Source organism: Botrytis sinoallii (assembly GCF_014898435.1).
Source record: "Botrytis sinoallii strain Bc 23 chromosome Unknown BSIN_001, whole genome shotgun sequence".
NCBI classification, from domain to species: domain Eukaryota; kingdom Fungi; phylum Ascomycota; class Leotiomycetes; order Helotiales; family Sclerotiniaceae; genus Botrytis; species Botrytis sinoallii.
Window position 1 is genome coordinate 5,021,023 of NW_024066028.1, and position 72,089 is coordinate 5,093,111.

The following is a 72,089-nucleotide window of genomic DNA, read 5'->3' on the forward strand; positions in this document are numbered from 1 at the left end:
ATAAGCTTATTGTATAGATAGGACGTCTACCGCATAGCAGAATCAAATCGGTGTTGCAGTATATGTAGTTTCTTGATCATAATGGTAAGACATTTACTGAGCGGTTTATTTTTATGCTCCTTTTTAATCGATTTGAGAGTAATACTATTCCATTTAGATAGTATATTGTGTTGATACTCATTTCCCTCAAAGTTACTCCATATATAAATGCAAAGCTCCTTGAATATCGATAGTAGTGAGTTGTAGTTAGCATAAAAGAACTGAAATGCATTATCCTTAAGCATAATTGGGAACGCCTTGTATTGCAAGTCCATGGGCACCTTCGCACGTTGTGTGATTTCGTAGAATATCGAGAGTTTGAAGTCGAAATTGTCGTCATCCCCACCATATTTCTCCTCATTGGTGTAGAATTTTGACAAACTGACAAGAGATTGCGCGTTGGAATAGCTGGAAAGTGTCGATGATTTCTTATCCCTGTCGCGTCGTCCCCTATAGTCCTTCCCACCATTGTCGTCACCATCATCGTCATCATCAGGATCTCCTCCTCCGTCACCATCTCCATTACCGTTTCCATCACCTCCTCGATCATCATCGTATTCGAAGTTGTTGTCAATGAATCTATTGATTGTCCCGGATTTAAACTTAGGCTCTTTAATATTGCGATCTTTCAAAACTTCCTGAACCTGATCCTTCGTCCACACACCTGTAGTAGACCTACTAGATTGATCGTATAAAGCTATATGTGCTTCAATACCTGTCTTTGGTATCAATACTCCTCGAGTACATAATACCATACATAGCTTTCGTACATCCATCTAGTGGATCTTCGCAAACTGTCCAGCCGTGAATATGTTGAAGTCATTATAAAAGACCTCAGCGAGCTCATCATCGTTGACGTCCTCATAGTCGTATTGTTTACGTTTGAATTTGATGTATTTAATAAACTCTCTAGCATCAAACACAACATCCTCATCATTAGCCTGTTGTTCCTTTAATAGGCTTAACCACTCCTCGCAGTGCTCCTCTTCCTCCTCCGTATATAGGTCCTTGTCGACGACCTTAGGGGCGGTCGGGTTGACGGCGTTGTCGCTGTCCGACATAATGGTGTGTAAGGGTATTCCGAAGCTTGTAGGTATTTCGGAAGTTGTAGGTATTTCGAAGGTTGTAGGTATGGGTGTAAGTGTTTTTGAAAGGGTGTTTGAAAGGGTGTTTATAAAGGTATTTAGATAAAGGTTTGTGGGTTACCCTGTACAGCGTACAGTACAAAGGAAGGCTAATGCGTGATGGACGCAAGCTCGATTCGTCACAATTGACAAGATCGATCTTCTTGAATATGTCTTCCTGATGCAATTATCCGGAGCACACTCTTTAGCACAACAAAAGAGATAGCGCACTGTACCAAGTACAATGATATCTTCTTTGTAGTCTCTTCAGAATTTCTACCAATCTTAAAACCACCTCAAAACACCTAGTGCTTTGTAGTAGAATCCAAGGCCCTAATTTGTGATATCACTAATTAGTGTTGGTATCAACTTGGTGTTGATTAAAGTGTAAAGTACTTCAGTCTTATCAATATGATTGATTGTATTATTCGTCTTGATCATTATTAACTATGGGAAGCTAGTACTTGATATAGTAGAAGTGCAAGCGCTAGTGCAATACGGTGCCCTCTTTAGATCACATGATTGATATCCCGACACAGGCATCTGGCGCGAACTAAACAAGCAATACCAGACTCTAGACCTCTCACGAAAAGCTTCCATAGATTACAACAAATGCAAAATGAAAAAGGCTTTATTTGGTAACTTTATTATTGAGTTCAAGCAGCTTGCAATCAAATGCAAAAAGACCGCTAAACAATAAGTTGTTGATCTTAAACTTAAGGTATCACAAGAACTCATCAATACTTTCATTCACCATTCTAATAAACCATCCGCTGCCGATATCGATGTATAGATAGTATGATAGCAAGGCATCTACAATGACCTAGAGGAAAAGACTTATCTCAATAATCAATGTAAGAATCAAGGCATCAACTTTAATAATTAGATTAAACTCAATATAAAGAAGCCTGCTATTATTACTATAATACTTATACCTGATTATTCTAAAAATTCTATATAACTAGATATCACCTGTTAAGGCCAGTGACCCTTAGCACGTTACACTAGAGAATAATGTCTCGAGCTTAGCCTTTACCTTTATTACAAAAAGCCGGGTTATATTAAACTCAATTATAAGGAAAAGCGATGTAATAATGCAAAATATAATATTAGTTTAGAAACCACATTATACCCTAATCGCTTTTCTACTACAAATCAATATATTCCGAATGTTCACTGTTTTCCTATTATCAATTACGATTACAACCCTAAACCCTATTGCAACGCTTATCGCCCTACTTACCAGAATACATTCCCGATTGCCGCGGTACCAATTCGATACATTACCCCAGCCCCTATTGTTAGCTTGAATCTGGGCGGGTTCGTGGAAGGCTCCGTATATTCTGATGATAGTAGAAATTCAATTCCCCAGTCAAGTATATTAAAAGATTAACCTCGGTTTATAGTCGCGAATTGAGGTTCTTTATGGAAAGCTTGTCTTTATGGATTAAGAGATCAGTTATGTCTAGGGATTCTTTATATTTTAGAATAATGAATAGCAAATCTCTTAAAATCTCAATGAAAATTTCCCTTACACCTAATATAATCATCCTGCTTATTGGCTTAATAGATAGTGGAGCCGCGGGATATGGGTTTATAGATAAAGCCCTTATATCCAAGTTTAACATCCTTACACACCCCCTCCTTACTACTTGCAACCTGTTATTGGTAAACAAAAAAACCTCTGATATCTTATCTCAGTATGCATTATTAGATCTACGGATTAACAATCATAAAGAAATCGGCTTATTCTATATCACCAATCTTTTCAAAGCAGATTTTATGATCCTCGGCCTTTCGTGGCTTCAGTGTTATAACCCTATTATTGATTGGATAGCGATGACTCTCAAGTTTATATCTATATATTGCTTCAGGTATTGCTGCCTAGTTAACTTTGTTGTAATTGTTATCCCCAATCGTAACAATATACCGATCTCAGTAGATATAGCGCTTAATCCGATATTATGTACACCTATTAGAAAGTTTATTTTGAAGCCCAATTTAAAGAAATCTACTTTAATTCTATATCAAGCCTTTACTGAGGAAGTTATTAACGAAAATCTCCAGACCCTCTTCTTCTCACTCCTGGAATAATCGATACTTTTGGAATATGCTTTTTCGATCCTAGTTGTAGAAAAGGTTATTGGTAGAAATCTCGATAATATAGATCCTGTTGACCCAAGGTTAATCGACTCAAATTACTGCTATACTTATCGAATCAATAGGAAAGCAGAAACCTGTGTTAAGATGATACCGAACTAGCCAATCTTGAAACTAGCTTTAATACGGATCATTACGGGCTTTAGGATATATAAAAGATCGCTATAGAACTTAAATATTTTATTTTTATTAAATCCCTTATTATTATCAAACTTCCTAAAGGAACTGTTTGATGCCTTATAAAATATCCGACAAAGTATGAATAATATAAAGTTCCTTATAGCTAATAGCTTTATTTAATTCTATAAAGATTAAGAAGTTTATATTATAAAGATAATATGGAATGAATTAAATAAAGCTTGTGAGTTATATCGGATTATAACAAATAACCCTATTCAATTATGCTGTAATATTGCAAAAAACAATATTGAAAAATTTATGGAAAAGATCGATCGACTTGTACTATTCATAGCCGAAATCCAAAGCAAACTCCTGCTTTGGCTCTGTGATCTGTTTGCTGGTTTTTTATCCTCCCTTGTTAATAAGCTTTTACTACAATATTCCTGAAATTACAAGATCGAGATTATATCAGGTAAAAAGCCTCTGTACAATAAAGGCTGCCCAATATCCCCAACCAAACTCCAAATCATTTATAAGTGGCTTGATAATAACTTAAATAAAGGATTTATTTGTGAATTCTGTTTCCGATCGGCTGCCCCACTCCTTCTAGCTGCAAAGCCTGGGGGGGGTGTTCGGATCTGTTAGGATTATTGAGGATTGAATAATGTTATTATTAAAAACCGTTATCCATTATTATTGATTAAAGAAACCCTTGATGCTCTATATTATGTTAAAGTTTATATCAAATTGGATATTATCGCTATATTCAATAAACTACGGATTGCAGAAGGTCACAAATGGAAGATCGTTTTTACGATCCGTTTCGGCTTATTCGAATTCCTGATAATGCTCTTCAGTCTTTGCAATACTCCTACCTCGTTTCAGAATTATATCAATTATATTCTTTTTGATTTTTTGGATAAGAATTGTATAGTGTATCTAAATAATATCTTAATTTACTCCGAAAACACTACAGATTATCGAAAACAGGTTTGCGAAGTTGTTTGGAGATTTATCGATATTGAATTACAAATCGATATCAACAAATACAAATTCAAAACGAGGAGAACGAAGTATCTCGGCCTGATTATTACTCCTGGTAATATCGAGATGGATCTTGATAAGGTTAAGACTATCCTCGAATAGAAATTGTTAATTAAGCTAAAAGATCTTTAATATTTTTTAGGGTTTGTTAATTTCTATTGATACTTTATTTACAACTTTTCTAAAATTATGGAATCTTTAAATTATCTATTAAAGAAAGAGAATATGTGGAATTGAATTACTGATCAAAAAAATGTCTTTGAAAACTTGAAAATGCCTTTGCCTTCACTCTAGTTCTTGCAATGTTTGATCACTATTGCTATATAGTTGTCGAGACAGATGCTTCCGATTGGGCTGTGAGCGGAGTACTCTCTCAATATAATGATGAGGGCTGACTACGCCCGGTTGCATACTTCTCCTCAAAACATAATGTTGCCGAATATAACTATAAGATCTATAATAAGGAACTACTAGTTATTATCAAGTTCTTAAAAAAATGGAAACCTGAACTATATGGAATTCAAAAGTTGTTCGAGATTATTACTAATCATAAGAATTTAGAGTACTTTATATCAACAAAGATGTTGAATCAAAGACAAACTAGATAGGCTGAATTCCTAGTTGATTTCAACTTTCGTATTATATACAGACCGGGTCTTAAAGCAGTTCGCCCTGATGTATTGAATAGAAAAGCAGAAGATCGCTCTGTATACACTAACCCTAATAATGACCAAATCAAGAATCGCTTATAAATAATTCTTCTGAAAAGAGTATTCGATATTATTATATTCAAGAACTTTATTTAACAAATAAATAACAATATTGACCTTATTACAATACCTATAAGTATAATTATTCTTGATATTGAAAAGCCGATCAACAATCTTATCAATAAAGTATACAAATTATCCGAATTGGTTATTATTATGTGTAAAACACTTCAGAACTCAATTGCTCGCCATTGGCCACTATTAATCCGAAAAGACCTTTGAATCGTTCTTTAAGATTGTAGATTAATTAATAATAAAATTTTCTATTATAATCACCTCTTTGTTTTTCTTTCCATTAAGCTTTGCACCCAGATCATATACCGAATACACTTTATTGGTCCGGTAGGATATCCTGATTGAATTAAAACTATTGATTTTGTTTTCTGTATATACTAATAGCTTAATATATCAAGGGAAATCGAAACTTATGTACAAGCCTGTCAACTCTGCTTCCGAACCAAAGTCTCCCGTCTTGTTGTATCTGGATTCCTAGAACCCCTGCTAGTATTATTCCGCCCCTGATCCAATATTTCCATTAATTATATTACATTACTATTAATCAGTAAATACTATAGCAAAAAGTATTAATATATTATTACAATTGTCTACCGCCTAACGAAAATGCGTTATTTTATCCCGGTTATAGGACTGTTTATAGAGAAGCTCGCTGATCGGTTTGTCAAAAAAGTCTATTGCTTATACAATACACCTGACAATATAGTATTCGATAGAGGTTTACAATTTATATCAGAATTCTGGAAGCATTTATCCAAATGTTTATCAATCATTTTGAAACAATCCTTCTCGTTTTATCCTGAATCCGATAAACAAACAAAGAGGATTAATGCTATAATAAAACAATATCTTCAGGCTTTTATAAACTTTCATCAAGATAACTGATATAATTAACTTCCACTCGCAGAGTTTACGCTTAATAATACCACCTCAGAAACTACCGGTATATCCCTATTCTTCGCTAACTACGGTTTTCACCCATGCTTTGGCGTTAAGCCCTCTTCATCTGTTCCCCCAAACCTATTATATTAATGCAAACGCGAGTTCCTAAAGGCCAACGAGATTGCAGATCGATTTGATATTATCCTAACAAAATTGAAAGCTTTAGTCATTCAATCCATTCAGAAATATGAAGATTATGCTAACAAGACTCGTACCGACACCTTTCTATATAAAGAAGGTAACAAAGTATAGATTAGTATTAAGAATATGAAAATTAATTGCCCGATGAAAAAGGTAATAACAAATGGAATGGTTTTTATAAGATTCTAAAAGTTTATAAACAAGCCTGTCTATTTTAGCTCCTTATTAGTTTTAAGATCTTTCTAGTATTCCACAATTCATTATTCCAACCACTCTATTGTTCATCTGGATTAGCCGATCAAGAAGCAATCAACAAAGCCGAATCCTGCTGAAACCAAGGCTGTATTTTAGAAAGAGATAACGAAATGAATAAGGAAATCGAGTAGTGGGAATTCGATAAACTATTTGACTATTATAACGAGGATAGATTTCACTATCAAATCAAATAGAAATATCACCTAGTATCTTAGCAATCTACTAAAGACCTTCGCGACCAGGAAGATATGATTATTGCTTTCCACTTAGCAAATCCAGATAAGCTAGAACTGTCTACTTAGATAGGCTTCAAAAGATCTACTACTTCTAATCCCCTACTAGTATTTATACTAAGTGTACCCCCGAATCGAGGCCGAGGCAAACCTAAAAAGCTCCGGTAATTGATTACTACTCCCAAGAAAGTTTATTTTAATTCAATAATAGAAATTAGAGTATTTTAGTGTTATTTTGTTTTCTAAAAAATCAATTAGTATTATGATTATAGACCGATCACCTTGAGTAGAGAATACTATCACAGCGCTAACTATATGATCTATAATTGCCTTTGTGTTTCAGGTACAGTATACTAGTGCGCCCTACTTCCTATAAGTAGGGCTTCACTCTTCCATAGTTCTTCTACCCTTATGGTACAATATAAGTCTTTACCCGTACCTTGACAATCTATAAACCTATATTCTATAGCTCTATTATTTATTAAGTCAATAAATAGAATAATTATGTTAGATGTAAGAAAAATTTCTGTTGAGATTTTAAGAGATTTGTTATTTATTGTTCTAAGATATAAAGAATCCCTAGATATAATTAATCTCTTAATCCATAAAGGCAAACTTTTTATAAAGAATCTCGATTCGCGATTATGAATCGAGATTAATCTTTTAATATATTTAGTTGGGGAATTGAATTTCCGCTATCATTCGAATATATAGAGTCTTCAACAAATCCGCCCAGATCTCTGTTATTAGTGGGGGACTGGAGAGGCATATCGAAATGGTGCTATGGCAGTCGGGAAACAATTAGCAGGCGGAAATGTATTCTGGTAAGTAGGGCTATAAGCATTGCGATAGGGTTCGAGATTGTGATGATGATTGGTAACAGGAAAACGGTGGACATTTGGAGTATGTCGGTTTATAGTAGGGGGATGATCGGGGTATTGTATAATTTCTGAATTGGTATTATATTTTGCATTGTTGTGTTGCTTTTCTTTGCAGTTGAATTTGATATAACCGGGCTTTTTGTAATAAAGGCAGAGGTTAAGATTTAGATATTATTCTTTATTGTAATGTAATAAGGGTCGCTGGTCTTAGCAAGTAGTATCTAATTGTATAGAATCTCTAGAGGGATTAGGTGTAGATATTATAACAACAATAGCAGACTTCTTTTTATTGGGTTTTTTTCTGATTGCTGAAGTTGGTGTCTTGGTTTTTGTATTGATTATCAAGATGAATCTTCTTCTTTAAATTATTGTAGATATCTTGCTATTAAATTATTCATATATCGATATGGCGGCAGAAGGTTTATTGGGGCGGTTAACTAAAGTATCGATTAGTTTTTATAAGACTTTGAGTTTAAGATCGGCAACTTGTTATTCAATAGTCTTCTTACATTTGATAGCGAACTGCTTGAATTCGGTAATAAAGTTATCAAATAGAGTCTTCTTTATTTTATATTTATTGTAATCTATGGAAGCTTTGTGTAAGAGATCTAGAATCTAGTATTGTTTGTTTAATTCATACTAGATGTTTACTACAATGTGCTATCCAGAAGGCCAAAGATTGGAATCATATGCGTTGTCTGTGATTGTATCAAAGTATATCTGATTGTTTGTATAAACAAAGCCAGAAAGTAAACTAACAAGAAATATGATTTTCTGAAACTCTGATTCATTTTGTAATCCGTAGTTAAGCAGTGATTGATTATACTACGAAAAGTCGTATACTAATCTTAATACTTTGCAATATCTTGCTTATTACTACTGAACTTTTTGGGGATAGCGAGATATTTATAATAAAATAAAGCTTGTGAATTATTGCAAACAGCAATCTTCAATATCTCAATTATATCTTTCAATTCAATAATCTTTAATTGAGCATTAGTGGCTTGAACCTGAATAGTGGTAGTTTGGGTTTATAATGAGCCCACAATCGATTCGATTGATTTAAACATAGCTTGAGCAGCAGCGAAGTGTGTAGCATTTGGGTTATTGAATAGATCTGTAAAGGAAGAGATATTGGTTTCAACGAAGTTGAGAATATAGTTTAAGAAAGGAACTGTAGAGATAGGTTAGATATAGGTGCTTCTAATACAGATGCTTGTTTATTTATCTTTGATGTTTTTTGAGGCTCAAAACATTGATAACAAGGTGTACAATGAATCAACAGTGAATACGATCAACGCAATCGGGACAAGGTGTCGATAAGGCTTTGAAAATAAAATGAAAAATAAAACTATAATAATTTATTTGATAATAATATAAATTATTATAGTATAGGTAAAGACTTATATTATATTATAAGAGTAAAAGAGCTATGGAAAATGAAGCCCTATTTATAGAAAGTAGGGCGCACTAGTATTCTATGCCTGAGGCACAAAGGCAACTACAGATCATATAGTTGGCGCCGTGACAAAGGTAATAAATAAGATTTATAAACTACAAGCTACACAATAAGTATCTAATACTTTAAATCAGCGAAATGGATTATCTATAATAGCTTTATACAATTTACCTATCAATTTGAAGATTTGGATATAAAGAGAATATAAGGAATGGATGGGACCATATTATTTATTGAATATAAAAGATAAAATATATATAATACAACTATTAAGCGGATTAACAGAATTCCATACTATTCAGGTTAAACCTTATGCAGAGAATATATAGAATCGGCCTTAGAATCAACCTCAACCACCTATCGAATTAGTACAAATACCATTTGTATAAACTGGATTGACGCAATAAGAATAACTTACTATACCTAGTACAAATAAAAACACTTTACCAAAATCTGGTAAAGTTATATCTACCCCCTCACCAGCTACCACCAGGAATAGGAATCCAGAAGAGATCCTTTTGAATATATCCAAAAACTCTTGATCTCAATAACAATAAATCCCTCAAATAATAATCCCAATATAATTAATATTTTTCATAAAAAGAAAAGATACTGAATCTACAAAATATCCATTAGATTTATTAATCTTTATATTAAATAAAAACGAGTCTAACAATATATAATATATTGAATGCTATACAACAATTACTGATACCATATTATTAACAATTTTCATAAAATCAAAACGAAAAGAAGTCGATGAACTTATAGAAAACAGTGTTTTCCAGTTTATAAAGATTACAGATATCCCTACAAGTATAAGGATCTTTAACTCTCACTTTATCGATAAGATTAAGAATGAAAAAACTAACAAAGCATTTCCCAAATCCTGATTGGTTATACAAGTATAAAAAGATTAAGGAAAAGGTGTTGTTTTAATATAATCGCTAACAATACAACACGTCAGTCAATATATTATACTGATAATAATAGTGATACTATTCAAGAACAAGATAACTATAAGTATTCACAACATTATATAAATATATACACAATCGATATCGAACTTAGTTTGAAAGTTTTATACTCAACCATTACCAGAAATAGACATTCCAAAAGGTTTTATCCTGCAAGTTATACAACTATTATATAATATTCCGGAAGCAGACAATCATTGGTTTAGTATTTACTACAAGCACTACATTAATGCTTTCAAGATAATATAGTCAACCTACAATCTATATTTATTGTATACAATTAAAAACAATATAGTATTTGGTATTATTGGATTATAAACGGATAATATATTTATCATAGCTAATAAAGTCTTTATAGTTTGTAAGTAGGCTAAACTCAAAAACACAAATTTCATGATAAAGAGTATAAAATACTTATACCAGATATACCACTTAAATTCAATAATAATCTGATTACTTAATGGGATAATAGCACGATTTATCTTAATTAGAAAAAGTAATACGAAAACCTTTATCTAATCAAATCAAAACTATCTGATATACAAGGTATGTATGGCAAGTTTAGAAAGTTGGTGATAGCAAAAGATTAGTATATTACACAATATACTCGAGGAGTATACATAATAATTATATATTAATTAATGGCAGCTTTTGACTTATCATATACAGCATAAATAATTAACCAAAAGAAGAAGATACTAATACTCTTAATAAATATATCCAATAGCAAATTGATAATTTAGAGAGAGGATTACAATTTGTTTTATTTAATATGAATTCTTTTAAATTAATTATATTTATAAATATATCCTTTACTAACAACAAAGATTTATCCTTTTAGATTGATATATTATTGTTTTAATAAACAAATTCAATAGAGCTAATATCATTTATTGATTGTTAATCAAATATAAAAGAGTTATTAGAAGTATACTAGCATTAGAGCTCTACAATATAGTTTTGGGCTTTGATATTAGTATAGCAATCAAAGGTATACTTAACAGATCTTCCTAAATCACAAGATACTATTAGTTATATATATCAACTCGAAATTATTATACAATTATCTCACAAAGCTTAGTATAATTATTGAAAAGAGACTAATAATTAATGTAATAACAATTCGAAAATATACAAGAAATAAAAAATTATAAAGATTAAGTGGATTAATAGAGAATCTAACCCAGCAGATACAATAATTAAATCTAAGCCATATCAAGCCCTAAAGGATTTGATTGATAATAACATTATAAAGATTAAGGTTACGAAATAGATTGAAAAAGATTAGTAGTATAGATGGTTACATTGAGAAAAGAATATTAACTAGAAAAAACACGATACAACGACTTTAGAGAGTCGCCAGTATTGGGACAGGGATTATATGACCGCACTAGCGCATGCGCTAGCACCCCTGCACTATATTGTACGTTTCATAGCCTTTAGCTTTTAGAACCTGAAGCAATATTACAATAGTGTGAACCATAGTACTATATTGTCTTCACCATCCCCATGGTGATACCAACACAAACCAATCCGCATTCCACCAATACTTCCACCACTCTATTGACATTATCAACAAGAGATGTATTTCAAGCGGATCTCCTCTCTTTTGCTTATTTTATCTTTTAACAACTCTCAAAACCTTTTTCTATTGATTTCAAAGCTTTCTCACAAAAGCAATGAAATTACAAAATACATACTTCCACAAAGCAATCAACAATATTACAAATCATATTATAAGCAATATTGGAACTAGTATTGAAACTATAAATCAGATATTAGTGGTAATAGAGAATATAGATTATAATATAATTGGATTGAAAAACCATATTTAGAATACTATTAGTATACTCGAGGGTGAGCTTTTCAGAAAGGAAGTGTCACGGGATCACCTCTGGGAGTATTCAGAAGCTTTACCGCTGAGCTAAACGCCCAAAAGACTAGGAGGTAGAACTGGAAGTTCTACCTTACTCTCACATATATAGCAGGACAGGACAGGACAGGACAGAAAGGGCTTAGTGTCACCCCGTGACACCTAGATATATAAAAAAAAAACAAAAAAAACAAAAAAAAAAAAAAACAGAAATTAATCATTATTCTAAAGAAAAGACCTTTTAAAGAACAATCAAGATCTCTTTTCGATATTACTAATATCTATATAATAAAAATTACTTATTAATCTACCTAGGTATATCAATATAGGAAAACTTAAATTTAAATTTTCGTTTGCTTTTTTTCTTTTTTTCAAATTTCAATATTTATTTTAAAATGAATTTATCATTTATCAAAAAAGACGTCGAAAGGGATATGCAATTTCTGTTTGTTTTTTTGTTTGTATAGAGGCAAGTAAGTAAGCAAGTAAGTAAGTATACAACAAGTACTCAAGTATACAAATACTCAAACATATAAATACAAATACAAAGATAAAACTCATAACGTGGTTTATCAGTGCGTGGCCCATATCAGTGGATGGCCCACTTTCACCTCAATTTATACTTTCAAATTCATATTTCTTAACAATCTTTGAATCAATTGATTAAAGCTATTATAAATCTAATAATCTAGGATCTATTACATCATTTTTACAGGTTCTTGTATTATGACCTGTCTTTCCATACTTGCTATAGTATCGACTAGAGGATGCCTTCGTATTGGAATTTCCTCTATTTTGATGCTTATCGTGTCGAATTTGGATATCAATCTTTTGTTAAGATAATATATCTGCAGCTTCCTGTCCAGTAAGTACTCCTCCTTAATATAATTGGGTTTTTTTTGCATGTCGATATTTACTTAATACCTCATTTGCCTTTCGAAGTATATAAATCTCTGCACTCAAAAGTGTATTCTTATATGCTAATCTCTCTATACCCTTAGCTAAAGTTAGTATAGTCTCAAATAAAGGTATAGGAGAGCTCGATTGATAACGAGTTATTCGAGATTTAACTAATATTGATTGAAAAAGCACTTCTGTAGGATTGTGAGGTATTTGAAAGATCCAAGATTCTGAATTGGAAGGAAGAGGAGTAAATATATAGATTCGAATATCTAACTTAGAAAGCACTACTTCAAAATCGAATAGAACTAATCCTACTCCTCGAAACCCTGATTTCATATTCTGATTTGTAATTGATTGTTGATATATAGCTTTAAAAGCTATAAAGAATTCGACCTTTAAGATATAATTGATATGTGCTCTTATAAACCTCTCAATTTGTATATCATATTCTCATTTTAAGATACTAAAGTATTCAATATCAAGAGGCTAAGTTAAATGATTTGAATATGATGGTAAACACATACATTTAATATTATTCTCTTTACAATAATTCTGGAATAATATTGATTCATAGTTTTTATGCCCATCTAGTATTAGCATTCTGTATTTGCCCTTAATTCGATTTCTTGTATGTTTATCGAAGTGTTTCAACCATTCTAATCCTGTCTCATTATTCGTCCACCCATTGCTTATAGGTTTAATAGCCCAATCTACAGAAAGATCGGTTTCTATATACCAATTGGAAAGATGCACCTGTCCTTGAACTACCAGAAATGGAGGTATAGTATCCCCCTCACTATTGCCGCATATGATCGCTGTAGCCCATTCTCGATTGCCTAACTATATAGCTTTACTTTTGCCACATCTCTCAACATCAGTAACAACTATATCAGTACTTATCATTCCCATTATAAAGTCTGTTTCATCGAAGTTCCATAATCGCAATCGAGAATACTATATTTCGCTTGCATATTCGATATAAATTGAAACCAGTTTTCAATAAGTATAGGATCTTTATAGAAAACTCTTTGAAAGTTATAAATATATTTAAAATACATCTTTAGCTCTATATGATATTTGATAAATCGATAAGCTTAAAGCTTTCCAATTCTTTTTGCATTTTGAGATTCAAGAATATAATTCGCTATATCTTTTATTCCCTTTTGTTTAAATACAAAACCTCTCGAATTCATATCAATTATATATTGAATAATGATTTCCTCTTCTAGTTCCAAGAGATTTTGAGATTTAGATTGAATTTCTGTATAAGGAGGTATACTATCAATTCTATGTTGTAATATTGATTATAGGATATTATATAATATTGCAGTCTTTCGAGTACTTAGCTTTTTATTTTTCTGAATAGCTGTAATAGCGAGTAATATATAGGCTTCTTTATTATTCGAATTCATCGTGGGTTGTTGATAAAACGCGTGTTGAAATGAGGAGTCGAATTGAGGTGAAAGTGGGCCACCCACTGATATGGGCCACGCACTGATAAACCACGTTAATCAAACAAACCAAACACAAGGACAAACACAAAGATAAAAGTCATAATACTTGAAATTCCCATTCTATCTCAACTGAATCCCTATATCAATATACTATTGCTGCTAATTCCTCCCTCAATCCCATCCCATTCCATCCCATTCAATCCAGGCCAAACATCCAAATTCCCAATCTCATCTTCATCTCGAGAATAAAGATGAATTCATCTCTGTTGTAAGCCCAACCTAGCCTAGACTAGCCCAACCCCACTCCCTATCCTTCCCCTCTTCTTATATCATTCTATCCATTTCATCCTTCACAAATAAGCCTCACCAGCTCACCGATCCAGGTCCCCCAACAAACAAACCAAAAAATCCCACCAGGTAATAAACGAAAAAGATAAAATATATATAAAATAAGAAACAACAAACAAAAGAAGATATAATAAATTGTCGACACTTCCAAAAGAAACGCTAAACCGCAGCAACAAATACAAGATTTTCCTCCTTTATTCAACCTCTAAACTCAGTCCCCCTTTACAACAACATTGCTTCTAATCTATCCATCATTGAATCCAAGTTATTACATAACCTAGTTGCTCTATTGAAAGCATTAGTTGAAACTAATTTTTCGCTTTCAATATCACGAACGACGAGTTCAAATTGAGAAGGTTTGTTGAGGCCAAGAGTAGAGAAATCGATATCGAGATTGAATTCAGTTGATGGTGCTGAAGATGATGAGGTGTCTTCAGCGAAAAGAGCAAATGCTGGATCAGCATCAAATTCTTCATCAACAATTTCCTCAACAATAGCTGATGGTGCAAGTTCATGAACTGGTTGACGTTCAACAATTGGAAGTTCTACTTTCTCATCTTCAGATTGTAATGAATCGACGAGGCTTGAGGATTTTCCGGAGAGGATTGATGAATCGATCACAGTCTCTGGGATAGAAAGGACGGAATAAACTTGTGGTTGATAACCAAATCCATCGGCATTGATATCAAGCATAGCAAAATCCATAGCTTGTTCTGGAATCATGACCATACCAATATGTTGTTGTTGTTGCATTTGTTGTTGAGCACCATATGGGTTGACATCCTTTCTAACTTGTCTTGGTTGTTCATGTTGAATAGGAGCTTGTTGTGGAGGTGGTGCTTGTTGAGTAGCTGGGTTGGAAGATAAAGTATCGAGGAAACCAGAGAATGCAGGTGAAGAAAGAAGCATTCTTGTAAGATCTGATAGACGAGTATTTTCCTCCATCAAAGCTCTGTTTTGCGACTTCAAATCCATATTCTCATTAACCTTGACAGCAATTTCACCTTCGAGTTGATTGATGTATTCTATAGAATGTTAGGATTGGAACTAGTTTCATCATCAAAATATGCTTACCCTTTCTTCTTGATCTGAAAGCACGAGCTGACACCTTATTTCGAAGTTGTCTTCTCTCCTTGCTACTAAGTTTCTTTCCTTCTTCACTAGCCAATAATCTTTCATCTTCATCCATATCTTCTTCTTCCTTGCGCATACGATGAACGTGCGTCATATTTTGAGAATTTCCATCATCACCATCAGTAACGACACTGCTTTGTCTCATCGAGTTGAGTAATTGAGAGATCTTTTCCTCGACAAGAGGGTCGGTACCCGTGTGTGCTCTTGAACGTTGTTGCTGTGGCTGTCTTTGTTGTTGACCATTTGCCGCCATGGCATTTTGACGTTGTTGTGCGATGATCGCTTGTTGTTGCTTTTGTTGAGCTTGAGCTTTTGCAAGAGCCGCTTGTTGTTGATGCATACCAGGCCAAAGACGACCGACGTGACTAGATTGTGTTGGTAGTACATTTCCGACGGGCAAGGTTTGAGATCCAATATTGCTTGGGTCAACAAAGTTTTGTTCGGGGTAGAAGAAGGCTGGATCTTGTTCCATGTCCACGTCTGATGGGTGGAATGGTGTACGAGATGGCGCCGTTCCAAAATCCACAAATTCTTCACTTGGACTCATGGCCGAGAAGTATGACGGATCTTGAAAGTTGTATCGGTTGATGTGACCATTGTTTTCATTGACTGCCAACGTATTTGCGATAGCCCCTTGTGGAATACCGGTTTGTTGTCGGTAGAGATCGTATTGATGACTTGGACCGGAGAGAGTTGGTTGATTTGATGAAGGTAAGGTGGTTGGGGTAGATACTGCGGATGATCTTACGGAAGTTGGGACGAATTGTGATTTTGAAGAAGATGGTGAGAGAGATGGTGAATGATATGATACGGTTTCATATTCGGTGTAATCGATTAATTCGAGAGGATCTAAACAACTGACTTGAGGAGTTGAGATTGTTGATTCGGACTTCATGATTGCGATGGAAGAGAGGGGGAGGAGGAGGAAGTTGTTGATGGATTTGATGAAGTGGTGAGTGAGTGAGTGAGTGAGTGATTGATCTGTTAGATTCGAATTCGAATTGACGAAGATGATATTGAAACGCTTTTTCTTTTCCTCCAGATGATATCTTTTCTCCCGTGATTTGATGATTTATGTTATTGATGAATGAAATAGATGAATAAATAGATGAATAAAGAAATAGAATTGATAAATCAATCCAAGTTTTCCAGAGTTGTTACGAGGAATTGATGAAGAAGAATGCGACTTGTTGCTTTCAAACACTAGACAACGGGTAGAAGCGCCAGGATAGGATTGGTGTCGGGGCGTAGTGTAGTATTGTTGCCTTCCCTTCTAAATTGTTGCCTTCCCTACCCAGATCCAAGTATCACTGTCAATGTCAATGTCAATGTCAGTGCCAGTCCAGTCTAATACCAATATCAATACCAATCCATACCAATACCAATACCACAATCAGCAATCAAGTGGCTTGGATCCAGACGGGAGGCAGAAAATGAATTGAACGCGCGTTCTTCATCAAAATACAATCATGTGATTGGCTCATCAACGTCCATGGATGTAAATAAACCTCGGGGATCGGAGGATCGGCTATGGGAGGGTGCGTAGCTCGATTGGGTAGTTTTTGTGATTTGGGTTTGGAGAGTCGTTCTTGATATAGATAGGTATTGTATGATGATATGTAGAATAGAGAGACAGCGACAGTGAGGGTAGAGAGGAGAGAGGGCAGTGAGTATTGGTAGATCAGATTGAATGGACTGACTATACTTTGTAGGAGTTTGATAAGCCACTATATATCACATCAATAATTCAAGGAAAGAGTATCATCGTAAAGTATGCGTACTCGTTGACGATGATATGTTGTACAGTATTATTGTATCATTATATCATACCAGTAAGAGAACAGAGTGAGTAAAATTAATGATTGGATATCTCATAATCGATATGAGTGATACAAGTGTGATACTGAGTATATCATCTCGAGACCATCAAGTTATCAGATCAGGAAAGAAACAATAGAGAACTTTAAAAAAGGAACTCTTAAAGAATACCAGTCAGTACATGTCCTCAACGATAAGAGTACTTACTACTCGAATACATCTTCATCTATCTCTAACTATCAAATTCAACATTATTCAAATATGAAAGAGAGATCTCTCCGCCGTCCTCTCAATAATATCTGTCTACAATATATATATAAATATAAATATAAACAAATCTAGCCCTTTAGATAGATACAAAACTCTATATTATATTATTTAATCCTTCGAATATATCTATCTATCTATATATATCGAGACTTTAACATCTATTTTATTATTATCGTATACTTAGTCTGAATGTATTATATATATAATTGAAGATATACAAAGTACATTGTATAGAGTGCTATTAAATCTTCGTATTTCATTCCTTTCATATACGATATATACCAACCAGCAACTCCTCCTCCGTACTATATACAAAAACTTACCAACCGCTATCCATATCACATCATATCACACACATCACATCACATCCGATCCGTCAAATCCGTTCATTCTCATATCATGTTATATCATAATCAATCCTCGAATTCTCATACCTTTCATACACAGCCCCATATCCTTCATTCATCCCCACCTGCAATCCAAGAACTCGGGCTACTCAAAGAACCAAATAAACATTCAAAGCCACCTCTCTACATTCCCATTTCCATTCCCATTTCTATTCCCATTCCCATTCCCAGCTTCATCTCTATCAGCATCTCCATCTCCCATCAAACTACCTCCTCAGATCCCAGGCACAGGCACAGGCACATTACATCACATCACATCACACTCCGATACACACTACACTCACATAAACCCATCCACCCATCATTACGCCAACCAACGCGTGGCAACAATCGTCCAGTATCTTTCCTTACTGCGCCCCAGGATATATTTCCTATTCAAGTTAAGGTTAAACCCTCTATACTCTACTCACTATACCATAAAATAAAGAAATAAATAACATACTCGTACGATATACATGAATCAAATCCATCCATCCATTCGTACTTCAGATTCATACTTCAGATTCATACTTCAGATTCATACTTCAGATTCATACTTCAGATTCATACTTTAGATCCCTATCATATCGTAGGGACTCGTCCTAGTAACTATACCTAGTAGTATCTCGCCTATCCAAATGAAATCAAAAACCTCAACGATAATCCATCATTATTCATCCATCCATCATTCTAGATCCAAAATCCAAACTCTCTTCGGGACCGAAGCATTACACGTGACATAACATGGCATATTCCCCTCAAACATAATGTTCGAGTACAGAGTATGAACTCGAATCCACCATGTCATGTCTACCCCTCACGTGACACGGCATTTTCCCCTCAAACATAAAGTCCGAACTACTCGAACTAGATAACTTTCACCACCTGCATGAATAGTAACAATCCAATCCTTAGAACGAGAAGTAAAAACTTTCTTTACTTTCTTTTTCCCGTTACAACTTACTCTACTATTACAATACCCTTATCATTCATCCCCCTCTCTCGCGAAATCTATATCCTGATATCTATTTTATATACAATAAAACATACTCGAAACTATTATTAAATAAACGAGATAGATAACAGTCACTCTACAGACTCGAGACAGACTCGACGATACCCCAATCGAGCGAATCCACCTCTCGAACGAAGCAAGTTTTCCTCGTTCCTATTATTTCATTCTGAAATCCTCGAACCCTCGAACCCTCGAATCCTAGACTCCCTCTCTCTTTTTCGATACTTGTCTACGAACTATAAGGTTACTTCTATACTTGGAAATAATTATATCTTTCGATTACGATATTCATTTCGGTTTTTGATTTCATTCTATTTCAGATTAATTCTATTTAGATCTATGTTTATGAGTATTCACTATACTATGTTATTGTAGTAGGTAGTGGCTGTATATAGAGGTAATAGTGTTCATACGAGCTATGAATACTCCAACTCCACTCTGGAGTAATACTTCATAGTTCTGATAAGTTATAACCTTATAGGGAGAAGATTTTCCTCGGCGTGTGTGGATGGAGATGTAAATGTGGATGTGGGTCGGAGTGGAAGGTGGAAGGGAGGTGGAAGAGAAAAGAGGTACAGCAAAACCTCTCTATAAGAATATCGGTTTTTATAGTCTTTTTTAAGAATATATAGAGATATTCTTATATAAAGATATCCAACTAATCCCGACCTGATAATAATTAGCTTCCGATTAGCCCCGATTCATCCCGATCGGGTTATATTCCGTAACAATTTCGGAATTTTTTTTATTTCTATAAAAAGTGATTAAAAATCATCAGTGTATCCTAAGGATTCTATTGGCCTAATAAGAATATGCGTACTCCTGAAACCGAAAAATATAAGAAAATTCTAATAGAAGGGTTTTAAGGATATAGGCCTTTTTTAGCCCTGAAAATTTTTGAGAGCGAAAAATATATCCTTATAAATAGATTATCCTTATAAGGAGGATCCTTATTGTTGGATCGACTTAGTAAGGTGTGTATACACGTAAAGCATATAGGGTAAAAGGTATTATCATTCTGTCTGCCCCCTTCATACGAAGGGGGCATTGCTAAAGCTATATACGCGTTTTACCCCACATACGCACGAAGTGCGTAAGTGGGGGAGAACGTGACATGTTCCTAATCACGTGTTCCAACACTTATAGAGAGGTTTTACTGTAGAGGAACTTTTACTATGTATATACCATACTCGAGTATCCCTTCTTCAAACTTCAAAGGGGGAACCCCTTCAAAATTCAAATTGGCTGGATAAATTCCGGTGGGGACTAGCGGTAAATAGGTGGGTGGGCAAGAGCAGGAAATTAAGGAAGAATTTCTTCTACGTGTACTATTATTTTTGTATTTCTTTTTTTAAACTCACTAAATAGTACAGTACTGTATTTTATCTTCAACCGTAAAATATATCTCATCAAAATTCCATCAATCCCATAATCCCCACTCTTCACTTCTTCCAGAGCTCAAACAATCGTATCCTAGTTGAGCTGAAGCAAGCTCGCAAGCAAGCAAGCAAGAGGGCATTGTTTGAGATAAGATGAGATAAGACGAGACGAGGCAGATTGGTATCTATGTACTCGTAAGGTAAGGTAAAGCAGAGGAAAGAAAATTATGTGTTTTATCTTTCTTTCCATGTGATTGGTTGGTGGAGGGGCGGAGGAGAGGGAATTTAGTGGAGATTTCTTTTTTTTCATTTCTGCGCTTTCTATTTTTAGGGAGTGAGTGGATGGTGGACGGTGGATGCATGGATCAGTGAGGGTTCATGAGAGTGATGAATGGTATTCTAGATGCTATATCGTGTATGCTATGCTTGTTGTGATGTTTCAATGCTTTCTCCGTAAGGCTGATTGATGGTTCTGTAATGCCGTGATTTTTTAATGCTTGCTTTCTTGCTTGTTATCTGGAACCGGGCTACAATAAATGACAACCAAACCCCAAGTCAAGCCCTAAACCTCAAGCTATCGAAATACTTCCATGCTTACCTACCTCACTCTTCATCCAGATCTCTACTCTCTCTTTTTCGACATTTGTGAAAAGCATAAGTTTAATGAATTGTCAGACTGGGAATCATATAATTTGCGTGTTGCTATTGACTACTGTGTGATTGCCAAGAAGTGTATATGTATGTATATTGTTAATGATCACCTTGAAGTTTTTGCTTCAATGATAACTCTATACGCTACTTCCTGTTTCGCTTTGTCGACCTGTTTTGCTCTTTTGCTTTCGAGCCGAGGGAGTCTGTCCGGTTTTGTTTCTGGCTTTCTTCCTTGATACCCAACAGAGTGCTAGTGGGTATCTTAATCTGTTCATACACCCACACAGTTCAACACTACGTATTCCAATTTCCAGATCACTTCTCGCAAATAAGTACATAGTATGCTTTGATACTCCATTAAAAATCTCTTCACCATGATCAACGCTTCCAGACCACGATTTGGGAACAACCTCGATCTGTGTTGTCTTTTAACCAATTGAAGAGCTCACAAACGGATAGTTACGGATACGCTGCCTTTGGGTTGACTGCAAGACCTAATGTGATTGCTTGTATCATGCATCTGCTAGCAAACTTGGTCAGTAGGCAATACGGCAATTTCTTCCTGGTCCATTAATCGCGGTACATTATAGATAGATTAGTTGGATCTATCAACCGAGTAGAGGTTGAAGGCGAAAGCTTAACTAGCGACGATGAAATAGGCAAGCTCGGTAACTCGGCTGTCGTGCTCAGGAGTTATACGAATGTAGAAGGACGATTTACTTGCGACGTAGACACGGCTGCCGATCTATCAGAATACACTCTCATGCCTTCAGAAAGCGCTCCTTGTACACCACTGTCCGAGACCAAAAAATTGAAACAATATCTCCTAGATATCTTCGAAGACCCTGCCAAAATTGACAAGCGTCTGGCCTTGAGAATTCAAGCTCAAAAGAAAGGGAAATTTATACTTAGTATACCCTCCCATGCCCCTTCACCTGCCTATCCCCCACACATTTCGAACCTATTTTTCTCTTACTCGCCTCACTTATCCTCATCATCCCCGTCGCAGCTCCCTATATCATAATTCACATTCTCCCCGGCTGGCAAAAGAGGCCAGAAACTTCCACCCAAATCAATTTTACTATCACTAGCTATTTCTGGGACAGTCAGTCGGGTAATTCATCGTGGAATTTGAGAGACATACCAGAAAAAGCTATTGGGGATGGATACTACTTTTTGATGTCGTTTATGTTTCGTAGCATAGCGAAAGAAAATTATGCGTTGGATTTTACGGAATTTTTGTATAGTATATATTGATTGTATTCTCTATATTTAGAATTCAATTTGTGTATGACATGTGACTCGTATATAGATAGTTATACAATATCTTTTAATATCTTACTATAAATTCAATTATATAAAGAATAAGCTTTATTTTGAATCTTTAACTTATTTTTCCCTATCAAAAATATATTTCATATCTACTCTTAATAGGTTTATAGGGAATATTAGACGTTCTGAAACATTGGCGAGCTGCCTGGCCCCGAAATTATAGTTGAAGGCTGATTGGGGCTTGGTTGCTGTGATGTAGGAAATATATGAGTTTGGACATTGTGAGTCTTTGTAAAGTGTTTGTAGTGGTTGTGTGATTTGCAAATAGATCAGATGAGAGCATTTGGACGTATGAGGAAATCAAATCTCCTCTGTTTATGAAATTACACCTAAGTGGCTTCTTTTTAGTGAATTCTGCTACCAATATTTGCAAGCCAATATCAATTTTACATTCAGGTCTACGAACGTTAAAATAAGCGCTGTTTTGTTTCAATCGATGATTCAATTCTTCACAGTGATTTAATTCTCATCACATCCACAAATGCTTTATTAGCTGACTCTAAGGCTAGAGATTCAAGGAATAGGCTCTACAATGTGAATACGGCATACCTGATTACGTCTCCTTACTGCTATTCAATCACTATTCAAGCACGATGCCGTATGTTTGATCTCAACATTTGGTACGGATAGTGAAGGATCTATAAAAATGCCTCCTGCACCGAAATACAAAAGAACAATACTTTAAGAACAACTTTCACATTCATCGAGAAACCCAGAAAATCCAATTAGATCAACAATCATCAGCAAACTCCAATCAAACACCAAAAATGTGCAACCCGGTAATCTACCTCTGCCAACACCTTCCCACCGCCCTAAATCCTACTCCCTGGCTCAGCTGTCCCACCTATCCCACCCAGTACCACCGCAACAGAATCATCCCGATGAGTTTCGCATGCAAGCCCGCGCCAGGAACCATCATTATGCGACGTCCACCCGTTCAGATGTTTTGTCAACGCTGTTGTGATAAGTGGAGATTGGGAGGATTGTATGAGCAAGAAGCGACGGAAAGTATTGCGAGGGTGGATAGAGCGTTAGCGGGAACGGAATTTCGGTTGACGAGAGAGGATATTCAGGAGGGCTTGAGGAAGGCAGATGAGTTGTTTAGACGTGAGGGATTTTAAGTCGGGGGTGGAAGTGGAGGGTGTTCTGATGTGTAGTGGGTTTATTCCGAGGGGTTAGTGCATAGATGGGTATTGAGAGGTGGTGAGAAAACATAACGTCATGTCTGTGTTTAAACGACGTATAGACACAGTCGACACTTTTCGCTCCTTCACTCAAGTCAATTGATACAATGATTATCCAATCATTCATATGAATTCAAACAATGGACATTCAATCATTCATATCGACTCGTACTATGAATGTACATTCATCCAACCTAATCGAAACATTGGCCCTCTATCTACCCAAAATAATTTCGGGGGCGAGCCAGCTCGTCAGTATTTCGGAGCGCTCAATATTAGGGTTATATATAGTCTTGATAGTCTCTAAAAATAATATTGATAAAAAGAAATAAGAATAAATAAAGAGTATCTTCTATGGGATTATCTTTTGAATAGCTTTAATATCACCAAATTAAATAACTAAAAGTAAAGCTTATTCTTTTTTTAATTTTTTTTAACTCTTTATACAATTAAAGCCGTAATAAAAAAAAATGTCATTCTATATACAAATTAGATTCCTAGGTATAGAAAATATAATCAATATACGCCATACAAAATTCCATAAAACCCGATGCATAAGTTTCTTTCGCTACACTCCGAAATATTCATAGAAACTCAGGATGCACATATTAACAGAAATTTAGAAACTCTCTTCACACCTCAAGGCTTCGTACCATAAAATCTCGGCTTCGGCGGCTTCGGAATCTCCTTAATCTCCATAACCTTTCTTCTACACCACGGATTGTCACAAGGACAATCCACCCACTTCTCCTCATGCGTAGGATTCGCCACCTTCTTTTCCCACGCCTCCTGCTGTTCCTTGATTTTCTTGCACTTTTCACATTCCGGATCCGTACATTCGTAGTCGATGTATATTTTATGACAACGATGGGCATCTTCCACACAAGCCGTAAGACCGCAGCGTCCATTACATTTAACCATTTCATGTTCGCGCGAACAGTGTTTTGAGCGACGCGGACAAATTACCCATTTAGGTGTTCCTTTTGGATGATCTTTTTCTTTTTCTTTTTCTTGGTGGGAGATTTCGATTTGGAGGGTTTGTGCTTATGGTGATGGAAAACTATACCTTCTGATGATTCGTCGTCGTACGAGGAATCGGAAGGTTCGTAATATGATCTTCTTCTTCTACCACCACGATATCGATGATGCCGATAGTCCTTTTCTCTTTCCATCTTTTCCAAGTGTACTTTTTTCACCTCTTTCCTTTCTTTTCTCGCTGCTTCTCGATTTCCTTTCTGAACTACTTCTTTCCACTCCCTGTTCATGAGATTCTCATCGACTCCTAACCCAGAAAGATCGCGGATACTTTGGTGATACCAATCTTCGATTGGCTTTGAGACTTTCCAATCTTGAGAACTGTGGCGTTTACGATAATGTTCTTCGACCATTGTCATGAGACGTTGCAGGAAGAGAACAAATTTAAACTGGTCTTTTTGTGGATCGAGAGGAAGATGAAGGTTCCAGAGACGCAGAGTTTCATCGCGGGACCTATCATGGCGCGAATGATGTGATGAAGGAAGGGAATCCTGTCGTAAGTAGACGTGCCCGAAGAAGGGCCATTTATCGCTGAGTGAGAGGTTAGTGATGAAGTTACGAGGATGAGGGGGGAGGGTGCAATGGGAAATGGACAAAAGTCTTACCTATCGGGATCGGGTAGAACAACCATGATTAAAGATTAAGCAAGTGACAAGTGAATGACTCTTCAATTGAAGATTTGTGAAAACAAAACGATCGTACAGAAAAGAAATGAACGAATGATTTCCAAAAGAATGCTGATGAAGTACACGTGTAATGCTGCTGTCTATAAATTTTCTGTTATAGATCTTCGTCAATAGCAAATTAATTCGAGGTGAAGTTAATGCAAAAAACAACCAGTACTACTTCGCATACATTTTTCTGTGAATTTCCCGTAGAGAAGTTCTAGAATAAGAGTAATTCTTTATTTGTGAAAATAAAATAAAAGTGGCAACTAATGACACTATGAATGAATATGAAAAGCCATGCGACCCATCACTTTCATTACCAAATGGTCAATATAGGTCTCTCGATGAATCATCCGGCCTACAAAATTAAAAAAAAAGTTTCGCGAGCAGGAATGGATAAATGGACGATTTTCGTATCCACAGTCGGCTTTGAAAATTTGGCGAGGTCGAATAGGAGACCGATAGTGTTGGTTTGAGTAACCCGCAACTAACCCACGTATAAGTAAAAGGCAAAAAATTTAGAAAGTTCCTAACATCAAGCTTTTCTTTTGGAAACTTCAATCGCGATTGTATTCGCTCAACACAAACAAAAATCATTTCCATCTCTTTTTTCCCATCTAGCCATCCATGCACAAGAGAAATGTACGGAGATTTTTAAAACTGGAAACTAGTTAGTGAAACTAGAGAGAGAATACTGATGATGCTAAATAAATCATCAGATAAAAGTTAGATGACAAGTGAAATTCAGATAAGACAAGGGAAAGAATACACTCCAAGGAAGAAGTCAAAACGTCGTTATGCAAGAAAAGTAACGTAGAACTGAAGAAGAGTACAGTAACAAATTTGAAGTAGAATTTGATGTACCTGGTTACTGCTTCTAATTCTACTCACAAAATTCTTTAAGTAAAGTCTTGTTAGATATGTTATTTGATACGCAAATTAGATAAGATAAAAACAGGTAAAATCCATGCATTGAATTGACTAATTAACATCTAGAAAGATGAGTTGACCATTAATTCAACCTCAAGACACCGGCCTGAATAAAAGAAATTCAACGGACACGGAACCTCAGTTCGAGCAGTTGAAGTATATCTTCGAGAGAGCTTAGCCCACGGTAACCAGCAGAGCCTTCTTAATGCGTATGAAGATAAATTCAATGTGAAGGCTTTTGAGCTCCTTTTGAAAGCTCCAAGTATTTTATCAATTCATATGTTTTAGTTGCCCATTTTGCTACTTCATCCTTCTTCATTGCCTGCAGAGTATTTTTGATAGATTTATCATAGGCATTTTGGAATATGAATAAAAGTTAATGCGCATTGTAACCCAGAAAGTAGGTGGCAGCGGCGAGGATATTGACCGCGAGAAGAAGATTCAGGTAGTCGAAGGAAGCATCGATATTCCATGTAGACTGACAAATTGTAAGCCAAGAAGTAGATTTGATATTAAGAATGAGTATCTTACCATACGAAATTCTTAATTAAATTATTTTTAATTGATTAATTGAATTTTTGATTTTTGAATTTGTTATTTATTAACATCCTGAGAATTGAAAAGGAAAGTCTATCAAAGCAACTCACGAATGCCCTGTTAGAAAAAGCAAGGCTCACACAATTGCTTCAACAACTCAAAAGACAGAGCGGGGAACAAAATGCTCATGCTTGTTAGAAGCTTGACGTTCTGGTTAAAGTGAGTAGAATTTTGTGTTTCCACCAGCAAACTCGTGCTGATGATCTGGGGCAGAAATGGCAATTAGCAGAGCTCTATGAACAGAATAAATCAAACATTTTATTTACATCAGGTAAACTTACTCCATCTCTGAAATATGTGGCTTCTTCCTGCTTGGTCTCCAGTTTCGACGCTATATTTTCTATCTTTCGAAGTTCGCTACATAACATGGCACGTACTCGTCGAAGTCCCTCCAACCCTTCTTCAGTCGTAATTTCGCTCGTTTCTTGCTCTAACAGTTGTTTGATCTGCAAGATGTTCCGTGATATACTCGTACGGAACCCCTTTAGCGCAGAGACAGCCCAGAAATACTTTTTGGACCGCGAAAGAACTTCGTCGTCGGAAAGCAACTTGTCGTGATATTCAGGATCTAAGAATGCGAGCTTGTCACCAATAAATTGGCCGAAACATTCCAGCATTTTCTTCCAGCGATTTGCGGTCTCGGATATGGCGGTATACGCATGGGAGAATGCGCAGAATAGCATATCCCCGGAAGCAGTTTTTAGATCTTGGATACTATGACTTGTGTGAGCAAATGTGGCAGGATTCATTTCCAATGGCGTCCAATATTTGCTGTCAGATATCGATGGGCATTCTAGAAAGCTGGTAGCTTGTAATTATTAATTCATGTAAGCAAAGAATCAGAAACGACACAAATGCAGAGGATGTCCCCCTCCCACCCGCAGGCCTACCCGGATAAGTTTATTTACTTACGTGATATTGGCTCTCCAGTAACTTTCTTGTTGCCAATACCGATGTACGACTACCTGAAACATCATTGCTTTCGGTGTGTAGAACACCATTGTTCCAGGAATTCCAAGGAACACTTTCACTCTTCTCAGCGCGTATTGTTACAATTTCTTAGAATCTTAGATCTAAAGAACAGCCATCTTCAAATCCCGAGCCAGGGTTTGGTATGCCCTGTTTTGACGAAACCGAAGAAACATTCAAATCTCGCACCAGACATCTTGAACTGGTCTCCGAAGCCCAAATTGAGCTTATAAAAGATGTCATAACATAGAGCTTTTATTTTCGACATTGAGAAAGATAAGATTGGGATAACCATGTACATAATTCTTCGCCAAGGACCAGACCACACCTCATGTGGTGGGGCACTATTACCAGACAAGCTGATGACTTGATTTTGACTGTTATAATCAATCGGAGATCTTGCGATATTACCACTTCCCGTCATATTTGAAGCATCGGGGTCGATTTTATAAAACTTTGTAGTTTTATCATCAAAAATATCAACGAATCTCGTTCTCCCTCCTTTGAACCATTTGGAACATCTCTATCCTCTTTATGGATTTTCCTCCAACATTTTTAAGGTCGTTTCGCTGCATGATATCATCAGTAATATGTCCACAGAACATTGAATACCCTCAAACGAAAAACAAGGTTTGTTGACAGAGATTTTAATACTTAGGAACTCAATGAAAGAAGTGAGCGTTTCGAGAAAGTAATCTTGAGGCGGCCATCTTCGGGAATCTTCCAAGCATTTCCTACTAGTGAAGACTATACTACTATGTATATCATTGACTTCTACTACAAAAGATGTGTATGAAAACAAGTGAAATCTAAATGTTGTCAGCTAGAATCAGGATTGATCAGACGATCATCGGACATGGGCTTTAATATTTTTCTTTAAAATCTACTCTTCTTCGCTAGACGCTGAACTAATCAAATTATATCAACTTTCCTAAGATATTCTTTTTGAGTAGTAGAAAGCGATGGAGTATAGTCTAACTTCAACATCATAGAATATCCCTATAGGGTTTGACATATTAGCGATATCAACTAGTAAACGAGCGAGTATATATATTTGATATTCAATCCGTGGAGAAACTCTAGACGTTTCAATCGTAGTCTAAAGAGACGAGAGTAAATTGTATTATGCTCTATATATATTTCTTAGAGTTCTCGTCTCTGAGAATGTAGATACAAAGGGAAAACCTGCCTAAGTCTTCTCATCTCTCGTCTAACGTTAAAGGCTCGTCTAATTTTAAAGGACTTCAAGATCATTACAACATACCAAGAATATTTTCCATGATCTCATATACAACATCCATCGGCATCTACCTTATGAGTAGGACTGCTATAGGTAGTATCGTTTTATATTTTCATATGAATTTTTAGTTTCACGTATAGCTGTGGTCAGCGTCCATGACCGCCCATAGACAGGTCGCAATTATCGCTATAAGAATACCATTCGAATTGTGAATTGCCATTTTTGCGATCGCATAAAAATCATACTCTTAAAATCAGAAATTCAACTATGGATTTGTACAAGACCGACGCCATTTCTTCCATGATATGTAGTATTAGATCTGCGTCTTCCCCGTGGAGGCAGTGCCCGCCCAAATGCAGCGTTCTCGCTTTGAGGTATCCGTTCTAGACTTTTCTTAGCCCCAGCTTGAGCATGCCACTCGAGATGGGGTGAAACACCAACGCGTTCCAATATTTCCCTTGAGAATATGGCCCCAGGGTAGATGAAATTAAAATTTCGTACATCTACAGTATTTTCTTCCATTCATTCCTGACGTAAAAAATGGGAACTTGCTTTTAGTGCAAAAAGAACTCAAACTTTTATTCGCCCAAGCCGGAAAGAAATGACGTGAATTGTGTATCGGCACCTGGATCTCTCGCAAATCTCTCCCGAAACCACATTTCCAAATCCTTAAATCTACAATGGCAAACTGGAATTGCTTCCGTACCCCAGGTAGCCATTCCAATTCCGTGCTCCGTCCAGTTCTGTAATATGTCATCTTTGTGAGATGCATTGAATAGATCGATCGAATCTCCTAATACATTAGTGCATACGAAACAAGCACGAATATGATATGTATAAGAGCAAACAGCGATTGCGCTTTTAAGAATTCCAGGTATTGCAAGTGGATTGAGCAAAGGGTCAGTATTAGATGAGCGATTCGAAATATTATCTTCTGCCAGCCGGCATATCTGACCAGCATTCCAAAGGGCGGTACGGGGGTGTGGAGAAAACATCCAGCTACTTAGACGCGCTCTTGTTCTTTGTGTAGTCAAACCGGCTCCAGGACGACATTTGAAGCAACACCCTTGTCGTTGTAAGAGCTTTAGGGGCGCATGAACTGTGAGGGCCGATATATGCCATAGTATGAGGTTCAGTTGTGGAAATATACGATCATGATCAAACTCTGTAGAGTTGATCTCTGAGTGCGATTGAACATGATCTTCCATTCTTGTACGCCAACGATTGAGTTGGGAGCCCCATCGATGGACTGGATCACTTCTTTTCGGATCCGTTATCAGCTCATCTGAATCACAACAACAGAAAGCTTCGCGAGCCGTTTCCCAAGTACCAATCTGTAGGGAACAAAGTCCGAGATGATAGTCATTATCAGTGAGATGATACGAGACTGCCTGGTCTTCGCTAGCATCAATAAGATCGCGCATGAGAAAGCAGAACAAGGCTTTCTCGCGACCTGCAGGTTCATGCCATTGAAGTTTTCGCCTTTCTTCATCGGTTGCCGCAGTCCATAGCTTTGTAGACTTTGGAAGGGGAATGCTGATCTCCTGATAACGAACAGACGGTGGATAATCCATAAGGACACTTAGATAAGCATCCACTCTCAGACTAGAAAACGCAAGTCTAGTTGTTGTCAGCATATGGCGTAGATAGACTGAGGCAAAATGCATGAGGTTATGGGTACCTGTGAAGTTGTTCTTGAACCAGCCAAAGATCAAATGGACAATCACCCAGCTCATAATATGTGTTCTGTCCATTGAAAATACCAGCATGACGACATGTCGAGATCAGTGCGCCATTAAGATAAACAGCCCTCGACGACATTCCTTTGGTAGTCTTTGATGTTATCAGTAGTGAACGGAAAATGATGTGAGTTCTCACTCTTGAAAATGTAACTCACCAAAAGAGAAATTGTATACACAACACACAAAAGAAGACCTTGGAGATTTTGGAGTGATGATTGGTCAATCTCCTTGTTGAGTGAGAGATGGACTTCCTAGATGTTTAGATTAGAGATAACTAAAATACATCCTCAGAGGGTATAAATTACCAATCGGACAGCCAATATTGCTTCAAATACAACCGACGCAAGTTGTTCATGCTTCTGACATCCATCCAACCAATTCGCGAGCATTAGCATAGAGCCTAGCAAGATCGGCGAAATACTTTGAGGATTGAATGTCGGAGCGTGCAAAATGGGCCAGGATGGATGGATTTTGGTGAAATAAACTTCGAGAAGCTGGTTCAGATGACCTTGATCTTGACTCAGTGTTCTACGCAATTCCGATAAATGATCTGGCTCAGAGGATAATGATGATAACGGTGATTGTGATGCAAGTGTTGACCTGGTTCTGTCACTAGATTCGGCATCATAATACGTTGCGTTCACCCGAGACTTGTGCGGATCATTGAGAGCATCGTCAGACAGAGGTATATGGAACAAATCTGTAAGATTGCCTCCCACAGACTGCTGTTGACTCCAGGAAAAGTCCCCGCTAGGAATAACCTCACTTTGAAACAATAGCTCAAGAGTCGCATCGGAGTATGGAGGTAAAGATAATGTTGGGTTTTCAGATTGAAACCAGGCATGTGAAAGATCAGAGTCCTGATTCGAATTATGAGCATTGACCACGCTATTCCCGATAATATTCTCATTCACGCCCACGCTGTCGATTTTCCTGCGATTGGTCCCACCATCAATCAATCGGCTACATTCTGTTGAAGTGCGAATGCATGATCGACAAGGTGATGTGTCATCACACTTGAGCTTTCGCTCATGGCAGGATGTGCATGCGACCATTGTACGTTTAGTGCTTGAATTCTGAGCATGATGATCTAGATGCCTCTTCAACACGTCACTGGGTGAATTGTAAGCGATGTTCAGTTTAGTTTTTTGCGAATAATTGAAGGGCTGAATTACCTTCGCGCATATCGCCGACCACATATATGACATTCATGTTGAAGGTTGGGATCATGTGACTTCATGTGACGAGTAAGGTGTTCTTTGCGACTGAAGAGCTTGCCGCATTCAGACACATTGCATTTGATGCGTTTAGCTATTGGTTGTGTACGAGTTGGAGATAATGCATCTCCTGCTTGTGGGGTGACAAATGCAGTGGGAGAAGTCTGTGTCATCTTTTTGTACGCAAGTTGTTGCCGGTGGATTGAAATAGATGTAGAGAAGTAAATGGGAAAGAATATAAAGTGTGAAGTTCAAAGAGTAGTGATACATCCACCAATTAGTGAATGACCCGACATGCACTGCTTACTAGCCAAGCTCTGTAAATGAGTATGAAATCGAGAGAACTGTGATATTCACAGTGGTAAGCATCAAAATCTGCATCGCCAAAGATCTGGCTAGAAAGAAATGCATCGATATAATGTTGTGACTTTTGAGATTTGATATACCAGAGTATCATAGAAAGTGCTAACTTGAGTTGAGCAGATGTGATTGTTTGCATGAGGTGAGGAAGACGCGTGTAGAGCCGGAAAGGGTGGATGTGATTATGTAAGCTACTACCAGCCACACATAACGTTCTCATGGATCCTCCATTTGTGGCTGACCCACACCCATTATTGAATTCCAAGGTTAGCCTTACCTGGAGAGATAACACAAAGGATCAGGGATTATGATGTGCTTCTCGTTCACCTACCTAGTATAAGCCTACATCCTCACATTATCTACAGTTCTTCTACTTCATTGGCCCACTCGTGACTTGAACTTTCTTAGGATTACCAAGCATTTGCTCAGTGCTTCTTCCCGTGGGCTAGAGCAAGGGGTGAATAGTGGCCGGTGGCATGTGGGATGACCCGCAAAATTGCGCAATGCCCATGTACAAGTTGCGCCATAGGATTGTGCTTACAAACAACGGCGATGTGGTAGACCGAATGTACTGTTGCCGTGAGGGCGGTTTGTCACTGGGCAGCTCATCCCTCATTATACACCGAGATACACAGTTTCTACGATAGCTATATATTACCTATACAAATCCATCACTTCCAAGACTAAACCATCATTTAGCACTTCATCTTAGTTTGTCTTACAGTAGCAGCAACATAAATCACCACCATAAAACTTATACACATCTACAAGATGTCTGGAATCACGAAAGTTGCGTTGGCAGGAGTAAGAACTTATCCATTCTCTCTGAGGGTCTGTGCCTAACATCTATATAGGCTTCTGGAAATCTTGGCCCAGCAATCCTTGATCAACTCATTAAAGCCGGCTTTCAAGTCACAGTTCTTACCCGACAATCGAGCACTCACAAATTTCCATCTCCTGTTACAGTCAAGGAAGTCGACTACGACTCTCTCGAATCGCTCACCAGTGCTCTTACAGGACAAGATGCCGTTGTATCCACTCTCGCCTCAGCCAGTTTAGACAAGCAGCTTCTTCTCGTTGAAGCAGCAGTTAAAGCTCATGTCAAGCGCTTCATTCCCTCTGAGTTCGGATCCAATACACCTAGAGAAAATACTGGAGCCTTGCCAGTTTTCCAACCTAAAATTGCTGTCCAAAATGCTCTTAAGAAGCATGTTTCTAGCGAATTTTCATACACTCTTGTGGTAAATGGTGCATTTCTTGATTGGGGCTTGTCAGTTGGATTCGTTATGAGCGCCAAGGGAAAAAGCATCACACTTTATGATGGGGGTAATCGAACCTTCAGTACCACTACTCTCCCAGACATTGGACGAGCTGTAGTTGGTATACTCAAGCACCCAGAAGAGACGAAGAATCGCGCGGTCTATATTCAAAGTTACGCAACTACCCTTAAGAACCTCGCGGAGATTGGAAAGAAGGTTTTAGGATCAGATGGTTGGACTGAGACTGTTGCATCGGTTGATGATATCGTAGCGGGCGGATGGGAAGAATTGAAGAAACCACAGCCGGACCCACATAAATTCGCCATGCCATTCATCATTGCTTCAATATGGGGTGAGGGATATGGATCGCACTTCGAGGCCTATCACAAATTGGACAATGATCTTTTGGGAATCAAACAATTGAGCGAGCATGAATTGGAGGAATTGATTAAGAGTTTGGCATAGATAAACTGCAACCTTACTGCTGCTGTATGTTTTGCATATGCAAACAATAGAAGTAAGGTTAACATAGTCTCAAAATTCAACGCTGATTAAGTAAACCTCTTGAAGTACAAGATCAATCAATTGCGAACGATACATCGTTCTCTATAAATCTGCAAGCTTTTCATGCATCCATCGTTCAGAGCAGGCTGACCACTCATGAATTTTTCAAAATCGTTTATTCTGGTTGTAGTTGATAAAATAGTTATAGCACGTACTTATTCAATTCTGTCTAGATGCACAGAACTTTAATGAGGTAATCAAACCATTCTATATAACACACTTTGAACCATGAGAGGAATCCAGAAGGCGTTGCAAAATCGTGAACATCCACAGCCGCAAAATGAACGCTGACCCAAAGTCCAATCGACATCAAACAAAATAACTAAACATAAGCATAACAGAAAGCTCCATCAATCGTTGAAATCAGACTACTAATCTTCTGTTTCGGTGCCAGAATACCAAAATCAACCAGTGTATCAAGCGTAATATTTGCACTCGGAGGTGCTAGAGATAAAAATTAGCAAAACTCCAAACTTCCCCTCCATCGAAAGATAACTCACCATTAAACGCTGTGCCTGTCCCATAAACCATGTTCGTCCTGTTACCTGCATTTAAACTCTGCCACAAACTCCAGACTTTATCCACCATAGCATGATGTACCAAAAAGCTGGTCTCCCGCACTGGCATACCGCATCTAGACCCAAACCACCCATTGAGAATGTCCACCCGCGTGAACCCCATCTAATGCTTCGAGATTCGTATCGAATGCTCCTAGATCTGGACTATTTTTAATGAGTTTCACAACGTCGAAGGTTTCGTGTTGTTAGACCAAACCAATGAGATATCGCGCGATAGACAGCGGGGATTGTATCCTAGACCGTGATCGGGACCATAGGGAGCGTAAGCGATGGGACCGAGATTAACAGTATAGTTTTTTGAGAAAGGACCCGATATACAACCGCCACCAGTGGCAGGAGGGATGTCTAGAGTAATTTCGAATGCGGAGATAGTGGTACTGGTACGATTAGGTTTTGAAAGCACCATTACTTCCCATAGATGTTGGGGAGCCATTGAAAACGCTGGATTTCCGCGGATCTTCCCAGGAGAGTGTCCAATCCCAGTAGGGCTGGTATCCCTTGTAGCCGCATTCTTCACGAAGGGCTTTTTCATAGAGATATACTAGGTAGCGATGGAAGTGAAGAAAAGAGACCCTGTCTATCGTTAGAGACTGTGATGTCTGTCATCTGGATAAAAGAGTTTACGCTGAAGTGAACATAAGGTGTCACTTTGATATGAGTAGCGCTGAAATCATCATATCGACTTCTTGCACCAGGCACATCTTCTTTCGTGCTTCTAGGAGGCTTTGATTGTAAGCATTGAACAGCCTTTATATAATCTTTGCGAGAACGTTCTGAAAGCGAACCCCTGAAAATTAATTAGCAATAGTCATTCAACTTCAGTATCGTGGAATTTTACCATTTCTTGACGATAGAATATATTTTGAGATGTGCATCCCACTCTCTGGTGCTTGGTTGAAGTTTTGATGTATTGATCATATTGATCTTGCCATTTGTCGATTTGTTTGGAAGCCTCTGCTTGGGTATTATCATGGCCATGACCGTAGCCGGCAAAGATCAGTGGAATTTTTGCTAGAAGAAAGCAGTAAGAGAAGGTAATGAATCTCATTTTGACGAGAAAATCTCAAATATCGCAAATTGGAGCATAGAGACTTGTCTGGGAGAACATTGATATTTGTAGATGAGAAGTCTTCTTTTTCAATCAGCAGTATCAGAGTGAACGTTTCCAATCCCACAGAAAGTCTCAATCTTGCCCACTCATCCTTAAATTTTTCAGCCGCGGGCGCCCTGAAGAAAGTCCGCCTCATCATTTCCTTCGAAGAGCCCCGAGGAATAATCGTGTTTCATCTTAGGAATATTTCCTCCGTGTATTCCGCCGACTAATAGAGTATTCATCGTATGTCAGCTCTTCGGCCTAACTTTAATTCTAACAGCCGTTGCAGTTAGATATGAACATTCAGCTCGGATCTCAAAGACAACTCTAACCCAGGAATAGGTCGAAGGATTGTTCTAGAGACATGTTCTGAGGTCAAAAGCTAGCGATTGGAAAGTCTCACCCAAAGCTTAAGACAGTGCCATCCCAGTATTATATCGAAAGATTTCCGTGTCAAAAGCCTTGGCAAATAAGAAAAGGTGAAGCCAAAATCCTTCATCAAAATTCAAAGACAAACATGACTGCTTATCCACGAGGCACAAAAACGGTTTTGGCGGTAAAAAATCAACGCATAGGCGGTCAGCAAGTAGGGATATGCTGATGACATATTCGTGCTCGTCATCGGGTTGTGCAATAAAATGGTAAGACACGAAGCGATGGGGCTGTGGCGGGGAAGTCTGTGAGCTCGCTGTAAGCCATCGGTAACAACATCATGTCTCACGCCCCCACATTGCGCCGAGATTTGGGAAACCCCTGAGCCAAGAGTTTCTGTCAGACTCGGTGAACTACGATGACACCTCTCATAATCTCATTGTCTATAGCCTTCCAAGACATGTGGATTGTAGGCAGCATTTTCCAGATTACGACGAGTGTGAAGCCAGACTTCTGTTGACTATAGATTCTTCACTCACTTATATCACCTCACATATCCACCTCACATATCCACCTCACATATCCACCTCACATATCCACCTCACTTAGTGTACTCTCATTTACGTTGATATTCTCCGCCTAGCCCTATCTCCAATCAAAATGAAGTTCACTACCACTCTTACAATTTATGCTACATTAGCTGTGACAGCGTTAGCGCACAGAAGAGAATATTCAGCACGCTGCTCAACTAACTCGGTCCTACCATGTGCATGCCCTGCAGGTACAGACTACTGGGAATCTTCTACGTGGTCTGTAGTTGGAGCCAGTGCAAACGATGTTAAGGATCTAATCATGGATTGTGAGTGAGGACTCCTGTGTTGATAAATTTGATACTGATTTGTGCTCCAACAAGATTATGACTCCGCTTGGTTCGGAGTCGTACCTTATGAAACCCGTGGTCCGGAAAACAAGCCTGGAGTTTCCATTCGCACTTCCTATCTGCCAACAAAAGTAGGCACATACAGTATTTCAGAGAAGGTAAATATTTGCAAATTGACTACCAAGTTCTATGATCACCTGGCCTTGAATTGGAGAAACTCTAACACTGCCCTCTGTAGTTGACGGACCTCAAGATCGACTCTCGTGGAGGATTTATTGAAAAATTCGAGCAACTTGCCTCCACCATTCCCGTGGCGTACAATTCTGGCAATGGCTCTTTCGGTGGATATTGGGTTACTTTGGAGAGTACCTATATTTTCAAATACGAAACGGCTATAAGATGGAGTATATATGCTTGTGAGACAGGACACGCGAGGAGTATGCCAGTCCCAATTTCCATTTTTAATGTGAGTAAAAGGTTCTGACGAAGTGGTACAGATTTTGCCATTTTTCATGAGAATGCATTGAAGAATGTCAGCAGTGTTTTGACAGCGCAGGGCAAAATTAAGGGCATAAATCTACAGCCGTATTCCGTTCAGAGCTTCTAGGGTTCTGTTTAAGAGAAATTTGAGCTTCAAAGCCAGTTTTTGTATGACTAGCAATGGAAATCAATTGAATGGGCAGATAGCAGACGTACTGCTAAGGATAGAAACATAGCTTTCAGTGTACGAGAGCATTTCAGAGCTACAGGCTTTAGATTGGATCCAAAAGCAATTATTGAGATACCATTGTCTGCGTTGATCCTGACGATAGGTATTTATTGTGAAAATAAGTGTGTATGCGATTATCAGCTTACACATTCATACAGATGTTGAATAATAACCGCATGCTATGGACTGAAATAAAAATTAACTTGTACGGACGACCATCTTTCCAGAAGGAAAAAAAAACGAATGTTAACACAAAAAATTTCGTTCTTATTACAAGATTAACGTATGCGAACGGTATAGACATTAAATTCGACCTTAAAAATTGTCTTAATTGATGACCCCCGTAGTCGTCGAGCCTGTGGCCAACTGTGCTGTTGCTCCATGAATTAAACAATATGCTTATCAGAACAACGAGATATTAAAGCACTAAAAAATCAATTTGTATTTATCCTCGGAAAAGTCACTAGCTATCAGTTTTCCTCCTACAGTTGACCTCTCTCTCTAGCATGCGTATCATCCTCCGCCCAGCCTTCCCGGGTATCTTTGGGTATACGTATGAATATGACGCTAATAATGAGGGCAGCACTCGCCAAACCGACTCCCAAGTATGCGGCACTATGATAACCCTTGAGAAGATTATTCCCATTGTCGTTGGTGTTTACCTCTATAGTTCCAGCGATACCCAGACCAGTACTCAATCCATAACCAAGGAGTGTGCCTATTAATGAACCTGCAACACCTTGATGTTTCATTGAAACAGTGTTACATGCGATGATCTGGGCGCTGGTGGTGATCAGATCAATAGTAAAAGCGGATATGAACATTGCGGGAAATGCCATTGCCCAGTAAGTGAGATTTGCAGGAATAGTCGATAGAAGGACGTTGATAATGACCATTGCCAAACATCCCAAGCCAATGATGACCTGCGCCGGTACTCGAGGAACCAGCCATGCTGCAAGAAAAGCGGTTGCACATCCAACTATGGTGAGTGGCAAGTACTGCACTCCAGTAAGAATGAGACTATCTCCGCGGATGTTTTGCATATATGCATTCATGTACCAAAAAAAGATACCCAGGCTCATGAAAGAGAAGAAAACGGTCAACATCAAGAGTCCGAATGAGGGGGCCTTCCAGATGTTGAATGGTAGAATGGGTTCTTTGGCAACTTTCATTTCCCAGTATACGAATCCAGCGAAATGAAAGACAGACACAACAAGAAGTGCGATTTCGTAAGGACTGTTCCATCCAACAAGGGGTGCTTGACTGTGAAGATGTTAGATTTTTCTGGATAATATGATGAACTGCCACGACATACTTCCAGACAAAGTTAAAAAGAATAAGAGCAGCTACTCCCAGGTAAGAGCCAACCCAGTCCACGGTGCCTTTTGGATCAATGGGAATATCCGCATCAACTGCCATAATAGCAACTCCGTAAACAACGAATCCAAGTAGACCACTAATTTTTATCAGTAAATGAGACTCATGAAGGAAATCAAGTTAGTTTACAGCATAAAGAAAAGCCATTTCCAATCAGAAAGTTGAATGATAATCGCACCGATGAGAGATCCACCAGCAGCGCCAACTGGTGCCATGGCGCCAAACAAAGCAAAACTCAAATTTCGCTTCTTTCCAGGTGGGAAAGTGATACCTAGCAAAGCCACAATATTTGGTATCATCAGGCCACCGCCTATTCCACATAATCCTCTCATGATACACATTGATATCAAATTATCAGAGAATCCACCACACAATGCCCAGAGAGTCCACCAAATGCAACCAGCGGTGAAGACATTCTTGTGGCCATAAACTGCGCCTAGACGACCTCCTTTGAAACAACGACATGTCAGCTATCCTCACGCCAATTATTTGCATGACAATGCAATCTGATGGGTGGCCTTACCAATCAAAACGAAAGTTCCTTGAGTCAAAGGGTACGAGGCAACTTTCCAAACCGACTGCGCTTCTGTTGCTCCCAATGCTGCTCCGATAGCAAAACTAGAATTTATACCGGCGCCCAGAGGGATCATTTGAACTAGTTGGGTTAAGGTGATAAAAACCATGAAGACGTTCTGTCTTAGCAGACTAGGCATTTCGATCTTTGGTGGTGTACTACTACCATTTTCGAGAAATGTATCAGTCGAAGGAGAAACAGTATAGCTTTCCTTGTTTCTGTTGTCATCTCCTGAAGCAGGTTGTGGACGGGAGGACATCATGATAGTATCCTCGCCAGCAGGGCGCTCAATAATTGGGGAACTGTTGTGGTCCATTAAAGAATAGAAAAGCTGGCAAAATTTGTGCACCGTAGTTTTATGGATTCAAATTAGACAGTCGTTAGGGAGAATCGTTCGTTTGCACAGTATAGAGATGATGAACTTGGGCTTCTTGAAGTGTAGGCATATTTCACCTACCTATTGATAGCTAATGAATGCAGCTGCAGCAATACCTGAATACCTCACACGAGAGATACAGATTATTTCTAATCTTGAGCCGAGGGGGGTTTGTCACCATGATTCCAAACGTTATTTGCATGTTCTGACTGACAGAAGTGAATTTTTTGGATGGTTTGGCAACATGTGGGATGCCGAGGACATTTTTAAGCTAAGCCCGAATAGTATTAGCGGCATCCACAACCTCATGCCAAGCAAATCGCAGACCTTCCACATTCCTAAATAATTCAAACGACATACAACATATCTGCATACACATCTGCATACACGGTGATCAACCTGTCATGACTCTTACACGACAAGGATGCAGTATCTCATGTCATCACGCCCGCCGTGGGAGGAGTCTCGAGTATCAACTCCAGCTCCTTCAAATACAATATGACAAGATTTGTCTTGCAAAACGAGCTATCCTGAACGCAACTGATTTCATTTCAATATACTGATCAATTATCACTCTCCCAAAGTATAACAAATCGCAATTACAACATGGCAACAGTTAAAGTTGACGGCCAACAGCGCTATCATGACACGACCGCGGCTTACGTGCTCCCAAAAGCAAACGAGTAGGCGCATTGTCTTCAATCACTGAAACCTGTACTAAAATCATTACTGTAGTGTCATTGAGCAGGATCGACTTGATACTCAAGCAGCTGCCATTGTCGAGATGATTGGTGGCTCCCCTCTCTTAGCTCCATTGCAGACACTGGATAATATTTCCAAGGTGGTTGAGTAAGTATAATCAGTTCTTAACTTACAAACGAGCCGATTGAGGGACTTCTTTGCATGCTTCATAAAATTCTCCCTAGTCACTACACAATGCCACAAAGAATTCTATGCAATTGCTGATTTTTGGGTGGCCTAGTATTGGCTGTGGTACTGGTGTGGCGACCATCCAGATTGCTACAATCTTACCATCTGCAACCATTTACGGTCTCGACCTAACCCCAGTCCCAGAGGAGTCAAAGAAAATGGCACCGGGTAACGTGGTCTGGGCTCAAGGAAATGCATTGGATGCTGACTACAACCAACCCGATGATGGTATCCTAAGCCGTGAGATATTCAAACCGGAAGGATTGGATTATATCTTCGGTCGCATGCTTTTCTTAGGTATCAACAATTGGCCAAAGTACTTTTCAACCACGTCACATGCGTTGAGGTCTGGTGGCATAATTGAGCATCAGGATTTAGACTGGAAATTTTATCGCGTCGGGACCTCAGAGTGTGTGAGTGACGATTGGGAGTGGCACAAAGCAATCTTATCCGGGGCTCAAAAGTCCGGACTTTCGACAATTTCTGGTTCTGGAGCAGCAGCGTTAATGAGAGCTTGTGGTTTGGAGGTGATCAATATCCAAAGTTTTGAGTTTTCATTTTCGGCGTCAAGCAAAACGCCTAAAAGTCAAGCAATGGCGAGGTATGTCCAAGCTAAATTGATACCACAGTATCCGGAGTTACTTGGTAAAATGCTTGGAGCTATTGGCATAAGTGGAGAGAAATTGGACACATTGACCAGAGCATGTCTCCATGACATCAATTCTGAGGAGGGCTTGTACCAGAAGTACACCGTCACTATTGCAAGAAAGCCCTAGTTATAGGGTACTTTGAGACACAAAATCAGTTCTATAACTACTTTGTTCCGTCGCAAATCACTCTTTTCTGATGGATCTTGAATTTTCATTGTTTTCAGGCCGCTTGACCATACAGCTACTATCTCCAAGTATGTGTAGCTTGTAGTATTGTCACATAGGCTTCCCTCAAAAATAGCCAGAACATACCTCTTGCTTTTAGATACATCATACTTACACGGTGTATGAATTCGCAAAATATTGGCAATCAATCATTCACTAGGCTTTAGATGTAGCTGAATTTTGAACTGGAGTGTACCAAATTAGACCTTAGATATTGAGCAGTATCATTCTTGTACGGTTCTCGCATTATCTTCTACCTCCAAATGAAATTCAGGGTTGCCTGGTCAGCTCGTGTGATAGTTCCTCCGGTATCGGGTCATACTCTATCGAAACCCAAACATCTCAGTCGTCATCAACATTATAACCACTATCCAACCAAGTCTACCACAAAATAAACAACTCTGATTACCCGATTAGGGCTTGAGCCTCTTACTTGCATATCCGCTCAGCGCAGTTGTGGAACTGTAACTCTGATTAGGATCAATATACCTATCTAATTTAGTTTGAAATGATGAAGGCGAGGAAATTGCTACAGCCCACCATGAAGAAGATGCACCGTTAAATCTTGTTTACCTAAGATTTGAACAGATCAGAAAGATTGCTATAGAAGTCATTAACTGCACTAGGATTGAAGAGTCACCTGTTAGTCGATTCGATCAGTAGAGCAGATGTGATCATCAAATAGGGCCGAGCCTGCGTGCGTGATTTTCAATGCATATAGCATGTCCCGTCCATGCAAAGTGTCGGAGTACTGGCGCAAACAAGCTTGCATTGTCATGTCCGAGGAGGCTCAATTATCGGCACCTACTGAGTCCGTTGCCTGAATGCTGTCTGAGATCTATCTTTCATCCCTTGTCTCACCCAGGACTTGTACCTAACTTCCAAGCTTTGACATAAATATAGACACTCATGCCGTCCATCAGACCTCATGATATCAAGGATGTCACTGGAAGCCATCAAGCAATGATCGGCAACGTGGCATCGATGAAAATGACACCTTCGCACTTCGACCAGTGGATGGGTTGTTTGAAGGATCTCATCTCACTCTTGGCCGAGTATCTTCGGCTTTTCATATGCGACGCGTACTCCTTTCTGTGCTTGCTAATCCTATATTTGCAAACTATTCATTCGTGCTGGTTTCAGCGCCTCACAAACCCGAAGTCAAATCTCACACGAGAACTTTTTGGGTGAGGCTCAATTGTCTGGGCATCAGCTCAAATGTGCACCCTGGACTGGAGCAAATTTGAGTGCATTGAATCATACCGGATGTTTCCCAGTGAGGAATTGCTTGATAGTGAAAATTATGGGGATTTGATAAGCGATCAAAACTATCATCTTGCCCATACGGGCCCGAAGTCTTCCAGTGCAATAGATGAGCAAGCTGCACAGGTACTGCCACCTAAAATCGATCCGTCTTTGGATCTTTGGGCGCAGTAACAAAATATACTGGGGCTTTTACCTGTACACTATCGATTGGCGTTTATCTCGCTCAGAAATGTTTATGACACATAATATGTTTTGGCGTCTCTTCACATTGTTGCAACAGCTATCTGGTATGGTGGCATTAGTTTCCACCCTCTCAGACCCTTTGTGGCTTAAGTTAAGCATAAGCCGACGTTTCTTCAATGCATATATCAGGGGCTCATCGACCGGTTGGGTAAGTTCTTACACCAAAAGAAACCATGGAGGCGTCAATTTTCCTGTCTTGAAACATATTGAAGGATTCTACTCTCATGAGGGGAGCAAATACGATCATAGGATGACACTCGGCCCATGTGGGATAAAACCTACCATGTATATGGATCATGCTTACCTGTTTACTTGGGTTATATAGAACGACGTTGCTAAATTTTAGCGGCTCTCGCCTCCAGGTGGATTTCTGGCAGTCAGAACGGGTGTTCAAAATAAGCTTACTCCCAGGATTATAGTGCCATCTTAAGTTTTCCAGAGATGCGTACGATATGTCGCGTTTTAGTTGAGACATGGTGCCAGCTAGGGCTGCCGTATCAACTAATCTTTTCGCCGGTTTGCGGGGAACCTACTATGATTAATGGATAGATGTACGAGTTCTCCGGTCAAGGCTGTGCTGTCTACTGAAGTTTTCAGCCAAGTTTATGTTGTGTTCATTGAGGCATTCCTCTCTCCTCGACCCAATCAAAAAAATAACTTGTAGTTACACGTAACCGTCGTCAATGAAGGGGCTTACGCGAATATTTTATCAATCGTGCAAGATGAGGCTTGTAGACCAGTATAAAACCTGGACTCTGTAAACTATACTGGAATAACATCAATCTTCAGCCCTTCTCTAACAAATTCTTGACCCATTTTGTTCTGAAATTACCTTTTCCCGAAACTCGTTTCAACAAGGATACTCCAATATTCAACAACGGGGTTTCCATAAAAACTTTCTGCAAGATGCTTGAATTGATCCTCTTCATAGGTGCTCTAGCGTCTACCCTGGCTTTTGCTTCGGCAAGTTTAATCAGAATCTGCAGCACGCGAGCTAAAGTCCCGATACCAGTGATAGTCCCGATCCAAACCAAAGTCAAGGAAAAGATCGACGAGAACGAGAATGTCTCAAAATATCAAGCTTTGAGAAATCTACGAGATCAACATGAAGTGGCCGCTGTTATGTCAAGACTAGTTGATGAGGACGGTGCAGGAGCTTGGCCACCGAATGCAAATCATGATTCGTGGCCCATGGCTCTTCGTCCATACAAAGATATTTACTTCCAGCTCATTCCGCTTCTTTCCGCGGCTCCGCCTTCGCTAGATGATGATACCAACAATGAAAGACGCGAAAAATATCGATCTATGATGCGCAAGTCGTTGATGGAGCGGATCAATGTTCCCCAAGTTGTGGCCATCATGGCTGCAGTTGAAGCTGGTAATTGGGATCTCTTTCCCAGAGATGCATACAATGGTTTTCTATTGCTGTGTTGCTGTTTGTCGTCATGCATATAGGTATGTGGTATCCCTTCCAATAAGCGAATGTATACTGATACGACCTCAGATGGGCAACCATTCCTGTGGTCAAAGTAGCACAATTAGAGAAAATCGTCGAGTTCCCATCTGAACTCGACGCGCCGTGGCCATATCTTCAGCGAAACTTCGGTGTCGATGCCGATGCAAGAAACAATACGTCAAACGTCTTGCTTAACTTTAATACGAGAGGAGAAAGGATTTATAGAATTAACGTCGGAATGTCCGAACTGATCCGATCATCCGAAGAAGTTTTCTTCCAAATGTTCTATGACCTTGAAGTTGTCGTAAGTTCCACCGTCCATCCCAATCTTCCCATGTAGTACTAATAACTCTCCCAGGCTTTCCCCATCTACCACGAAATGGTTCTTTCAGTCCTATCCTACAACTCATCTTCCGCCAGCACCTGCCTCCCCCACCTCCGCACCATCAACACGCGTCTCCGCGATCTATTCCTCGTCTTCTACGAAAATCTCACCAAGTCCCGCGTCTCTCACTCCGTCTGGCTTTCCTACGTTCAGGGGTTCCAAGGATGGGGCGTTGGAAAAATCGTCAATGGGGTATATGTGAAATACGATGGACTTTCTGGAAACCACGTCTTGTTCTTCCAAGCTCTAGATGCGTTTTTGGGAATGGAGAGATATTTGACAGATGAAAATATGGAGAGATATATACCAGTGAGACAACGAGAATTGTGTTTAGTGCTTAAGAAGTATAGTTTTGTGAGGGGAGCGAGGGAGAAAGGAGAAAGGGAAATCGAAGAGGAGTTCGCGAAGATGGTTAATCAGTTGAAGGTGTGTATTTCTTGTCTATTATCAATTTCCGTTCAGTTACTTCTACTTGTGGGGATTATGTGCTGATAAATCATCACTAGTTGTTTCGAGCAGCTCATCGCGCACGCGTAATGTCGTATCTCCAAGAGCCAGCTCCTGAACGTCTAGTAATGACAGCTGGTAAATCCGTTCTTGAGAACTCGAATACTAAGAGTCTGGGTGATGCGCTGAAGCCTTTGGATGATATGCTAGCGGATAGATTGAAAGAAACAGCGAATGTTGGATCTATCGGTGCTGGCGCTTGATCTCAGCATGCCACTAGGCCATCGAGGCGTGATAGAAAGAGATTTTGGATGGAAAAATGGTAGAATTGATAATTGATTCGGGATAAAAGGTATACTCGAATTAGATGGATAACTACAGCAATGCAATAACTGAATTTGGCTTGTTTTCATCCGTTCTTGATACGATTTACTCGTTATGGGCTATTTCCAAAGCGTCTTTACAGATGACTATGCTTTCAATTGACAAATATTGATCTTGAACTGTTGCTAATACATGAAACAAAACTCAGAGACTAAGTCGGATACCCCACTTTCTGGCCACCCCCCTTTTGGGCCACTTTTTATACCCAAAATACACCAAAAATGGAATTTTTAACTTTCTTATTTATGGATAGAATTCAATGAAAATTTGTATATATATAATTTAGATCGATTTAAGCTTATTCTGAAATTTTTAGATTTTTAGGATTTTTCTGTATTGAGAGCTAGAGCTTCAAAACATCGATTCTAAATTTATATGGGAATTGTGACAATCTGGCCCCAGGCCTAGATTAGTCATCCCTTTGCCCCACCCGGCAGGTCTAATCTCGCTTCGCTTTTGGTCCCCTCCTGGTCCCCTCCTGGCCTATAAAAACCTCTTACAGGTTCACTCTTTGTACAGTAGTTTGTTATTCTCTAGTATCGATAATTGATTCATTTTACTATTATGTCGTGAACCTGTTGTCGTCACAGGAATCACATACAAATTTAAATTTTTTATAAAATCTTTAATAACTTTTTAATAAATTTATTTATTTATTTATTTATAATAATTAATATCTAATGTCTAACCTCCCGAAGGGTATTCTAGACATATTAAGGAGCGGGCCTATAGATCGCTAACATTCTTATTGTTTATAATAATATAATGTTAGTTAATCAGAAGCTTATTGTCTCTAGTGTTTTTCTGTTCAGTGTTGTTTGTGGCGATCCTGTGGCTGTTCTGTTTAAGGGTTTATAATCCTCTTTCAGAGAATCTTGTTTTGTATATTATTTGGATATCAACGAATGATCAGGTTGTTCGTTGTTGATCAGAAGTATGCTTGAAGTGTGTATGGTTGGTCAATATAGATCTTAGGTTGTTCAGGGTAAAAAGCTTATTCTCGAGGTGTTGGAGCAAATTAGTGTTTGTGCGATTTCGTGTAGTTTGGGTATATCTTAGTATAGAATCTGGATCTGATAAGAAGATCAATAAAACTGTTTTGTATTCGTAGGATATGGTTGATGTATGCTATTGTATCCTATTCGAATCGAAAACGGTTTGGTGTAAGTGGCTAGTTGCTGTGTGTCTGATTATTGATTAGGCATTGAAAGAAGTGTAGTGGGCTTTTCTCAATCCTGTATATGCAGATATTCATACTATTTTTGTAATTAAATTTAATATAATAGGTTGCAAAGTCATTGTGTCCGGTTCTTATTGCTATAAGTCTATAGAGTATCCCATAGGGGAGCTTGAGGTTTCTTGATTTCGAGGTATCATATACCGGTTTCCATATATCGTATATTTCGGAGATCAGGTCTCTCTTTTCCTTTCATTATCTGCTCTTGGAGTGTAGATATTTGGCATATAGAATAGAGCAAATGCTACTAACTGTAGGGAGGCAGAAAAGGCCCGGATCAAGCGGCTCAGTTGTGCTCTGGTCGGTAAGGCAATCAGCTACCTCATTACCCTCAATTTTAGTATGCCTAGGGGACTATCTGATTGCAATATCGTAATGTTGCATCGCTTGATAGCATTTGTGATATGCCTATTGGGAGGAGATAACTGTACTTCCTCGCATTCCCCAGATTACTAACGTACTATCAATACATAACTATATCTGTCCCTGGTAGAGGCGATTAATGGTGTTTAGGAGACATTCTAGCTCTTGCTATACGCTGATTGCCTTAACATCAAAGATATGCAACTATTTGTATATTCGGTTATAATCGCTATTAATTTATTGCTTGTCACAATATATTACAAAGCTGTATCCCATGCAATAACTATTTTCATTATATTATTCAGATTCATCTGAGAATATAGAATAATCGTCTTAAGGGATTAAATTCTACCACTTCTTGAATACTCTTACAACATTCTCTTTATTCATATCATTCATTGGATTAATACGGTATTCAAAAGAATAGTATAGCTGTAAGAGTTTAGGACGCTTGGTGACAGGGATCGCCCATCCCATTCTTTACAGTTTTGTATTAGGGCTCTTCAAAATGCCTATACCTCGTCCTCTTTTTCTGATATCTAACTTCAATTGATTTACAAGTAAATATTATGCATCCATTATCTATAGCCGAAATACGAATCTCAGTCTAGCTTGTTCTAATACAATAATTCCTATTGGAAGAGCGGTCTTTACAAGAAAGACGATTGTTGGGATTGTTTTGTAGGCAGATAGAGCTTTTTATACTGTATTGTAAATCGTCTTACTGACTAGATCAATATATTTCCTAATCCTGGTGCCAACCGGAGTATAACCTGCACTTATATATTATTTGTATAATCTATTAAACTATACCTTAAAGCTGTAAAGAGTGATGGGGAGTATACAGATAATAATCGCTTTTCATAGACAGGCTGCAGAGGGTCCGTAGACTGTGTGGGCTATTGATCGAATATGAGATACAATACGCATAGCTTTTGTGATGTATATCTTGATATACTATAAAAACATTAGACGCCAATCGAAGAAAACACTAAGCTAGTGTAATACCAGTTATACTCCACTAATGAGTCCTAAAGGAATTGATATGATAACCAGATCCCGACTTATCCTTATAATCGGGTTTACAATTTCATACTTTCTCGATATATAAAATAACTCAAACTTTTCCAAAGCAAAAAAGACCTTATTCTAATCTTCTTATTTTAAAATACGTTGTATGGTTTGGTGGAATACATGTATATTTGTAGATAGATCTCTAGATGTATAATATATAGCTATATTATCAGCATAGCCGAAACGCTATGCTCTATCTTGATTGAGAAGCTTTGTAAGGTAGAGGATATATAAAATCAGAGAAAGCAGCGATTCTTGAGAGATACCATATATAATCGGAAAGTCCTTTGTTATAATCCCCTCAAGCCTTATATATACATATCTTTTAATCAAAATGAGTCGATGAATTGTAGGAGCACTATAGGCTAGCCCTGCTTCTTTATATGTTATAGAAGTTGTTTTTTAAGGAGTGTATTATAAATATCTTATATATTTATTATTATTAATATAACTACTTTACCCACTATTAATACAAGCTTGGCATTATGAGTAAAGATAGTCGTAAAATCAATACCGGCTTTCTTCAGCAATACCCTGTAATATTAAAGGCTGATAATATTGTATTTCATAATTATCCATACAATTTAACTAGTGATATACCTTTCTAGTTCTTTTCCGATATATAATATCAATACAATCGGCCTTTACAATCTTGAAGACAATCTATTTTTCTTATCAGCCTTGAGTAGTATAACTACTTTAACGAATTTCTACTTGTTGGGATAATAGCTAAGCCTAAGGTAGACTGTAAAGATCTTATATATCATACTCTTAATACTAAGCCAATATACTTTGAGAAGACAAACGATTACCCGATCGACTCCGGGCAATGTGCTCCTGACTCCTATTATATGTTTTTTCATTTTTTTTATAATAATCGTCCTTTTCTATAATAAGATTATTTAATAACCCTCTTCCTACAATGGATTATATTGTAAATCATTTAATACTTTGAAGTGGTTGAATATTGTTACAAAGAGTGTTTTGGCTTTTTTCTTGATATCAGTGATCTTCTAGTTCTTAATTACTAAAAGGGAGACCTTGAAATTTGTTTCTGGGATTAGCTTGTACTAGTTTATAATTTTGTATAATTCCTAATTATTCTGTACATTATCCAGGCGTTTAATTTAGTAAATTTGTTTCAATGTTTGTACGACTCTTTATAGGTCTTGTTGAGCAATTGCCACATTATCAATTGTAGCAGTCTCTTTAGTTTGTATATATATACAATATGTCTCTTTACATTTATCGGTCTATTATGGGGATAACCAATAGAGTTTGTGATCTTTTTATTCTACAGCTTTTATAGAGATGCTTAGTGCACTTGTGAGTCTGGTAATCAGTCTATCAATATTGTGGGTAGACCGGGGGTTAGGGTTCTGAAGGTTTGCTAAGCGGTTGGTTATTATGCCTACTAGACAGAGTAAATCTGAATTGCATATTTGGGTATGCGCTTACTTATACTCAAAGATTTCTCTATTCGGGATGATGGTAATTTGAGTAGTGTAATCGAAACTGCTATATAGATTATTATCGATCACTATCGTAACAATAACCAGATTGAAAAAAATCAGATTTAGGATATATCCCCTTGTATATATAGGGGCACCGGGAGTCCCAATATATTTCATTTTCTGTTCGGCAGTTTAATGTGTAAGTGTATTGCTTTGATTAACAATTACTATTTCGGGTTTTCATAGATCGTATTTAGTATTGAAGTCATCCCCGATGACTGTACTAATCCCTAAAGTAATTTCTAGTCTGAGTATATAGTTTATTATTATCGGATCGAGTAGGGCGCGATAGATATTGAGAATCGAATACCTATTGACATTGATCTATAGTAGATTTCTGTTTCCAGTCTATTTCATTTATCTAATCTTCAAATCGCTTTTTTTATATATATAAGTGATTACTCGAGGCCTATGTTCAGGGCTATCGATTGCCCCCTAAATATCGATCAGCTGATATCAGTCATATACGGTATGATTTTGGGTTACTGAATTATTGTATAGACGGGGCTCTTGAATACAGATAATATCCATTTCAACCTCCCCTACAACCTACAGGAGGGTAATATAATTAGAGTATCCATACTCCACATTCGCCTATATGATTGTGAGCCCCCTTCCTTCTATTGAGTTTGTATTAGTTGTATAACTCATATAGAGATAATAACAGCTTTGTCAATATTTGACTTACTTTTTTGCTTATTTCAGAATTGAGAGGTAAAAAGGCCTTTTCAGTTATAGCTGTTATATTATAATTTATCCTTTTATTAATATAATATAGAAAGTTGCGGTCTGGGGTGTGAATTGAACTATTAGATAGGCTTTCCCCTAAATGAACTTGTTTGGGTAATTAGTTTACTAATTGCTATTTGTTTTTGTAAGTAGTGATGTAGATTTCTAATATAAGGGGTTTGGGGATGACCATTTGGGGCTATTTGGCTGGTATTGAAGTAGATGCCTTTTCTTTGTATACTTCCTGAATCTCTTTTCAGTTAATAATTCTGATTTCTCTTATTTATCAGTAAATAAGTTTAATCAGTTTTTTATTAACTAATTATAATACTATTAAACAATTACTATACATAAATCAAAAGAATCTTAAATATTCTGTATATTGAATATCGTTTTGGTATTGCTTATAGATTTTTCTGTTGGTATATTTAGTAGTTAGTTTGCTGTATCTAGAATAATGAACTGAGTGGTAATATATATATAGATTACAATATAGCTAGCATTCATTAGAGTATTATTGTAATTAAGGATATCGCAATCTATCAAAAGGCTTTGAGTATTCACTAACATTAAATAGCCTAAATGATTTTATTGTTTTCTTGAAATTAATAATCTAGTTAGCTCTTTCTGTAAAAGGGTTTACCCTATACTTAAAGACTTTGTATTATATCAATTCCTCTTTTACCTATACTTTGATCTCTTCTCGAATAATTGTATCTAAAAGTATTATAAATATGCTTAGTGTGTTATAAGAGATTTAAAATATAATATAATTATATCAGGTTTTTGCGACTTAAATATTATTTATACCAAGTATAGTGATTAATTGTATACGATTTTCATCTTATAAAAGATTCTTGTATTTCTTTAGCATTTTATATTCCAAAATTCACTTTGTTTTATTACAATAAAGCAAAGGGATCAATTCAAACCTTAATCTAGAAATTGCTTTTATAATCTTCAATTATAATTCGAAGGAATTATTGATAATCATTTATTATTTATTTTCTATCTTTATAAAAATTATATAACTGTTTTACTCTTATTATTTATATTTCTATATCATCTTTGTCGTTTTGGGTATATTTATCTTAATACTCTTTAATGCTTGAGACGCCTTCCCAATCTTGAGTATATCAGTATAAGATTTAGTAATTCCCTTTAAAATTGCTTTTGTAATTAATATAAGGATTCTTTATACAAATCTGGCTTGTCCTATAATTTTGATTATACTATTGATATATACAGATTTTAGTGTGTCAGCATAGCTCAATTTTGTTTTGCTTAGGGTTTTAATATATACATTGATTGTATTTGCAATCTTTAGGATTACTTATTGTTTTTTGTTTTCTTTATAGAATTAATTAATTATTGCTTTTTAAATAAATTATATATCATTATCTCCACTCACTTCAGTTATTGATATAGTTGTTGTTGTCGTTATTAGAACGATTGGATCGCAACCCGATACACTCGGCAGCGTGACAAGTCGCTCACGACTGCACATTGATAGTATCATGATAAGTTCTCGAGGCTACTCTTCCTTTACTATATATATAATGGAAATATGAATAATAGATTGTTCTTTTTGATATGTTTGTTATTCTGTGTATTCTGTAATGTTGAACTTTTTAATAAAGATTGCTAAAAATAAACTATAAAATTTTATTATAAATTTATAGTATGTTTAATAATAAGGGATTCAGAAAAAATAGAAATTTTTTTATAAATAAATATTTATAGGGGTACCCTCAAAATGACAGGGATTATTTATTTTTTATTTATTTTTTATTTATTTTTTATTTATTTATAGTGATTAACGTCTTGTGAGGGACCTCCCTAAGGGTATGAAAGATGTGGCTAGATCTAGAGTTACAAATACAGAAAGGCGTTGATGCGTACGCTAGTAAAACCTTATAGGGTAAATCCAGTTCCTTCTATATATTCTAAACAAGCCAATATAATGTTCACAAATAGGGCCGTTTGATCGGCTCTATATTCCTAGTGCTTTTTGTTACTCGTAAAGAGAAGTACTCTGATTGTACAATTACTTCTATCATAAAACTATATAAACAGAAACAGTATATATAGGTGTGTTGCTTTAAAGAAACAAGTATATATATAATAATACTCTATAGGAACGGAGGATTCAGCTATTGGGCTGCTCGAGAGGAGCAGCCGGAATAATGGTTCTACTGAATAGCGAAATGGTGTATAAACGTAGTGGTAGCAGCTGGAAAGGGGATCAGTTCCCTCTCAGCATCCAATCGATCGTTTTTGCGGCCTATAATAGAAAAGCTTTATTAGAGTTAGCGGTAGATTGTTGAAGCTTAATAAAGCTATATCAAAAGGTTTACATTAAGATAATCTATAAGACAATATATAGGGTAAATCTATATGGATCAAATCGCTATAGCTTTAAGTTATAGAATAATAAGAGAATGGCCTAATCACTCTATCACTAAACCAGCCGGGCTCCTTGCGGAGGACAATGGTCTTTTTGTCGCAGGGATTATTTATACTACTCTAAACTCACCGTATATTATATCTCTATATCTGTTAATTTTTCTTAATTTTTTTTTGAATTTCTATATAGATTTAAGTTCAAATCTTTCAAAAAGATATATAGTTTTCTTTTAATAATTGTTGTTAAAAAGTTATTAAAGGGTTTATAAAAATTCTAAATTTGTATGTGTGTCACGGGATCACCTCTGGGAGTATTCAGAAGCTTTACCGCTGAGCTAAACGCCCAAAAGACTAGGAGGTAGAACTAAAAGTTCTATCTTACTCTCACATATATAGCAGGACAGGACAGGACAGAAAGGGCTTAGTGTCACCCCGTGACACCATCCCCCTTTTTAAGGTATGGTCTTTATACCATTACCTATTAGGAGGATTCAGGATTCAGGATTCTGGATTCTAATGCCTCAGGCATTCAGACAGGCAGACAGGATCTATATATGCTAGCCCCCAGACCAATGGCCTGTAAGCTATAAGTGGGCCCCCCGCACAGCTCTACATATAATTAAGGGTAGTTCTACCTAATGTCACGGGATCACCTCTAGGAATATTCAGAAGCTTTATTGCTAAGCTAAATGCCTAAAAGACTAGGAGGTAGAACTAGAAGTTCTATCTTACTCTCATATATATAGCAGGACAGGATAGGACAAAAAGGGCTTAGTGTTACCCCGTGACAATGTGATTCTCATACAAATTTGAAAATCGATATTTTGAACCTTTAGCTCTCAGTCCAGAATAGTCCTAAATATCTAAAAATTTCAGAATAAGCTTAAAACGATCTAAATTATCTATATATAAATTTTCATTAAATTATATTATATATTGATAGAGATATTAATAGGCCTAAAAAGTGATTTTTGGTGCGAAAGGGTGGCCCAAAACAGGGGTGGCTGTCACGGTGTGAGATCACGTGACATATTGGTCCCCTCGGAGGGGACCGAATTGGGCGCTCGCGCCGGAGCGCAAGTGAGCTAGGGCCCGATCGGGTTAGCTCGCTTAGCAAAATCCTGTATATCTTCAACTTGGAAGATTCTGTATCATAGCTCTTTGAGCTATATCTTAATCCTCAATCTGAATCTATTATCCGAATCAGTATAACTTTGCTAGATTAGAGCAAAGTTATTAGAACCCTATTCTGCCTGCCTGCTCTGTGATATTATGTAGCTTTTATCTATTAAAATATCGCTTTTGTGATGACTACTCTGCATTTGTTTGGTCGGTTTGGGGACTCCTCAGAATTTGGCATTTCTGTATTGGAGGACCCCTAGGTTTAGTATCAATACCTTCAATCGGCATTTGTGTATTATACCGAGCTGGAGGAGACCAACAGATCGCTCGAATACGAAATTTCTGAATCCTTAGTTTGTGAATGTATTTAAGCTGCTTTGTACAAGCAGATTGCTATTCAAAATGTCTGTTTACTTGATTGTTTTACCGAATCTATATCTATTATATTTGCTTATTTGGAAACTGTATTCCCCGAAACTCCTGCTAACTTTGTTCCCGAATTCATTATACCTACTCTAACCACTCGATTGAGTAAGCGTATCCCTGATCTGAAAGAATTTAATGGTACCTGTTCCGATCTGTATAGATTTGTTTAATAGATATAACGTGTTTTATCAGTGAGTGGGTCATATCAGTGAGTGGGTCACTTTCACCTCAATTCATTCTCTCCTCTTTCAATATGCGTTTTATCAACAATCCATGATGAATTCGAATAATCAAGAAGCCTGTATACTCCTTGTTATTGAAGCTATTCAAAAAGACAAAAAAATAAGCATTTGAAAAGCTACAAAGATATATAATATCCCGAATACAACACTACAGTATAGAATCAATGGTTCTATTCCTCATTCCGAATATCGATCTAAATCTAATAATCTTTCAGAACTAGAGGAGAATATCATTTCTGAATATATAATCGATATGGATATGAGAGGATTTTCATTTAAATTAAGAAATATAAAAAATATAACAAATCATATTCTCGAATCGAGGGGTGTAAATCGTGTTGGGAAGCTTTGGGCACATCGATTCGTAAAGCGTCGAATCGAATTAAAGACGCGTTTTAGTCGTATTTATGACTTTCAAAGAACTCTCTGCAAAGATCCCAAGCTTATTGAAAACTAGTTTCGATTGGTTGCAAATATACAAACGAAATTCGGCATTTTGGATAGCGATTTCTACAACTTCGACGAAACAGGCTTTATGATGGGTATAATATGCCCCGGAATAATAGTAACTAGTGCTGAACAAAATGGCAGAAGCAAGGCAATACAACCAGGCAATAGAGAATGGGCTACAGCGATCATATGTGGTAATGGGGAGAGTAAAACTATACCCCCATTTCTAGTGGTTCAAGGACAGATTCATCTTTCCAATTAATATACCGAAACCGATTTTCCTACGGATTAGGCTATTAAACCTACATCTAATGGATAGACAAATAATGAGACAGGTTTAGAATAGTTAAAACACTTCGATAAGCATACTAAGAATCGAAAAAAGAGCAAATATCGAATATTGGTGCTAGATAGACATGAAAGCCACGAATCAAAAGCTTTTCAAGTATACTGTGAAGAGAACAACATCATATGTTTATGTTTACCACCGCATTCAAATCATCTAACTCAACCACTTGATATAAATTGTTTTGATAATCTGAAACGTTCATATAGTAATCAAATTGATGGATTTATCAAGGCATATATCAATCATATTTCGAAGGTTGAATTCTTTATAGCTTTTAAAGCTGCATATAAAGAATCGATCACCTTTCAGAATATGAAATCAGGGTTTCGAGGAACAAGTTTAATCCCATTTAATCCTGAAGCTATACTCTCGAAATTAGATATTCGAATTCATACACCTACTCTTCTCTTTTTCAATCTAAATCAATAGATCTCTCAAATCCCTTGTAACCCAACTAAAGCTCTTTCTCAATCAATATTAATCAAATCTCGAATAACTCATCATCATTCAAGCTCCCCTATATTTATATTTGAAACTATACTAGCTCTAGCTAAGAGTATAGAGAGATTAGCTCATGAGAATACACTTTTAAATGCAAAGATCCGTACACTTTGAGCAGCAAATAAGACATTAAGTAAGCATCGATACACAAAAAAAACCCAATTGCGTCAAGGAGGAGTACTTACTGGACAAAAGGCTCTTGATATATTATTTCAGCAAGAGATTGATATTCAGATTCAACGCGATGAGCATCAAAAAGGGAGGAATCCTAATGGGGAAATATCTTCTAGTCGATGTTGTAATAAATGTGGAAAGACAGGTTATAATACAAGAACCTGTCAAAATGATATAATAGATCCTAGATTATTAGAATCTTTATAGTTTCAATCAATTGATATTGTTGTTGTTGAATAATATAGTTTTGAATAAGTGAATTGAGGTGAAAGTGACCCACTCACTGATATGACCCACTCACTGATAAAACACGTTATAGAAAATTGAATACGAATAATAATAGATTCCTGACAACTTTTACCCGCTTGATTTATATTGCTGGAAGACTTACTGGAAAGGTATATGAGTTTATACTATTTAAGATTTCCTATGGGATTCCTTAGTTCACCGACTATACCACACTCCTCGAATATCTTGAAAACGTTTTTGGGGATTCTAATCGAATACAAAACGTATAGAATAAACTATATGTACTAAAGCAAAGACACCTCGATTTTAGTACCTTCTTTGCGGAATTCCAGAGACTCGCTTTAGAAGGAGAGATACCTGATAATGCTTTAACCCCGCTTCTATTTTAAGGAATCTCTTGCGAATTACAAGATATACTATTACATAACTCCGCTCCAACCCATAAATTTTATTAATATACTAATTATTTATAATAACTTGATAATCAATTCTATTAATATTAATAACAAGTCCACTGTATTTATCCTATCACTTCCGAAACTTCATTTCAAAGAATAATCACTGCTTTGTTTTTACAATTTGTTAGCTCAAAATCTATTCCTAGAGATCTAATAAATCTAAGTTTAGAAAAAAAGGAATACATTACTAGAAACCTAAATTTGCGGTGGGAATGCGGTAAATATTATTGCTGCAGCTCTACCAGCCACCTGATATAAGACTGCCTATACTTCGATATCTGTTCTGTTCAACTCCAAGTTATTATTATTATAACCAGCTCTATGAAAATCAGTTCTGTACTGAATAGTTTTCCGAGAAGCCGAGTTCTTATCCATTTCTTACCTCGCTCTCCTCCCCGCTCGCCGATTAGCTCAATCAATTCGGGAAACGGGATACACCTAACCTAAACTACAATCAGGATGATTCTTTGTGTATTCTCTGTTTATCTGCTGCTGTTATTTATGGTTTTCCTTTAAAAAATAAATTAAATAATCATACGGATCTGATAATTCTACCCGTTACCCTGCTCTTGGAAAAAGACACTCTCCCGATATACGCTATAGTCAATAGCGAATGCGAAGGAATTGCCTTTGTAGATCGAAGCTAAATATCTTCCTAAAAAATACCAGTATACCAACTGTCTATAGTGTTTGAAGTCATAGGATTCGATAAAACACCCTGCCCAACAATCAAGTTACCTCCTACATCCAAGTAGGACTCAGAATCAACGATTATATCGAGAAGAAGATCGTTTTGTATATAATCGAGCTAGCTCATTATTCTATTATACTGGGGATAGCTTGACTTAAAAAACACAACCCCTGTGTCGACTTCGCAATAAACTCATTCCAATTCGATAGTTCGTTTTGCTATGAATTTTGTAATACTCTGTCCTGCCCGTCCTGCATAAAAGCTTTATTAGATGTTCCTCCAAAAGCCTGATCTGTATACCTGCTTGCCCACTCTAAAGGGTTAAAGAATAAGGATATAGCCGCAATCTCCCTAAAAGCTTGTTCGGCTTATGCCTGTTGAAAATACAAAATGTTTTAGATATTGATCAAGCAAATCGATAATATTCTAAATAAGAAGAAGAAGATATTCGATTTTAAAGATTTATTATCTGAGTTCCAAAATTGGAAAGATATCTTCTCCCCAAAGAATATAGAAAAGCTATTTTCTTATCGATTGTACAACCATAAGATTTGTTTCAAAGAAGGAGTTGTTCTTCCTTTCGATACCTTATACTTCATATTCCGCCCCGAATTAGAAATCCTGAAAGAATAATTAAAAGAAAATCTTAGAAAAGGGTTTATTCAACCAAGTTCTTTTCTCATCACTTCTTCTATTTTGTTTATCAAGAAGACTAATAAAAGCCTTCGATTTTGTATAGATTACTGCACTTTGAATAACTTGTTGATCAAGGATTGATATTTCTTGTTATTAACAAAAGAATCTCTAAACAATCTGAAAGAAATAAAGTATTTCAATAAGATTAATATTATTTTTGCTTTTAATAATATAAGAGTAAAAGAAAAGCAGAAATATCTAACTACATTCCATACCCAATTCGGACTATGTGACGATTCAGTCCCTTTCAGGTTCCTTTCTCAGTCACTTAGCTTCTAGGACCTTAGCCTAGCATGTGACTCATTGGTATATATAGTCCGAAGCCCTTACAGTTCTCTTCTTATTCTTTTTTTCCTTCTTTAGTTTTAGATTCTAAGGTAGAATTGAATCCTTTTATAATAATCCTTTATATTATCTAAAACTTATTTATACAAGCCTTTACTAGTAATAGCATACCAAATAATATCTTACCTTTTCCTAGGAAACCCAAATATCGATATTGTGTGAATTAGAAGAATCTATACTAGAAGATAAGGAAACGTTTTTGAAGGATGGTTAATTAATAACAATCCCCTAATCCTTATATCAATTCTTCAAAAAGATCGAAAAGAGTTGTAAAGAAGTGTACCCAAGCTTTTCCTCACGATTCCAAAGAATCCAGTACGATTATAGTCTTTCAAAGCAAAGGACTACCGCGTACTCTTCCTCCTCAAGCAGAAGCTAGCCCTTCCATTTCAACCTCAAATCAATTTGCTGTTTTTGACGATAATGAAGAAGATTCGGATTCCCCTATTTCTGGAATAATTATGCTATAAAAAGGCAAAGAACTAGATAAAGAAGAGCCTTCTGTCTAGGCCAATAATCTTCTTAATCTTATCATTCAGCAAAATGCTACTATTGCTGAATTGAGATTGGAAATCAACAATATTCGTATCTCTCACTCTTCTAAGAATAATTCTCGGAATTGATCCCTTGCTCCCCAGGAAGCTCTATATCAGTCAGTCCTTGATACAATTGAATTTGTGAATTTTATGGAAGTTACTATATATCTTTTGTATAAAAAGAATACTCATCTTGTTCCTGATTCGATCTCTCTTCGATAATTTATATTTGATAAGCAAAGCACAACTTTCTCTATTCCCTATAGAATAGAGAAAATCCCCTATCTTACGGAAAAGCTTTCGGATAGCAAAGCCTTGAAGCTTAAATTATGGAAATATTTGATTAAATGTAACCTGGAATAATATATATATACTTTTACTAGCGAAAGGCAATGCAGGATTTATATTATTGTTAATACTGAAGGTATAGCTTATAATCACTTGTAGTCCCTACTCCTTAATCTATTTTCTGAATATAATGTATAAGGATTAATTGAAGCTGCTATATAAGTTACTATTAATCCGACCAAGTAACAAATAGTATTAGATTAATATGAAACATTGAGATAAAGTGCAAATTAGTCATTTTAAGAATTCTATCAAAAATTTCGATAATTAGCTAATATTACCGGAATTCAAGATAACTCTACTCTTCTTAATGGTTTTTGAAACCGAATTAATACCAGATTAGCATATACTTGCGTTACAGAGTTTGCTAGTTTTCGAAATATTAATGATTATGCAGCTCTCCTTTAAATTTATAATATAAATTACTGATTTATTAAAGCTAGGGAATATGCAATTACATCGGCTACCCAATCAAACTCTATTAGTAATTGTATGATTGCTTCACAACAGTTATACTCTATGCCTAAGACTAATTAAGAGATTTTATAATATTTTATGAATACTGTTTTACTTTGCTTATTATCAAATTATCAATTCAATATAGTTTTTATTTCAAATAATCCTTATTATAATTCCCAATCTTGGAAATCTAATAATCCAGTGAGAAATTCGATTCCAGTTTAATCCGATTTCTGAATTCAAGAGATTATCAGTACTAATGAACTTTTTGGTAAATCTATTGGTAATCCTTCCAATACCCAATATTTAGTGGATTTTGTTTAAAAAGAAGAAGTAATAAATACAAAGTTTCCAAAGACGAATTTTAGGAAAAGTCTCTTTTCTAGAGTATTTGAAAGATATGAGATATCTTGATTTACAAAAGCTAATAGGAGATCCTTATATAACTATTTCTTGTACGATTTTGAAGTAAGGAATTACTTTTCAAGTTCAAGTCTTTATTGACTTTGAAGCTAATAGCTATATATTTATTGACGAAGCTCTTTTACAACAAATCTCCTTGGTATTCATTATCTTTGTTGCTAAACTATTTGTTTTAATACTTGTTAAAGGGTATAATAGCATTGTAGATAAACAAATTACTTATTATACTTGTTTTACATTTATGATTGATAAATGTATTCAATTATACATTCCTTTTCTGATTACTACTCTTTAGAATAATGGTATTATTCTAGGACGATAATGACTAGCTGAGTATTCCTTTCTTTTTGATTGCAAGAAGTAGAAACTGCTTTGACCCCGTTCTTATCCTTCAATTCTTTCTTTTGCTTTCAATCGTATTCTCTTTTGGGAAGATCTTAAATCTAAGCCTTTAGATTCAGCGATACAATTAGATGTTAAACAAAAAGATCGAAAGTTAGATTAATATTGGAGAAAACGAAAATCCTTTATTCTTAATAATATATATTATTCTTCAAATCTAATTTCACAAGTTAATTCTGATTATGAAATCACCCTTTCGGACAATTCAATAGAATCCAATATATCCTCTGATATCCAAATATTAGAAATTCTTTTTCAAGAAAGCTTCAAAGTCTTGAAACCTTTAAAAGAGAATTTCGAAAAAACCTCAAAGGAGATATCCTTGATTTTGACTACTATTAACAATATTTTCAAGAAATCAATAATCAAAAGTATTAAGTAAATAAATGAAATTCTGAAGAATCTATTATACAAAATCTTAAAGAATAATTTATCTATATCTATATCTCATAAAAAGCACTTTTCTATTCTATATTCCTCAAATAACTCTAAAATGCCTAATTGAATTGCTCTCATTACAAGTCCTGCATTCTATTTGATCTATATATATCAACAAAACGATGAATTATTTATTAGCTCTTTCCACAAAATTAGTGAATTAATCGATCAATACTTTGAAGAGAAAAGATCAATCAAATTAATTGATACTATATTGCAAAACCTTCATTTTAGTTTATTGTAATACTATATAGCTGTATACTTGTTATTAGCCTTATTATCTGTATTAAATATAAAACTTTCTATTCTACTAGAATATAAAGACTATATCGATATATTCTCAAAAGCCGAATTGGATATATTACCACTATATTGATTATATAATTATAAAATTATTCTTAAAGATAATAATAAAAAAGCTCTCAAATATAGCCCTTTTTATAAGATATCTCTTAAAGAACTCAAAATAATTAAGAAGTATATTATTAATAATCTTTATAAAGGCTTTATTGAATCTAATCAAGCTTTATTTGTAGCTTTTATTCTTTTTGTAAAAAAAGTAAATAGAAGTCTTCGACTTTATATCGATTTTCGCGTACTGAATACTCTTATCTGAAAGGATTGATACCCTTTTCCTTTGATTAACGAAATTCTTGGCTACTTTACTAACACTAAGATTTTCATTAAACTCGATATCTGTTAAGCATTCCATCGAATTAGAATAGATCCTTAATTCGAAGAATATACGACTTTATCACGGGGCAGGCGGGCGGGATAGGGTTCTAATAACTTTGCCCTAATCTGGCAAAGTTATACTGATTCGGGTAATAGGTTCAGATTGAGAATTAAGATATAGCTCAAAGAGCTATAATACAGAATCTTCTGAGTTGAAGATATACGGAATTTTCATAGCGAGCTAGTTTGATCAGGCTCTAGCTTGCTTACACTCCGGTGCGAACGCTTCTTTCGGTTCTTTTCGATAAAACTAGTATATTATGTAAGCTTATATCATAACATTATCCCCTTTCTAAGAATCGAGCTCTGTCGAGGCGGTACATTATGATTTACAATCTATAGGCAAACGGGGTCTGGTTAAGTGGGATCGGGTTTATTAGGGTATTTATGGTGGAAGTTGCGGATCAGTTCTTGTGTGTTTTTCAGGTAGTTTATAGGTTTTTCAATTAGTGTATCGTAACTAATCCAACGAACAGTATATTTTAGACAAGGTTCTCCACAACCTCTTCTTTTCTAGCAAAAGTTCAGGATTTCGGTAACCTTAAAACACTCAAGGCCATCTACTTTTACAGGGGGTAATGGCAGATTATACTATCCAGGAACAGAATCATTGTGTACAGAATATAGTAGGTTGATATGGAAAACAGGATGAATCTTTATCAAGACCAGGAGCTTCAGTTTATAGGCATAGGGGCCTACCGGATTCAAGATTTTGAAGGGCCCAAGGTTCTTCCAATCGAGCTTCTTTTGTGAGTGTAGGGTCTTGATATTTCTGATGTTCAGCTAAACCAGATCGCCGGGTAGGTATCTATGGGCAGGGGAACAATAAGCATTGGCATTCTTCGAATATCGAGTTTGATTAGTAGTCAGTTTAATCTGTAAATGCAAGAAAATGGTTTCCATTTTAGCAACAAATTTTTCGGCATTTCGCATAGTAGGATGGTTACTCTAAGACAATATAAACTCGAAGCCCAGGTGGGAATGGAACCTGTAGTTCGAGAAGAACGGGATTATCCGGGTGCTTTCGGACTAGGTATTGTTAATGGAGAATTCGGTAAGTGGGAGCCATTCTGCCCAATCATTCTGTAGATATATCATATATAATCGAAAGTATTACTCTAGTATTGTATTAGCCCTCTCGGTTTGTCCATTAGTTTCGGGATGGTAAGTGATCGAGAGCTTAACGGCTACACCCAAATGCTTGCAGATATGTTTCCAGAATTTAGAGACAAATTGAGCTTTGTGATCAGATATAATAAATAGGGGTAAGCTGTGGAGCTTTTAGATATTCTTTTGGAACAAGTGGGCGATCTTTTTGGAGTTGTAAGTACTATAACAAGGCAAGAAATATTTCATTTTTGTTAATCAGTCGATTATTATTATAATAATATCGAAATCGGTACTTTTGGGCAGATATATAATGAAATCTATCAAGATATTTTGTCAAACTCTCTGCAGAATTGGGAGTGGGCGGAGAACTCCCTCCTGGCCTTTACAATTCGGGGTAGTGCGATAGTAATTATAACAGTTATGGACCCACTGCATAATATAATCGTAGTATCCAGACCAATAGTAGTTTCGGGATAGTAATTCAAAGGTTTGGGTACAGTGCGGGTAATCGGCGGTGGGCGATTCGTGGTATAGGCGGAGCAGGTAGGTTTTCAGGGGGTTGTGATCGGGAATGTATAGTTTTTCTTGGTAATATAATAGATTGTTATTTTCGATATACTCGGTAAGAATGATTTTCGGGTATTTCGGGAATCCCTCTTGTAAGGATTTCAGGACAGATTCGGGTACAGGGTCAGCTTGGTAGCCTTTGTGGAACAGGGTAAGCAGGTCGGCAGAAAGATTTAAAAGGGTTTCTGAGTTTTCTAGTTATATCGCAGGATTGGGTATAGATATAGTAAGTGGAATTGCAGGCTCTATAACTTTGCCATTTTCTAGTAAAGTTATAGTATTATTGGAATCTAAATAATCAATAATATCGATAGAATCGGGGTTTCTCTAGTTGTAAATAGTTATAGCGAAGTGTACTTTCTTGATAATCTTGGGTTCAGTTAGAGTAATAGCAGTGGGAAACAGATCGAGATCCAGGTTCCCTTGTTTCAGGATAATACGACTTTAATACAAAAGGTATTCATTTTTTTTCTTAAAAAGATCTTTTGATCTTCTGATCAGCACATCAGATTTGACATCTAGTTTCCCAAAGTGATAAATGATTTGGAAATTAAATCGAAACAGAAATTCGGATTAGTAGGCTTGACAACAGTTCAGTAGCTTTATAGTAATAAAATACTCCAGATTTCGGTGATCGGTAATGACTTGAATTGGGGAGGCAATGCCTTCTAGCTCCAGGCATTACTTTTCGAAATAGTGAATAATAGCTAACAGTTCTTTATCATAAATCTTATAGTTATATTCAATTACTGAATGTTTTTTTAAGAAAAACATAACAGGTCTTAGTATTCCCTTATTGTTATATTGAGAAAGTATTCTGGTAGATATATAGTCGGAGGCATCAGTTTCTAAGATAACTTTTTTTTCCTAATTGAAGAAAGTTAGAATAAGGGCCTCGATGAATGCTCACTTCAATCAATCAAATGCTTTTTGATAGGCAGGGCTCTATAGGAACGGAATATTCTTTCTGATCAGATCTATCATTGGGCTGATAATCTTCGAGAAATCTCTAATAAATCATCAATAGAAGTTCGCAAACCCAATGAACGCTTGGATATCAGTTACAATAGCAGGTGGTTTCCAATCTATGATAATTCTGATTTTCTCTGGGTTCATTTGAATACTATCCCTTCCTACAATAAGGTCTAGGAACTTGATTTCGGATTTCAGGAATTCGCATTTTTCGAATTTAGCAAACAAACCGGCTTCCCGCAATGCTTGCAGGATCTTCTGGACATAACGGATATATTCCTCTCGGGTTCGGCTGTATATCAGAATGTTATTCAGGTAAGCGGTGCAAAATATATCCAAGTATCCTTGCAGGGAATCGTTGATAAACCTCTGAAAGGTTGCGGATACTCTTATCAGCCTAAACAATATAACTAGGGATTCAAACAGTCCAAATCGGGTACGGAATGCGGTCAGATACTCCTGCCCTTCTTTTACTCTTATATTGTTGAAGGCAAAAATGATATCAATCTTACTGAAATACTTCATTCCCTTCAAATTGTTTAGAGATTCCTTTATTAATAGCAAAGAGTATTGGTCCTTAACCAAAAGGTTGTTTAGAGCGCGATAATCTATACAAAACCGGAGGCCTTCATCAGCCTTCTTGACAAACAGAACAAGAGAAACAACAAGGGAAGAGCTTAGCCGGATAAACCCTTTTCTAAGATTCTTTTCCAGCTATTCTTTCAGGGCTTCTAATTCGGGGTGGGATATAGAGTACAAGGTATTGAAAGGAGAAACAGCTCCTTCTTTAAAACGGATCTCATAATTATATAATCAATAAAAGGAATAGCTTCTCTATATTCTTTAAAAAGAAGACATCTTTCCAATTTCGGAATTCAGATAATAAGTCTTTAGGATTGAATACCTTCTTCTTCTTATTTAGAATATTATTGATTTGTTTAATTGATATCTGGAACATTTCATATTTCCAGTGGGCATAAGCCGAACAGGCTCTTAGGGAGATTGTAGCTATATCCTTATTCTTTAATCCTTCGGGGTGGGCAGGTAGGTATACAGATTGGGCTTTTGGAGGAACATCTGGCAAAGCTTTTATACAGAATAAGCGGGATGGAATATTACAAAATTCATAGCAAAACGAGCTATCAAACTGGAATGAGTTTGTTGCGAAGTCAACACGGGGGTTGTATTTCTTAAGTTAAGCTATCCCTAGCACAATAGAATAGTGGGCTAGTTCAGTTATATACAAAACGATCTTCTTTTCGATATAATCGTTGATTCTGAGTTCTATTCGGATATAGAAGGTAATTCGATTATCGGATAGAGTATTTCCATTGAATTCTATAACTTTGAATACTGTAGATAGTTAGTGTATTGATATTTTCTGAGAAGATATCCAGCTTCGATCTGTAAAGACAATTCCTTCACATCCACTATCGACTATAGTGTATATCGAGAGGGTATCTTTTTCTAAGAGTAGAGTGATGGGTAGAATTATTAGATTCGTATAATTGTTTAATTCATTTTCTAAAGGAAGGTTATGAGTAATAGTAGTAGATAAGTGGAGGGTATATGAAGGATTGTTCTAATTGCAATTTAGATTAGGTGTATCCCGTTTCCTGAATTAATTGAGCTGATCGGTGAGTGGGGAGGAGAGTGAGGTGGGGAATAGATAGGGACTCGGTCCCTCAGAGAACTGTTCGGTATAGGGCTGGTTTTTATAAAGCTGATTGTAATAGTAATAACTCAGAGTTGAATAGAACGAATATCAGGGTGCAGGCAGTCTTGTATCAAGTAGCTGATAGAGCTGTAGCGATAGCATTCGCTATATTCCCGCCGCAAACCCAGGTTCCTAGTAGTGTATTCCTTTTTTCCTAAGCTCAGATCCATTGGGTCTCCAGGAGTAGACTTCGGGCTAGCGAGTTGTAGAGGCGGAGCAGCGATTATTCTCCAGGGTGAAGTTTCGAAAGCGATAGAACAAATACGGTGGACTTGTTATTGGTGTTGATGGAATCGGTTATCGAGTTGTTATAGGTGGTTAGTGTATTGACGAAATTCACAGGTCGGAGCGGGGTTATACAACAGCATGTCTTATAGTTCGCGAGAGATTCCTTGAAATAGGAGCAGGGTTAGAACATTATCAGGCATCTCTCCTTTTAGGACGAGTTTCTAGAATTCTGCGAAGAAGGTACTAAAATCGAGATATCTTTGTTTTAGTATATATAGTTTATTCTATATGTTTTGTATTCAATCAGGATTCTCAAAGGTGTTTTCGAGATATTCGAGGAGTGCGGTATAGTTGGTGAACTGAGGAATCCCATAGGAGATCTTAGGTAGTATAAGCTTGTATATCTTTTCAGTAAGTCTTTTAGCAATGTAAATCAAGCAAGCAGAAGTTGTTGAGAATCTATTATTATTTGTATTCAATTTTCCGTATATCTATTGAACGAATCTATACAGATTGAAGCGAATACCATCAAATTCTTTTGGATCGGGGATGTATTCACTCAATCGAGTAGTCGGAACAGATACAATGGGTTCGGGGACAGAGTTAACAGGAGTTTCGGGGGATACGGTTTCCAAATGAGCAGATATAGTAGGCGTGGATTCAGCAAGGCGATCAAGTAGATGAGTGTTTTGAGTAGCAATCTGCTCGTACAAAGTGGCTTAAATACATTCGTAGACTAAGGATTCGGAAATTTTGTATTCAAGCAATCTATTGGTTTTCTCCAGCTCGGTATAATATATAGATGCCGACTAGAGGTATTGGTATTAAACCTGGGGGTCCTCCGATACAAAAACGCTAAATTCTGAGGAGTCCCCAGATCGGCCAGGTGGGTGCAAAGCAGTCATTGCGAAAGCAATGTTTTAATGAATAGAAGCTACATAGTATCACGGGGCAGGCGGACGGGATAGGGTTCTAATAACTTTGCCCTAATCTAGCAAAGTTATACTGATTCGGATAATAGATTCAGATTGAGGATTAAGATGTAGCTTAAAGAACTACAATACAGGATCTTCTGAATTGAAGATATACGGAATTTTCACAGCGAGCTAGCCTGATCGGGCCCTAGCTCGCTTGCGCTCCGGTGCGAGCGCTCCTTTCGGTCCTCTCCGATAGGACCAGCATATCACGTGAGCTCACACCGTGACAGACTTTTCGTATATGCTATGGAGCTTATAAGTATTATATTCTTTCTTTTGGCCTAATCAATAGTCCTGCTACCTATCAATATTATATAAATAATATTCTTTTCAATTATCTCGATAATTTTTGTATAGCCTATTTGAATAATATCTTGATTTACTCTTTAAATCCTTTGGAATATCAGATTTATATAAAAAAGGTTTTATAATGCTTAAAAAATGCTGGTCTTCAAGCTGATCTAAAGAAGAGCGAATTTAGTATCACTCATATTAAATACCTTGGCTTTATAATCTCTATAGAAAGAATTGAAATAGATTCTGAGAAAGTTGCTGTTATATGTAATTAGGTGTATCCAATTATAATTAAAGGAATCTAGTTCTTTTTAGGATTTTGTAATTTCTATTATTGATTTATATATAACTTTGGTATATTAACCAAACCTTTAATCAATCTGATCAAAAATAATATCCCTTTTTGATTCGATAATAACTATATATATACTTTTGATATTTTTAAGGACTCTTTTATCTTCTCTTCTATTCTATAGTATTATTGATAAGACCTTAAATATATACTAGAAATAAATATTTTAAATAAAATAGTAACGAATGTTTTCTTACAAAAGTATAGCAAAGACTAACTATTTATAGAATTCTATTCGAAAATTATAGCTTTTATTAAACTTAATTATAAAGTTTATAATAAAGAGATACTCTCTATTATAAAGTCCTTTAAATATTAGTATACTAAACTTATTAGTATATTATATCAGATTCATATTTATATTAATCACAAAGCATTAATTTATTTTATAATTATAAAAGCCTTAAACTCCTGGTAAATATAATAAATCAAACTTCTAATGAACTATAATTTTGTAATATACTATTATCCAGAAAAAAACAATCTATTAACCAACGCTTTTACCCGCTGTATTAACAAACTCGATAACCAAAATCAAAAGAAAAAGTTGTAATATCGCCAACAACTTCTGAAAGACAATCAAATCGATCCTTTTATTCTGGTTTGCAAGCTTTAACCAGATCCTATCAAAAAAGCTTTTATCCGAACCCTAAATCTAGCTTCGATTTTCCCAGCTCTACGGATTATCAATCATATTCTATTCATTAATTGCTATACTCCTTTTTAAAATCTTATAAAAACAAATATAGAAAAATAATAATCACTTTAGTTTCGAAGATAGATTATTATTATATAAAGACAAACTAATAGTTTCTAATACAAATAATCTTCATATCCTCTTAATTCGAGAAGCCCATGATAATATCTCTATTATATATCCAGGTATCCAAAAAACCCTGAAGTTATTAATCGATTACTATTATTAATAAGGAATCTTTCAAATAATAGTTCAATACTGTTGAAATTGTAATACTTATTATAAAATAAATATCCTTTGAGACAAAACCCCTAGCTTATTATATCTATTGCTAATACCAAGCCGATCTTAGGAATATATTATTATGGATTATTGTAGTTTTAATAAAGACAAATATAGATATAATAATGTATTTGTTATTATTAATCGATTTAGCAAACAAGCTATCTCCATCCTTTGCAAAAAGACAATCGATTCAATTACAGCAGTCAAATTATATATTTATTATATTTATCGCTATTTCGATTCTCCTCTTTTTATAATATTCGATTATGGATCCTAATTCATATTAAGTTTTTGAAAAGAATTTCAAAAGATTCTAGATATTAATACTAGCTATTTAATTATAGATTATTCTCAAATTAATGAACAAACTGAAATCTATAATCAGTATCTTCAAAAGAGACTCCGACCCTTCGTTTCCTATTATCAAGATAATTGATCAGAGCTTTTATTGATGATAGATTACACATAGTTTATTTTATTTTACAATTCTTTTAATAGTATTTCTCTATTTGAAGTTGTATATAGCTATCCCCTACAAACCTCTTGGGATTGGAAGTTCTATAACATCGAAATCAAGAATAAGCTTAGTGTAAATAAAGTCTACATTATAGCTCAATAATATTATAATATATAAAAACTCGTTACAAAATACCTTACAAATATTCAAGAAAGAGCCCAGTTTAAGACTAACACGTATTGATAATCTATTGATTTCAAAATAGGCGATTTTGTATAGCTTGATATACAATACTATCAAATCGAGCACCCTTCAAGAAAACTAGATTTTCCAATAAACAGCAAGTTTCTTATTATCAAAAAGATAAGACATTCCTTCAAGCTAGTATTATCAGATACAATGAAAATTTCGATACATTCCCAGCTGAAAAGCTATAAAAAGCTATGAATAACCCTCTTTCTAGTTAAGTAAACAATCCTAACCTTCCAATTAATATTATTGGTAAAGAAGAATAGAAAATCAAATAAATCATAGCTTTGAAGAGCATTCGTAATAATATTTACTATCGAGTACAATAACATAATTACAATATTGACCTTACCTGATATACTACTAATAACTTCAAATACTCTCTTTACAAATTCAAAGAGTATCATCTAGCCAATCAAAACCTTCCCGGCCCGCCTAAAGCACTACCTCAATAACTGAAACACTACGAAGATAATAATAATGAATATGATAATATTATTGGAGATAAGGAGATGGATAAGTACTCGAGGGCAAGCTTTTTTCAGATAGAAAGGTAATATAACGATTCAGTTCCTTTCAGGTTTCTTTCTCAGTTATTTAGCTTCTAGAACCTTAGCCTAACACATAACTCATTAGTATATATAGTCCGAAGCCCTTACAGTTCTCTTCTTATTCTTTTCTTCCTTCTTTAGTTTTAGATTCTAAAATAGAATTGAATCCTTTTATGACAGTCCTTCACAGACTATTCGAATCCTTAATTATATTGTTCGGGCTGATAGAAGTTTCTGTAATCTTTTAGAGATTTATTAATAATTCCTTATAAGGATATCTGAATATATTTTATATTGTTTATCTGGATAACATTTTGATATACAGTCAAACTTGAAAAAAAATACATTCGTTATATCCAAAAGGTTCTGTAAGTATTAAGAGAAGTTAGCTTGTTCACTAAATTCGAAAAATACGAATTCCTAAAATCCGAAACCAAATTCCTAGGCCTTATTGTAGAAAGCAATGGTATCCAAATAAATCTAAAGAAAATCCGAATAATTGTAAATTGGAAACCGTTTGTTAGCATAATCGACATTTAAGTATTCATTAGGTTTTTAAACTTTTATTAATAATTTATTAGAGATTTTTCGAAAATCATTAATTTGATAATAAACCTGATCAGAAAGAATATTCTATTTCTATAAAGCTCTGCCTATTAAAAAGCATTCAATCGATTAAAGCAAGCGTTTACCAAAGTATTTATCCTGATTTCCTTTGATTAGAAAAAAGAAGTAATTATAGAAACCGATACCTCCAATTATATATCCGCCAGAATATTTTTCTAATATAACGATAATAGAGTACTTAAACCTGTTATGTTTTTCTCTAAAAA

General features: G+C 36.4%; 11 protein-coding genes across 11 annotated transcripts; 5 read left to right on the plus strand and 6 right to left on the minus strand.

The window, feature by feature from the left end:
* Positions 1–14,960: 14,960 nt before the first annotated feature.
* EAF02_001065 (uncharacterized protein) lies at positions 14,961–16,767 on the minus strand (the record flags this gene model as incomplete). Its single annotated transcript, XM_038897113.1, has 2 exons — positions 14,961–15,763; positions 15,813–16,767. 2 exons carry the CDS (start codon positions 16,765–16,767, stop codon positions 14,961–14,963), a joined length of 1,758 nt encoding a protein of 585 aa, XP_038763972.1.
* A 6,837-nt stretch (positions 16,768–23,604) lies between these two features.
* Positions 23,605–23,844, plus strand: EAF02_001066 (uncharacterized protein; the record flags this gene model as incomplete). Its single annotated transcript, XM_038897114.1, has 1 exon — positions 23,605–23,844. The coding sequence occupies one exon, from the start codon at positions 23,605–23,607 to the stop codon at positions 23,842–23,844; it is 240 nt and encodes a 79-aa protein (XP_038763973.1).
* A 702-nt stretch (positions 23,845–24,546) lies between these two features.
* Positions 24,547–25,573, minus strand: EAF02_001067 (uncharacterized protein; the record flags this gene model as incomplete). Its single annotated transcript, XM_038897115.1, has 3 exons — positions 24,547–24,917; positions 24,974–25,473; positions 25,548–25,573. The coding sequence occupies 3 exons, from the start codon at positions 25,571–25,573 to the stop codon at positions 24,547–24,549; spliced, it is 897 nt and encodes a 298-aa protein (XP_038763974.1).
* Positions 25,574–26,916: 1,343 nt separating this feature from the next.
* On the minus strand, positions 26,917–28,111 carry EAF02_001068 (uncharacterized protein; the record flags this gene model as incomplete). The annotated part of the gene is made up of 3 exons (XM_038897116.1): positions 26,917–27,018; positions 27,419–27,938; positions 28,050–28,111. The coding sequence occupies 3 exons, from the start codon at positions 28,109–28,111 to the stop codon at positions 26,917–26,919; spliced, it is 684 nt and encodes a 227-aa protein (XP_038763975.1).
* A 1,813-nt stretch (positions 28,112–29,924) lies between these two features.
* Positions 29,925–32,478, minus strand: EAF02_001069 (uncharacterized protein; the record flags this gene model as incomplete). Its single annotated transcript, XM_038897117.1, has 5 exons — positions 29,925–30,966; positions 31,028–31,179; positions 31,244–31,339; positions 31,394–32,201; positions 32,264–32,478. 5 exons carry the CDS (start codon positions 32,476–32,478, stop codon positions 29,925–29,927), a joined length of 2,313 nt encoding a protein of 770 aa, XP_038763976.1.
* Positions 32,479–33,253: 775 nt separating this feature from the next.
* On the plus strand, positions 33,254–34,579 carry EAF02_001070 (uncharacterized protein). Its single transcript, XM_038897118.1, has 2 exons — positions 33,254–33,469; positions 33,520–34,579. The coding sequence occupies exons 1-2, from the start codon at positions 33,437–33,439 to the stop codon at positions 34,387–34,389; spliced, it is 903 nt and encodes a 300-aa protein (XP_038763977.1). The 5' UTR covers positions 33,254–33,436; the 3' UTR covers positions 34,390–34,579.
* Positions 34,580–34,810: 231 nt separating this feature from the next.
* On the minus strand, positions 34,811–35,984 carry EAF02_001071 (uncharacterized protein; the record flags this gene model as incomplete). The annotated part of the gene is made up of 5 exons (XM_038897119.1): positions 34,811–34,932; positions 34,989–35,169; positions 35,263–35,607; positions 35,691–35,853; positions 35,905–35,984. The coding sequence occupies 5 exons, from the start codon at positions 35,982–35,984 to the stop codon at positions 34,811–34,813; spliced, it is 891 nt and encodes a 296-aa protein (XP_038763978.1).
* Positions 35,985–37,191: 1,207 nt separating this feature from the next.
* On the plus strand, positions 37,192–38,018 carry EAF02_001072 (uncharacterized protein; the record flags this gene model as incomplete). The annotated part of the gene is made up of 4 exons (XM_038897120.1): positions 37,192–37,390; positions 37,445–37,569; positions 37,650–37,848; positions 37,909–38,018. The coding sequence occupies 4 exons, from the start codon at positions 37,192–37,194 to the stop codon at positions 38,016–38,018; spliced, it is 633 nt and encodes a 210-aa protein (XP_038763979.1).
* Positions 38,019–38,337: 319 nt separating this feature from the next.
* Positions 38,338–40,644, minus strand: EAF02_001073 (uncharacterized protein). Its single transcript, XM_038897121.1, has 4 exons — positions 40,021–40,644; positions 39,627–39,945; positions 39,436–39,576; positions 38,338–39,383 (listed from the first exon to the last, which is right to left on the minus strand). Exons 1-4 carry the CDS (start codon positions 40,385–40,387, stop codon positions 38,603–38,605), a joined length of 1,608 nt encoding a protein of 535 aa, XP_038763980.1. The 5' UTR covers positions 40,388–40,644; the 3' UTR covers positions 38,338–38,602.
* Positions 40,645–40,816: 172 nt separating this feature from the next.
* Positions 40,817–42,472, plus strand: EAF02_001074 (uncharacterized protein). The gene is made up of 3 exons (XM_038897122.1): positions 40,817–41,130; positions 41,183–41,296; positions 41,430–42,472. The coding sequence occupies exons 1-3, from the start codon at positions 41,054–41,056 to the stop codon at positions 42,151–42,153; spliced, it is 915 nt and encodes a 304-aa protein (XP_038763981.1). The 5' UTR covers positions 40,817–41,053; the 3' UTR covers positions 42,154–42,472.
* Positions 42,473–44,667: 2,195 nt separating this feature from the next.
* Positions 44,668–46,312, plus strand: EAF02_001075 (uncharacterized protein; the record flags this gene model as incomplete). Its single annotated transcript, XM_038897123.1, has 4 exons — positions 44,668–45,188; positions 45,266–45,521; positions 45,576–46,028; positions 46,109–46,312. 4 exons carry the CDS (start codon positions 44,668–44,670, stop codon positions 46,310–46,312), a joined length of 1,434 nt encoding a protein of 477 aa, XP_038763982.1.
* Positions 46,313–72,089: the final 25,777 nt, after the last annotated feature.

Excerpts from the sequence above, each read along its gene's own strand:
- EAF02_001070 (XM_038897118.1), top strand. The coding sequence starts at position 33,437 with ATGTCTGGAATCACGAAAGTTGCGTTGGCAGGA. Across the intron at positions 33,470-33,519 it reads CGAAAGTTGCGTTGGCAGGA|GCTTCTGGAAATCTTGGCCC; the intron begins GTAAGAACTTAT and ends ACATCTATATAG.
- EAF02_001073 (XM_038897121.1), bottom strand. The coding sequence starts at position 40,387 with ATGGACCACAACAGTTCCCCAATTATTGAGCGCCCTGCTGGCGAGGAT. Across the intron at positions 39,946-40,020 it reads AGGAACTTTCGTTTTGATTG|GAGGTCGTCTAGGCGCAGTT; the intron begins GTAAGGCCACCC and ends GTTGTTTCAAAG. Across the intron at positions 39,577-39,626 it reads AAATGGCTTTTCTTTATGCT|TGGTCTACTTGGATTCGTTG; the intron begins GTAAACTAACTT and ends GATAAAAATTAG.
- EAF02_001074 (XM_038897122.1), top strand. The coding sequence starts at position 41,054 with ATGGCAACAGTTAAAGTTGACGGCCAACAGCGCTATCATGACACGACC. Across the intron at positions 41,131-41,182 it reads GTGCTCCCAAAAGCAAACGA|TGTCATTGAGCAGGATCGAC; the intron begins GTAGGCGCATTG and ends TCATTACTGTAG. Across the intron at positions 41,297-41,429 it reads AATATTTCCAAGGTGGTTGA|TATTGGCTGTGGTACTGGTG; the intron begins GTAAGTATAATC and ends TGGGTGGCCTAG.